Source organism: Apium graveolens, chromosome 7 (genome assembly GCF_009905375.1).
Source record: "Apium graveolens cultivar Ventura chromosome 7, ASM990537v1, whole genome shotgun sequence".
In the NCBI taxonomy this organism is placed as follows: Eukaryota; Viridiplantae; Streptophyta; class Magnoliopsida; order Apiales; family Apiaceae; genus Apium; species Apium graveolens.
Genome location: NC_133653.1, coordinates 123,291,859 through 123,363,947, shown reverse-complemented (window position 1 = coordinate 123,363,947; position 72,089 = coordinate 123,291,859). Strand labels below are relative to the sequence as shown.

At 36.5% G+C, this 72,089-nt stretch overlaps 1 protein-coding gene, 1 long non-coding RNA gene and 1 other non-coding gene across 3 annotated transcripts; 1 reads left to right on the top strand and 2 right to left on the bottom strand.

Moving 5' to 3' along the window:
- Positions 1-21,455: 21,455 nt before the first annotated feature.
- On the bottom strand, positions 21,456-21,562 carry LOC141675569 (small nucleolar RNA R71). Its single transcript, XR_012556216.1, has one exon. It is a non-coding gene; the product is annotated as a small nucleolar RNA R71 (small nucleolar RNA).
- Positions 21,563-34,756: 13,194 nt separating this feature from the next.
- LOC141671401 (pseudouridine kinase) lies at positions 34,757-37,884 on the bottom strand. The gene is made up of 7 exons (XM_074477638.1): positions 37,749-37,884; positions 37,521-37,671; positions 37,273-37,370; positions 37,074-37,188; positions 36,308-36,390; positions 35,475-36,042; positions 34,757-35,104 (listed from the first exon to the last, which is right to left on the bottom strand). The coding sequence occupies exons 1-7, from the start codon at positions 37,878-37,880 to the stop codon at positions 35,046-35,048; spliced, it is 1,206 nt and encodes a 401-aa protein (XP_074333739.1). The 5' UTR covers positions 37,881-37,884; the 3' UTR covers positions 34,757-35,045.
- Positions 37,885-37,896: 12 nt separating this feature from the next.
- On the top strand, positions 37,897-39,557 carry LOC141671403 (uncharacterized). The gene is made up of 2 exons (XR_012555130.1): positions 37,897-38,073; positions 39,335-39,557. It is a non-coding gene; the product is annotated as an uncharacterized LOC141671403 (long non-coding RNA).
- The last annotated feature ends 32,532 nt before the right edge of the window (positions 39,558-72,089 follow it).

Sequence of the window (72,089 nt, the reverse complement as noted above, 5' to 3'; positions counted from 1 at the left end):
GGAAACCTCGCTATCAACCGTATCCTTCTTAACTATAGAATACATAAAAAGATTTGCAAGAGTGAGCTAACTAGCTCAGCAAGTCACAATGACAATAACCGAGGTTAATCAATGATCAAATGAGATGATTCAGAGGAATCAAGTTTATTGCTAAACAATCATTAGAATTGGATATTCATTTTAAGTTTTTAAAAACCAAGGTTAGGCTGCTGATCAGTCACGCACTAACCCCGAGCAAGCACACAGCACTGCTCTAATTACTGGATCCAAGGCACACATTGGCCTAACTTGACCATTGGTATGGTCTAACCACGAATCCGGTCCACATATATAAAACTATCTAATCCTAAAGCAGTTCAATATGATAAACAATATAATTCGATAAAACAAGATCATAATCAATGATGGTTAAACACTTGAATAAAAACGTAAGGAAACTCATGGATATCTCAAGGGTATATCAGGGTATGTATAGGAAACGGTTTTCAGTTTATAAAATGATCAGGTTTTAGACGAATACTGATTTTTCAAGGTATAGTTCTTTGATGTTATAAAGAATGTTTGGAGTATAAAAGTTTTTGCGTTTTCAAACAATTTTATTCCAGCGTTTGGTGTTTGATAGTTATACATTTGGGGATTAGTGTTATACTTGTGTGATTTGGTATCTGAAAATCAACAAAGGATGGTTTACGAAAAATTTAAGGCTTATGGCTCAAAAATTAAGTGAGGTGATTCGGGTTCAAGGTTATATGATTCAAAGTACTTACAGTATAAAACATAGCTATTTTGAATACTTAACAACTCTGTCGCTCAGGCTTTAACGTCTAACCACTAGTTCACATTGGATTCGACTTCAATACTCAGGTTTTTTTGTTAAAACTCTACTGGGCTCGTCGACTAACTACTAGGTCATCTTTATTCCATCGTCCACTTTCGGTTTCCCGACTAGAACCTACAAGGTCGAAATACTCTATGTTAGATGTCTAGGTATGCTCGACATATCCTCGATACTAATTCTTACCCAACGATATTCAAACCCGACTCGTAATTATGAATATCATAATAACACACGCAACAAATAGGGTTCACAATCTTGAAGATCGGTTCAATGTTCGTTTTCGGAAAAATACATATACTTTTTATTTTACGGAATTAGGGTTATCGATTTGGCAAAATATTGCATCACATCGTACAACCAGGTTTCGTATAAAACATACACATATATATATAGTTTCTCGACGTCCCGATATTCATCGGATACGTTCCCGTATTTACATAATTCAGTTTCCCGGAAATCGGGCAGCGTCTCCTTTGTTTATCGGACTACCCGTCGAGACATCAGTCGACGTCAATTCAATAACAACAATCTAATCACAATTCGTCAACTAAATTACGTACTCGACTTTAATGTAAAATCAAATTCTTGTTTCAAATATAATTTCATGAATTAATTTATTTATTTTAAAATATTAGCACTCAGAATAATATCATCACCGTCCACCGTCAGCTCATCGAAATTCATCGGTGACGTTCGCCGGTTTCCGTTTATCGGACGTCCTACGCGAATTTTCCCGATTAATACAATTTATTCCCACACGAATTTATTTATATCACGAAACGATAATCAAATAAACCCTGCAGAAAATAAAACAAATCCATAAATAAAATCAGTCCAAAATAATCAAGTGAATAGTAGCACGTATACTCAGCCCAAATCAGGGCCCAATAGAGGAAAAACACAGTCCAGGAACACAGCCTACACTGCTGCATTATATACACACGAACCCGCAGAGACACACACACAACTGCATGCATCAACACAGATATATAAAAGGATATACAAATTCGTAACGGTCTAAGCACAGAGCTAGGGTAGCCAGACACCAGTCGGCCGGAACTCACCGAAGGAACGCGGCGGCGGCAGAACCTCGCCGGAAAAGAACAACGGCGACCGGAGATTTCTGAAACAAAGAAAAGAACAAGGAGGAAGGAAATAAAACAGAGAGGGAGAGATAAGAGAGGAGAGAGATGCGTGAGAGATTGAGAGAGATGAGAGAAGAGTAGAGAGATTGGACATTAATAATCAAACAACACATAGCAGTCAAAACCAATACACATATTTTATTCATTCAATAATTCCCATAATCACATTTTTAAATAATTCAAAAGTACACGAGTCGTTATACCTGCACCTATAAATACATACGCTTGCATACAACATCTCCACCAATTCACAAACTCTCAAACACAAATTCTCTCTAAACACTTAAGCTTTTATTCTCTCTCTTTCAATCCCGATGGCACCCAAGAGACAAAGAACATAAGTTGGTAGCAGCGCCACCGATTCTTAACTGCGAATGGTGTGAGGCCAAGGTTTTCTACTCCTGAGGCTGAGGAGGAGTACACGAGGCTTCTCTCGAAGCCCATTACTAAGGAGCGAGGTTTTCTGCCATCAGGGAATGATGGTAAGCTTTTGGAGATGATTCTTGAGATGGGCTGGGTTCCTTTTGTGAGGCTCCCGCTGCTGTTCCCATGAGTGTTGTACGGGAGTTCTATGCCAACGCTAAGGTGGAGAAGAATGGTTTCACGGTGGTGAGGGGGAGGACTGTTGAGTACAGTATTGAGGCTATCAGGATGGTGATTGAGCAGCTTGCGAGGATGGTGGGCCAGGACACTTAGAATGATAAGACTCTTGAGGACTTTGATTTGGATCTCATCGTTGCTACTCTCTATGTGCCTAAGACTCATTGGAAGTTCAAGAGGGGTACTAGTGATTACTCCACATTTCCTGCGTCGTGCATGAACAGGTATGCACGGGCTTGGAACTCGTTTATTTGTGCTAACATCATGCCATCTTCTCATGTACATAAGATTACTGTGGAGCGTGCTCGTCTGCTTTGGGGTATTCTGCAGGGGGATTACATTGATTTGAGGATGGTTATATACCAGGGGATTCTGAGGTTTTTGAGAGGAGGTACTACTAGGGCTATTCCGTATGCGTCCATTGTGACGAAGTTGTGTGTGGCAGTTGGTATTCATTGGCCCGCACATGAGCAGCTTCAGATTCCCAGTGCTCTTATTGACAGTTCTACACTGCACATCATGATTGAGTGGTATGGAGGGAAGCCCGGTCCTAAGAGGCTTGGTTACTCATATGCTCATTTGCCAGTAGGTGTGCCTATGGAAGCAGCTATGGCAGGAGGTTCTCAGCATGCCCGTAGAGCAGCTTGGAGAGCTCATTATGGAGAGGAGGCTGGTTCGTCGCAGCAGCAATGTGAGGAGGAAGTAGAAGCGAAGATGGGAGCTGGTTTGAGTTCGACGCAGTATAGGCGTCTTGCGAGGAGGATGGATGCGATGCACAACATCCATAGTCTTTTTGCACGCGATCTCACCCAGGCACTTGGGAATGCATTTAGAGCCACCGGAGTTGACATTCAGTGGCCAGTATTTGATGAGGACTCTATGTATCCGCCTCCTGACACGCCTGACACTCCACTCCTTGAGGGTGAGGATTCTGATTCACAGTAGCTATGCCTGATTCCTTACTATTACCTTCACTGAGGACAGTGAATAATTTAAGTTTGGGGATAGTAGTTGAAGGAATATATTTGTGTGAGTCTCATATAGTTGTATGTTCATGATAGTTTAGTTCATATAGTTGCATATTTTTCCATGTAGTTTTTTTTTGTTTTTTTATTTTGGTAGTTTTATGATATTTTGTTCATGTAGTTTCATGCATTTGCATTTTGATATGATCCCTTAGATAATTTTTCCGATTAATTGGTGATATTGATGCTAGTGTAGTGTCATATTGGATTGATTTTCATGCTAGAGACACTTGTATTTCACTAAGTCTTATAGGTTTCTAGAGTGTTAGATCATGATCATGGTTTGTTGATTTGTCGAGGTTTAATCGCTTGTTTATATTTAGAATTTAGGGTATTCTCTTAATAATAAAAGACATAGATATTTTAAAATTTGGGAAAATTAGATTTTATTGCTAGTTGTGTTGCTAGGTGTCAAATGGCTAGTAGCCGGCTCATATTTTTATGAGTAGTCTAGGATTGATTGAGATGGAGCGAAACGCACTTATTCAGAAATTATGAAAGAAAAAAAGAAAAAAAAAAGAATAAGTGTTATGTATAATTGATCACGAGTGGGCTCTTTAGTACTCGAGTTATTAAATTCTTAGAGGACTTTGTGCCTAGTGACGTAAGGGTTTGATAGTCTGGGATCCGCTAACCTAACGCTCGCTACATGGGTGCTATTGTATAAGTCTTTTGTGGACCTCACTCATTGCACGATCAAATAAGCAAACTTGTGTTGTTTTCTTGTAAATAAAAGCATGAATCCATAAAAAAAACTCTGATATAAAAATTGAAGTGTTATAAGTTATTTTGAGTATAACTTTTATTCTATTTATAAACTTGCGATTGTTTTGATAAGTAGTGAGTCATAATTGTCGATCCAGTTGCGATAGTACATCTGTAATCATTTGCACAAATGCACGTCTCTGGTGTGTAAGTTGGTTTGTGAGATTTGGTGGATCTTTATGTGAATAATTGTATTTGCTAAGGGGTTACTGGTTGATTGGTTTAGTTATTCTTTGGGGATCGATGCATTCATATTAGTTGCATTCATGCATTTTTGTTTCTTGTTCTTTGAGTCTGTTTATGCTTGAGGACAAGCATCGATTCAAGTTTGGGGGTACGTTGAGTGGCATTTATGACACTTATTTATGCTCTAATAAGCTTTAAATTGGTGTATTTGTACTCAAGTTATTTGTGTTTTAACGTGTTTTCAAGTGTTTTTGCATTTCAGGCATTAATTTGTGAATAAGGTGAATTAGCATTGTTTTGATGCTAATATGGTGTCTAGGTGGTGTTGGAATAAAACCTCGTTGAAGTCGGCTCGAAGGTGCAAGAATAAAGAGAAAGAAAAGAAGTTTTTTGGCAGCGCGCCCGGGCTGATGAAGCGCGCGGCCACGCCGGGGTACAGGAAGTCAGCGCACCCGCGCTACTGAAGCGCGCGGTCGCGCTGGGTCGGGATAAACAAAATCCTCATTCTATTACAATTCTATTTTCTGGACTCCTGAGATGATTGAACTGCTATATATTGATAACTTAAAGTTGATTTTTAACAAGGAGACTTACCAGAGCACAAGGAGAAGACGATAAGAGACCTAGAGCAAAGTTCAACAAAGGCGAAAACGATCTAGTTTTATTCTTGTGAATCTTTATTTTGAGTTGTAATCTTGGATGCTTGTTTCTTGTTTTGTTGAACCTATACTCTTGTTTGTACTTGGTTTTATTTATTCGTATAAAGACTGCGTTTGCTATATCATGTTTCCATCAGAACCCACGTTGATGACGAGTCTGATTATGGGCTAATCGTTATCGTGGGGTTCTAGCGGATTTATTTATGGATTTCTTTAGTTAAATTATTTGATGCCTTAGTATGTGGTGATTGTATGATATCCTAATATTGGTTGTGCGTATTCGTCTTATAAGCGTCGCGAACTTATAAGATAGTGTGTTAATTCTTAATGAAGTGAAAGTGAATTTAAGGATTTAGAACTTTCCATGCTAGCATAGGTTCATGTATTTGTTATGCATGATTCGTAGGTAATTTCAACCATCTTACTTTCCCTATGTAATCAAGATAGATAACTTGTGCTTAAACCGTTATGTTTTCAAATTCTATAGACATATAGGGTCTCAATATAATTGGTGCCTATTCACCTTCTATCTCTTTTGTGGATGTCTGGTAGAATGGTACTCGTGCAACGAAAGTTGGCGTTTATCAGTTTCGTGTTGTCTGATTAGTATCATCACCATTGCATGCTAAGGTTAAGAATAATAAGACTATTAAATGAAGTATTTAATGAAGTTAGAATCCCATGTTTGTCATACATATTAATTCGGTCAATCTTATTCTCGTAGTTATAATTGTTAGCATAATTCTTAGTTATAAACAATCTCACTTTGTTATTGTCTTAGTATTGGATAATAACCATACATTATTGTTTAGGTGCGTGAATTACTTAGTTAACCAATACAGTCTATGTGGGAACGAATCTAATTTATATCTTATACTACTTGCGAACGCGTATACTTGCGTGTATCATTAGCGTGTGTTTAGCGATCAACAAGCTGCCACCAAGCTTGTGTGGATATGAAACATCTCTACATTCATCTTTTTAACAGTTTCTTTATATTTACTTGTATTTAGATTAATGGTAGTTAAAGTTGGTACCTCTAATTTTAATGAGGATGATTCTCCTTGCTTAAGAGCCATTAATGCATAGTTTTTGAACTCTTTATTCTCATTTTCATCATCAGTTTCATCCCAACTTTTTCCTTCGGTAATGTAAGCTTTTCTAGACTGTTTCTTCAAGAGAGCTTCATACTTTGCCTCCAATTCCAAATATGCCTTGTCCTTCTTCACCTTCTTGGGCTTCCTGCACTCGGTAACAAAGTGACCCAACTCATCACAGTTGAAGCACCTTATCTTTGATCTGTCCAGAGATCTAGTTTTGTAGCCACCTTTGCTAGCTGAGTTATACTGATCTTTTGGTTTCCAATTGTTGTTGTTGGAAGACTGTCCCTTATTCTTGAAAAACCTTGGCTTATTGACTCTAATATTAGAAAATTTTCTAGCCAAGTAAGCCATGAATTGGTCCATTTCATCTAGCTCATCCAAGGTGTAGTATTAATCTTCTTCCAGTTTCAAAACAACTTGCTTCTGAGGTCCTTTGTTCTTTTATTCCACAGCTTAAATAACTGGAACTTGATCATCTTGCTCATCTTCACTTTCTTCACTGTCATGTACAACTAAGGCATTGGAACCATCAACCACATGTCCGTGGTTTTCCTTTAATGACTTTCTTTGCAGGACTCTATCATAATTAATTGCAGGCCACTATCTAAAGAGACTTTCTCCTTCTCAGATTCAATGTATTTTGAAGGGTCCTTAGGTGCAAAATGAGCTGGAATGACCATGTCACCATCTGTAGATTCATCTACGCTTTCCATGGGGGTGAAAGGGCCATTCTTGAGAATCTGGATATATAATGAATTGGTCATCCTTATGAACAACATCATTTTCTTTTTCCAAAGTGTATAGTTGATTCTGTCAAAGGCTGGTATCTTAATACTGCTTATCTTCTGTGCACTCATACTTCCAAGATCTTTATCTGTTTTCGTTCAGATTTTGCTCTGATACCACTTGTTAGATATTGAGTGCAACACAGGGGGGTGAATGTGTTTTCTTTATTTTTAGTCTTTTTAAAACTGAATTGGAAAGGTGGTGAATAACGCAGTTTGATTGTAGAGAAACTATGTTTAGCATAGTATAAAGAACATGCACAATAAACACAGTATTTCAAAACTCACTAATTTATATTAAAATTAAGCATGTCTTGCTATAATTCATGGGTTCTTAAGAATATAAGAACTCAGTTTCTTGTTTGAGAGAGTACAAGAAAATTTAGATTTGTTTGTTACATTTAAAAATAATGGACCAGTGTTTACTTTATAGATTAGTAAACACAAGTTTACACATCATGCAATAAGATGTACTAAACCCTAATTTAAGTTATCTCTAAAGCTTTCTATTTCTGTCTCAGTGAATCCTTGCAAATCTTGTAGGTCTGTGACCTTCCTTTGTCAGTTAATCTTGGCCCTTGATCTTGCACTCTTTAAGCTGCTTTTGTAGACTTTTCAATCTAATTGATTAGATCATTTGTTGATTAATAATCTTCAATATTTAACTTGTCTGCATTCTGTACTTGAGGTTCATATCGAGATCTCCAGTTTGTTCTATAGAGAACTGAAATCTCGATAAGTATTATGGCTTATCGAGATCTCTGAGTTCTCTATAAGTATCTTTGACTTGTCGAGGTCTCTGAGTTCTCTATAGGTGAACTTGGCTTGTCCAGGTCTCCAAATTTCTGCATGTAGAAATGACTTTTCGATATATCTGAGATCTCTATATGTATTTTGACTTGTCGATATCTCTGAGATCTCTAATGAGAAATTGACTTTTCGATATCTCCAATCTTCATATCTTCATTTTTACTTGTCGATATCTTTGAGATCTCCATATACATTTTGACTTGTAGATATCTCTGAGATCTCTAATGATAATTTGACATTTCGATATCTCCAATCTTCAATATTCATTTGACTTGTCGATATCTCTGAGACTTCTTTATAAGCCATTTTGGACTTCTCAATAAGTCATTCTGGAGTTCTTGAATGACTTCTCTATATGACTTGATCTGTGACTTGTAGATATCTTGAATTAGAACATTTTTCCTAAAATAGATTTATTCAACTCCAAATTTCTTCACCTTTTCTCTGAGACAAGATCTTATTGATCTTCTTCCGGAGTTTATTCTTAGGCTTGAGACTGTTCACAGAAAAATACTCTAGTATGATATTTAACATTTTTACAAACTCAAGTAATACAATACAAAATACAGATTTAGACTATCATAACACTAAATCTTAGGGCTGTCAATTTGACTTATTTTTGTTATAATATAGGCATGTCTTGCACAAAAAAGGAAATACTCAAAAAGTATCATGATAAAAATTAAATTGGCCAAAATGAAGGTGTAAATTATTGTCTAATTTAATAAATCTTTTAGCAATAATTCTTTTATTTTAGAAATATACTTAATAAAAAATAATGAAATGCATTACATTTAATACATGATTTATATTATATCAAATTGTAATATTTTATTTTTCCGTATCACTGCCCGACTAATCCAAATCATTATTTTAAAACTCGACAGTTTTAAGCAAGATATCGACCGATTACACATATTCAAACTTATTCACGAGCTGATTTTTAATTAGTTCGAATAAAACTCGCTTTTAAGTCTAACTCGGGTTAAACTCGGTCCTATTCAGATTAAACTTTAAAAAGTCTAAAAATGAACAAATAGTAAAAAATATTAAACCAATATAATTATTTAATTATTTAATAGTCTTACAGAATTTACTCACTCACGTGACTGTATAATCTATATGCCCGATTTCGTACAAAACTAATAATTTTCACCTCCTAGTGAATTATTATAAATATTCTTTCTGTTATCTAGGAGATGTATACAATAATTATAAGAATAAGAGTAATATATACTCCCTCTGTTTTTTAAAATATGACGTTTAACTTTTTAGCAGACATATTTAGGAGAGTTGACCACATGGCTATAATTATTATTTTCAAGAAATTCTTTTTTGAATAAAAATATGAGATCAAAACTTTTATTTACAAAAAGAACTTATCGAAAAAAATTATTTTAACTATATGTCTAATCTCCTAAACCTGTGTGTCAGAAAGTCAAACGTTATATATTAAAAAATAGAGGGAACATGAGTAAAAAATTTAAAATGAACTCAGAATGTTATGTAGCACATATGGTAGTGACATGAAATTAATAAGTAGGAGGTATGGGGCTCGTTTTCTAGTGCATATTAATTGTACTTTTTTTAACTAAAATTGTGCAAGGATGACATATTTATAAATTTTTAACATAAAAGGGCAAAATCGTAATTTCACAGTCATTAAAATGGCTTAATTTATGAATTCTAAAATTAACTCAAAATGTTATGTAGCACATATATGATAGTGACATAAAATTAATAAGTAGGAGGTATGAGATTCATTTCCTATTGGATATATTAATTGTTCTTATTTTTAACTAAAATTATGTAAGGATGACATTTTTATAAATTTTAACATAAAAGGGCAAAATCGTAATTTTATAGCCATTAACATGACTCAATTTACCCATAGTCCTCTTTTAATATATAGAACTATAATCAATAAATTAAAAAAATGGAATGACATCAATAAATAATATAAAGCAATGTTTTTTTACTCAAAAAATAAATTTATAAAAAGAGAATTTGATAAAAAAAGAGAATATGTCTTATCTAATAAGAATTTTAAAATAAACTAAAATTGTTATATAGCACATATGATAGTGACATAAAATTAATAAGTAGGAGGTATGGTAACTAAAATTTTGTAAGTATGGCATTTTTATAAAATTTTAATATAAAAAGGCAAATGTTAGATATATTTGATAATGTCATGGTTAATATAATTTATGTTTAGATTTCAGATCTTACTTAACAGGACAAATCAGTACTTAACTGTTGATCAGTACTTATACTGGAAGTCAGGACTTAAGGATATCAGTACTTATATTATCAGGAGATAATTATCAGAAGTTAGATATCAGAACTTAAGTGCTGAAGGATGATTAGAGAAGGACAGTAGCTGATTAAAGGAAAGAAGATCGAGATAAACATAAGAAGAGATATGCATGAAGAAGGAATTCCGTGAAGAATGGAATACTTGGAAGAAAAGATATCTGATTGATATATTTTAGGAAGCAGAATTATATTCCATATCAATTAGCGATTATCTTGTAACTGTGTAGTATATAAACATAGACATAGGGTTTACACTATAAGTGTTATCATATATTCGAGAAGTTTATTCATTGTAACCCTAGCAGCTCTCGTGATATTTGTTCATCATTGAGAGGTAACAGTTCCATACTGTAACAGAGTTTATTATTTCAATAAAGTTTGTTTTCTGTTACTTAATATATTAAAGTTCGATTTGATTGTATTATACACTGTATTCACCCCCTCTACAGTGTGTGTGACCTAACAAGTGGTATCAGAGCCAATCTGTTAACACACATACAGCTAAAGATCCAAACACAATCATGTCTGACACAAAAACTCCAACTAAGCCTACCAAAACTGAAGAACCTCCAAAGCCACAAATTCAAAGTCGGTATGAGACTATCAGGGTTCCCATACTGAGACCATCTGAATATCCCATATGGAAGGTAAGGATGACCATGTTCCTGGAAGCAACAGATCCAGAATACCTTGATAGAATCAAGGAAGGGCCTCACAAACCAACCAAGCTCGCTGTTGCAGTTGCAGGTGAAGCAGCAAAGACCGTACCAAAGGAGAAGAGTGATTATACTGTTGAAGATATAGCATCAATTGCTAAGGATGCCAAGGTACGACACTTACTGCATAGTGCCATTGACAATGTAATGTCAAACAGGGTAATCAACTGCAAGACTGCTAAGGAGATATGGGATGCTCTGGAAACAAGGTGTCAGGGAACTGACACAATTAAGAAGAACAGGAAGACAATACTCACTCAAGAGTATGAACACTTTGACTCAAAGACTAATGAGTCATTGAATGATTTATATGATAGATTTGTCAAACTTTTGAATGATTTGTCATTGGTTGATAAAGAGTATGATCTTGAAGATTCAAACCTTAAGTTCCTGTTAGCTCTTCCTGAATACTGGGATTTGAAGGCAACGACAATAAGAGACAACTACAATCTTGATGAAACAACTCTTGACGAAATCTATGGAATGCTCAAGACTCATGAGCTTGAGATGGAACAAAGAAGCAAGAGGAAAGGAGGAAAGTCAAGGACAGTTGCTCTTAAGGCTGAAGAAGAATTCCCCAAAGCAGCTTCCTCAAGGAAAGACAAGGGTAAAGCTCTTGTCATAAAGTCTGAAACTGAGTCATCAAGTTCTGAAAGTGATGATGACTCAGATTCTGAAAGCTTGCCTAAGACTGATACTGATGAGGAGATGATGAAGCTGTGTGCTCTTATGGTGAAAGGAATCACAAAGATTGCATACAGGAAGTTCAGGAAGGGAAAGAAGTTTTCCAGGAAAGGCATAAGTTCTGATAAGAAGAATTTCAGAAGATCTGAAGGCAGAGGAGGAAAGTCTGACAGAGGAGATTACACCAATGTTAAATGCTATAACTGTGGTGAGAAAGGCCACATATCTCCTGATTGCAAGAAGGTAAAGGGTGACAAAGGCAAGGCTCTTGTCACAAAGCAGAAAAGCTGGACAGACACCTCAGACTCTGAAAGTGAGGAAAATTATACACTGATGGCAAATGCTGATAAAGAAAGTGCTGAGAGCAGTTCTGAAGCTGCTGAAACAAAGGTACCTCAGACTACTTATGCTTTTCATACTGATGATATTAATGAGTTGAGAAGATATCTTAAAACCATGTTTGTTAGTTATAGAGATCAAACTTTAACATGTGAAAGATTAACTTCTGAAAATCTTGCATTTAAGAAAAGAAATGATTTCTTAGAAAAAGAGTTAGTCATGTTCCATCAAACTCAGAAGGATAGAGATGATGCTTTTAATGTTAGGGATGAAGTGCTAAAAATGAATGAATCTCTAAAAACTGAGTTAGAAAAGGAAAGAGAGATTATCAGGACTTGGACTAACTCTGGCAAAACAACTCAAAATTTGCTAAGTAGTGGAAACTGGAAAGAGGGCTTAGGTTATGGAAAAGATAAGAATGATAAAGGAACTGAAGAAATTAAGCCTGTTGATAAGCAAAAGCCAAAGTTAAAACCTGTTAAGTTTGTAACTGTAAAGTCTAAAAATGAGAAATCAGAAGTTACAAAGGAATTAACTTCTGACAAACTAAAATAGGAAAAGACGGCTGAAGTGAACATAGGCTTAATGACAAAGAAGCAGCTTAAGCATAAGCTGAAAGATGTTAAGAATGCAAACAAGGTAAAATCACCTAGGAAAAATAGGAATGGAAAGGAAGGTGTGAATAAAAGCAATAATTATAAACCTGTTCCTGATGCTCCTAGGAAAACATGTCATAACTGTGGAAGTTCTAACCATCTGGCTTCTTTTTGCAGGAAGAATAAGAATATTAACTCTTTACCTTCAAAATCAGGAGTTAAGAGTCAGTCTGTTAGATACAAACCACAAAATCCTTGTTTTCATTATGGTAGTTTATGGCATTCCATTTATACTTGTAAGGAATATCATAGTTTGTACTATGATTATTATCAAATAAAACCTTCTTTGAAGAAAGTTTCCATTGTTCCTTCTAGTGTAAATTCTGATTCAAAGTCTGATAGTGTAAGTTCTGATAAGAAAAATGTTAACATAAACTCTGATGCTAAATTCGCTGCAAATGTTAACAAACTTAATCAGGCCAAAGGATCCAAGCAAGTCTGGGTCCTTAAAACTAATAATTAGTGGTCTTTGTGATTGCAGGGCAACAGGAAAAATATTCTTGTTCTGGACAGTGGATGTTCAGGACATATGACTGGAAATAAGGCCCTGCTATCAGACTTTGTGGAGAAAGCTGGCCCAAGTGTTTCTTATGGAGATGGCAACATTGGAAAAACATTGGGATATGGCAATATCAATCTTGGAAATGTCATAATTAAAGAAGTAGCTCTGGTCTCAGGACTTAAACACAACCTACTGAGTATAAGTCAAATCTGTGACAGAGGTTATCATGTTGATTTCTTTGAAGAACACTGTGAAATTGTGAGTAAATCTAAAGGCAAAATTGTTCTGAAAGGATACAGGCGTGGTCACATTTATGAAGCTAAGCTTTCAACAAGTACTGATGGTTCTGTAATCTGTCTGATGAGTAGAGCATCAATTGAAGAAAGCTGGAATTGGCATAAGAAACTCTCTCATTTAAATTTCAACAATATAAATGAACTGGTCAAGAAAAATCTTGTGAGAGGACTGCCAAAGTCAGTATTTGCTCCTGATGGTCTTTGTGATTCCTGTCAGAAGGCCAAACAAAGAAAATCTTCATTCAAGAGCAAGACTGAATCATCAATTCTTGAGCCTTATCATCTACTACATGTTGATCTATTTGGTCCAGTAAATATCATGTCTATTGCAAAGAAGAAGTATGCGTTGGTCATAGTGGATGAGTTCACCAGATACACATGGGTGTATTTCTTGCACACAAAAAGTGAAACTGCATCTATCTTGATTAATCATGTCAAACATCTGGATAAAATGGTCAAAGATTTTGTGAAAATTTTAAGGAGTGATAATGGCACTGAGTTCAAGAATTTGATAATGGAAGAGTTATGCAAAAACCATGGAATAAAGCAGGAATTTTCTGCTCCTGGAACTCCACAGCAAAATGGAGTTGTTGAAAGGAAGAATAGAACTCTCATTGAAGCTGCACGTATAATGCTTGAAGAAGCAAAGCTTCCAACCTATTTCTGGGCTGAAGCTGTGTAGACTGCTTGTTTTACTCAAAATGCAACACTCATTAACAAGCATGGAAAAACACCATATGAGATGGTGAAGAAAAAGAAGCCAAATCTGAAATACTTTCATGTATTTGGATGCAAGTGTTTTGTTCTCAAGACTCATCCTGAACAGCTATCAAAGTTTGATCTAAAAGCTGATGAAGGAATCTTTGTTGGATATCCACTTTCCACAAAAACCTTCAGAGTCTATAATTTGAGGACAAAAGTGGTCATGGAATCTATCAATGTCTCTTTTGATGACAAGAAGATTACTGGTCTTGAAGATTTCATTGACCATGATCAGCTGAGATTTGAAAATGAAGACTCAAATTCTGATACTGAATATCCTGACAGTCTAAGTCCTGATACTGTGAACTCTGATGGAATAAACTCTGATGTTATTGAAACTGTGGTGGCTACGCCAAGGGAAGATGCACCTATGCAGGGGGAGCATACTCAAGATCCTACCACAGCTTAAGAAACATCAGAACATACATCTGGCTCTTCAAGTTCTGATTCGTCAAGTTCTGATAAGCCAAGTTCTGATAGTGCTGAAAATCTAAATACTGAAGACTCCAACTCAGAGAGCATAGTTTCAGGGGGAGCATCAGAAAATGAAAATGAAGATAGCATGGATCATGGGGGAGCATCCAGTTCTAGAAAAAACCTTCCATCTGCAAGGAAGTGGACAAAATCACATACACCTGATTTGATAATTGGAAATCCTGATGCAGGTGTCAGAACTAGAACAGGTACTTCAAATGAATGTCTCTACAATTCTTTTCTCTCTCAGACTGAGCCAAAGAAAGTTGAAGAAGCTCTTCAAGATGCTGATTGGGTGCAAGCAATGCAGGAAGAGTTAAATGAATTTGAAAGAAACAAAGTCTGGACCCTAGTGCCAAGACCAAAGAATAGATCTGTTGTTGGTACAAAGTGGGTATTCAGAAACAAAACTGACAGTGATGGCATAATTACAAGGAATAAGGCGAGGCTGGTTGCAAAAGGATATTCTCAACAGAAGGGAATTGATTATGATGAAACATTTGCACCAGTTGCTAGGTTAGAAGCCATAAGGATATTTTTGGCTTATGCTGCTCACAAAAAGTTTACGGTCTTTCAAATTGATGTGAAAAGTGCTTTTCTCAATGGAGAATTGGAGGAGGAGGTATATGTTGAACAACCTCCAGGCTTTGTAGATACCAAACATCCAGATTATGTCTACAGGCTTGATAAAGCACTTTATGGACTTAAGCAAGCTCCTAGAGCATGGTATGAGACTTTAGCTCAGTTTCTTCTGGAAAGTGGATTCAACAGAGGAACAATAGACAAAACACTGTTCTACCTCAACCATGGAAAGGACTTACTTCTGGTCCAGATTTATGTTGATGATATCATTTTTGGGTCTACAAATGACAAACTTTGCAAGAAGTTTGCCAAACTAATGCAGTCAAGATATCAGATGAGTATGATGGGGGAACTTAGCTATTTTCTGGGCCTTCAAGTCAAGCAAAATGAAGAAGGCACTTTTATTTGTCAAACCAAGTACACCAGAAACTTGCTGAAGAAATTTGGAATGCAAGATTGTTCAAGTGCATCCACTCTCATGGCCACTGCAACAAAACTGGATAAGGATACCGGTAAATCAGTAGATATTACTGACTACAGAGGTATGATTGGCTCTCTACTCTATCTAACTGCTAGTAGACCTGATATCATGTATGCTACCTGTCTTTGTGCAAGATTTCAAGCAGATCCAAGAGAACCTCACCTAACAGCTGTGAAAAGAATTTTCAAATATCTTAAGGGAACAGCTGGTCTAGGATTGTGGTATCCTAGAAAATCAGATTTTAAACGAATAGGTTACTCAGATGCAGATTTTGCAGGTTGCAAAGTTGACAGGAAAAGCACAAGTGGAAGCTGCCAATTTCTTGGAGGCAGATTGGTTTCTTGGTTCAGCAAGAAACAAAAGTCAATTTCCACATCAACTGCGGAAGCAGAGAATATTGCTGCAGGAAGCTGTTGTGCACAGATTCTTTGGATGAAGAATCAGTTACTGGATTATGGGTTAACATATTTCAAAATCCCTATTTACTGTGATAATCAAAGTGCTATTGCTATGACAGGTAATCCAGTTCAACACTTTATGACAAAGCACATCAGCATCAGGTACCACTTCATAAGGGAACATGTGGATGAAGGTACAGTGGAATTGCACTTTGTTCCAACAGATCAACAACTAGCAGATATCTTCACAAAACCACTATGTGAAGCCACTTTTACAAGATTGGTAAATGAACTTGGAATGGTTTCAGGTTCTTTTTCTAAATCTGTCTAGTTTTGTTCTGATGCATCAGACTTTATGATCAGTATTTACAGAATGTAATCTCTTTGTTTATTCTGTGATTAATTGAAATACGCGTTTAAGTACTGATTGTTGTCTGATATATGTTTCTAAACTCTGATAAGTGATATGTCTGTTCAAGTAACTATTCAATCCTATGAGGATAACTGTGCTAGATACTGACCTAGTAGTCTTCAATAAACAAATGATTCCATGTAAGAAGTAATTATTTCAGTGGAAATCTTATGACACTAGCAAATTCTGATAATTGAGCTTAGTTGAGTTTACTTTGTTTATCTTATTACTAAGTCACAAATTAGAATAATGCTACTCATCTGTTAAGTTCTGATACTAGTAAAACTGCTGAATGTACTAAGTGTTGATAAACCTCACTTATCAAAAGAAAAAGCAAAAAGATAAAAGAATAAAATCAGGTACTCCTTTGAGATCTAGAGTAAAAATGTGGAAGGGACGACCCAAGTGCATTGCTGGTATTAAGTAAATATGCATTAGAAAAGCAAAATATTTTCTTGGTGACTTTTCACACTCTATGATTACTGGAGAAATACTCTGATAATAGCATAAATTCTGATAAGCAGTCGTGACTCACTTACACTGAGAAGCCACTGTAAAATAGAATTTCAAAAGATGCATAAAATTAGCACAAAATAGTTGAGGTGGACTCAAGCATGAACTCATTCATCAGTAGGTTTCAGGACAATGACAGCTCTTTAGCAAAATTTTAGTTATGCCTTATTTCTAAGATGTACTGAAGTGAATCAGACTTTACTCTTTGTCTGTTATTTAGCTTAATGCACACACTAATCACTCCATCTGAATGATGAAAATTTCTGTGGAGGCCTATGTTATTTTAGATAAACAGTCATTGTGTCATTTTGCACAAACTCTGAGGACAAGCTCTGGTTGCATATTCTGATGATTAAGTTCTGAAGAGTATAACTCAGAACTTGTATGAGGACTTACTAAGATAGGCATTCCTTTTTCGAGTTAAGAAATTATGTACAGATGACTGTTAAGTTCTGATATAAGTCTAAAGTTCTGATATTACAGTCTAATGTTTTACTTGACTTATCTGTGAATAAAATTTGATAACAGTCTCAGTTAATACTTGAATATGTTGAAGTGGAAGATTAATAGTCACTATGATTAGGATTAATGGTATTCATACTTGAACAGTCCACTGTTACTTGTTTCTTATGCGCTTTACACCATGTTTCCTCTTTCCAATGAATGTTATTCTTTTTCAAAGTCTAGGGAGACGAGATAGAATTAATTCTACCTATCAGCATTAAATACTTTTACGTCTCCTGGCATTCTCTTGCCTATATAAGCAGCCACTTCACATCAGCCTTCCCATCAAATTCTTTCTCACACACTTACCTTCATACTTTTTCTTTCAAAAACACAATGGTCAGATTCAACATGTTTTTGAACTACCAAAACTTCAATATGGAGCTAAGCTGTGCCGATTGGCAGCAGGAATGGCATGTCACAGCCATTCCTGAGGAGATATGGGACTCTGTCCCACAGGAGGTACTGACCCACCTTCTGTTCTTCTATATGGATTACCATCGCCATCTGGAGCGATTGGAGGAGGAAAGACTGGCAGCTCTCCGCCAGCAAGAGCGAATCATCAGACTCGCCATTCTGTTTGTCGAGAGTAGGAAGAAGAAGAAATGATTTAATCTTGTCTTCTTCCTGTTTTTCTTCATCATCAGCTTTGTCAGGCTTCTTAGCTAGGACTAAAGCTGTTGATGTTAGGTTTAGTAGCTTAGGGAAATCTTGTATAAGTACTGATGTAATTTCCATTTCATAAATGTATTCTCTTGATATATTAATGAAATTTGTTTTTGCTTCAAGATTTTGTCTCTAAGATATTTGGTAATGCATTGATAAATCCTGATTGATATTCTGATGACCATATAAATTCTGTTTTAATTTAAGTTCTGATTTTTTTTATCAGCACTTACTTATTTAATTTATCTTGGTCATTTTTACGTGATTTACTTTCAGAATATTAATGATACAGTGAAAAATAATTAACTCAGTGGGAACGGTTTCAATTTTGAATTAAAACTGTTTCACCTTGATTATTGGAATATCTGGGTAAGTGGAACGGTTTTTTCTTGAAAACAGGCAACTGGGTAAGTAATGATTCCTGTTTTCTCGAGCCCAGTAACTATCCGTTATTACTGCATGTCTAACAGGTGTCCAACGGTAACATTTTTGTTGAGAGTATAAGTACAACAGAGAGAGGATTTCTTTAATCTTTTATTTTCTTCGTATTTTTTCTCTTTACTTACTTTTACTCTCTTTCTTCTCACGTTGGTTTTTCATACAGACATCTTATCGAACACCTAACAGGCACTTTTGAATCTCAATTTTTCACATGGCACCTAAGGATTTAATCATTGATGGAGCTAAGTTTGTTCCAAACAACTATGCTGCAATTCTTGATCATGCTGAAGCTCCATCTGAATTGCATTTTGTGCAAGATCTTCTTGCACACAGTGAGATTGGGTATGCATTAACTCAGCCTGAAGTCTTTTCGAGTCAACAAGTTCTGACGTTTTGGCGGACTGGGCACTTTGAGGATGGTGGTAAACATGGCACTCCCAGTATTGTTTTTGAAGTGGGTGATTCATCTTATGCAGTCACTCCTGGTACAATACGCAAAGCTCTACATCTCCCAGAAAATTATACTTTTTAACTCCAGAGGAATCAGCACTTCAGGAGTTAATGGCTGATTTGGGATATGAAAAGAGTTTGGCAAAGCTTGGGCAGTTAAAAAGGGCTAATATCAGAAGAGAATGGAGTTTCTTCTTTGACTGCATCACCAAAGCTTTTTGATAAGTGGCATTTTATACCACTTAGAACGTCTTAAAATGGCTTAAATTGGTGTCTTGAAATCAAGTATTTTGTGTATTTGATGCGTTTTTCTAGTGTTTATGCATTTCAGGGTATTAGTTGCATTTCGGAGGAGGAATCATCAAGAATAAGCCTTGGCATGTGTTCACCATTGCGAGAGGAAAAGAACGGGCAGATTACGGCGAAGAAACGGAGCAAACCTGGATTTTTTCCAGAAGGGTCCTGCGCGCCCGCGCAGCAATGCTGAGCGGCCGCGCAGCAGCCTTGCGCGCCCGCGCAGAAATGCTGAGCGGCCGCGCAGGGTCGGGGAAAACCTGAATTATTTTAGACTTCTACTTCTGTTTGGCTTCCAACTTCTATGTAATCTGAGTTTTATGGGACTATTATATAAGTAGATTTGAGACGTTTTCATAGAGAATATGAAGGAGATTATGTTTTAGATTGTGTTTTGCGCAAGAAGCGAAGAAGATAAAGAAGAAGACCGATTTAGCACACTGCAGCGAAGAGGAAGCATATTTTCTTGTGATTCTTGTTTCGTTGTAACGTTGGATGCTAGTTTTCTTGCTTTGACTTATTTACTCTTGTGACGTACTCTGTTTTAATATAATTAGTTTAGTTATTATTTTCTTGTGTTGTTTATCATGATTTCATATGAACCCATGATGGCGATAAGTTTTATTATGGGCTAATCGTGATCATGGGGTTGCAACGGATTTATTATGGAATTCTTTAGTTAATTGTTTAATACTTTAGTGCGTGATGATTGCATGATATCTAGTATTGGTTGTGCGTATTTGTCTTATGTGTGTCGCGAACATATAAGATGGGGTGTTAATCTCTTGTGAAGCGACGGTGGATCTTGAGATTTAGAACTTGCCATGCTAGCATAGGTTCATGTACGTTGTGCATGATTAGTGGGTAACTCTAACAGTTTTATTTGTCCTATGTAATCAAAAGGAATAACTTGTGCTTAAATCGTTGTGTTGTCAATTTCTGTAGACATATAGGAACTCAACATAATTGATGACTATTCAACTTCTATCTTAATTGTGGATGCTTGGTAGAATGGTATTAGTACAATGAAAGTTGGCTTTTATCAGTTTCGTGTTATTCGATTAATATCATCACTGTCACATGCTAAAGGTAACAACAATGGCTATAGAAGGAAGTAATAATGAAGTTGTGATCTCATGAGTGTTTTATTATTGATAATTTGAAGTGTTAGTTAAGTGGTTAATTAAGTAGTTAATTATAGTTAATATTTAATCAACAATTTTAAGTGTTATCTTAACATTGAGAAGTAATCATACATTGGTGAGTGAGTTTAATTAGACAATAACTTAGTCTGAGTCTCTGAGGGAACGAACTAGAAAGTATTCTATATTACTTGCGAACGCGTATACTTGCGTGAATATTAGTACGTGATTTCGCCCTAACAAGTTTTTGGCGCCGCTGCCGGGGACTCGGCGTATTTGTTTAGTTTATGTACTTACCATCATTGGTCATTAGGACTCAGTGATTAGGACGTAGTAGTTACTTACTCTCTTCGGTTGTGTTTCAGGTACTTTAGCAAGCGTTTATGCAAACTCGTTCTCGTGCTCGCAAGAGGACCTTAGATATAGCTGAGGAGAAAGACGAAGTTCTTGATACTCCGGAGAAGTTAGATTTTGAGGATTCGGATTCAGGAACTGAGCAGAAAGAACCAGTAAACATGGGAGATCGTATTGTTCAAGCTGATCCAGCTCTTATGGATTTTTCTCGGCCTAAAATTGATGACATTCAGTCAAGCATCCTTCATCCGGCTATTCAAGCTAACACCTTTGAAATCAAGCCGGGCACTATTCAGATGGTGCAGAATTCTGTTTCTTTTGGAGGAGCGGCAACTGAAGACCCCAACATGCACATAAGGAATTTTGTCGAGATCTGCAGCACTTTTAAGTATAATGGCGTGACTGATGAGGCTATCAAGTTGAGGCTTTTCCCATTCTCACTGAGGGATAAGGCTAAAGACTGGTTACATTCTGAACCAGCTGGATCCATCACTACGTGGCAAGATCTTGCGTAAAAGTTTCTGGTGAAGTTTTATCCAATGGCAAAGACTGCTGCTATGAGGAGTGCTCTTACTCAGTTTGCGCAGCAACCTACAGAATCTATGTGCGAGGCTTGGGAACGCTACAAGGAAATGTTGAGAAAATGTCCACATCATGGAATGCCGGATTGGATGGTAATCACTGGTTTTTATAATGGTTTGGGGGCCCAATCTCGGCCCATGCTTGATGCAGCAGCGGGAGGAGCCTTATGGGCTAAAAGCTATACTGAGGCGTATAATCTTATAGAGACAATGGCTGCAAACGAGCATCAAAACCCAACTCAGAGGATGACGTCAGGTAAGGTAGCAGGTATTCTGGAAGTTGATGCAGCCACCGCTATTGCAGCCCAGCTCCAAGCGCTATCAATGAAGGTTGATTCTTTGGCTACGTATGGAGTTAATCAAATAGCTATGGTTTGTGAGCTTTGTGCAGGTTCTCATGCTACGGATCAGTGTTCTCTTGTCAACGAATCTGTTCAGTATGTGAATAATTATCAGCGACAACAGCAGCCTGTGCCAGCGACCTATCATCCTAACAACAGAAATCATCCAAATTTCAGCTGGGGAAATAATCAGAATGCTATTCCGCCACCATATCAGCAAGGAGTGAGTAAACAGTTTAACCCACCTGGATTCCAGCAACCACAGCAGTATGCTACAAGGCAATCATATCCTCAACAGGGAAGTGCAGCTGCACCTACTAGTGCTGATTTTGAGGAACTTAAGCTGTTGTGCAAGAGTCAGGCGGTTTCTATCAAGACCTTGGAAAATCAAATCGGTCAATTAGCCAATGCAGTGCTCAATCGTCAACCTGGCACTCTTCCCAGTGACACGGAAGTACCAGGCAGGAAGGAAGCTAAAGAGCAAGTCAAGGCTATCACCTTAAGGTCTGGAAAAGTAGCTGATGCTGAAAAGGCAAAAGAAGTCGAAGCTGAAGTTAGAGATGAAGAATCTAAGCAAAAGGAGAAAATGGCGGAACCAAGGAAGACTACTGTTGAACACACTCTGCCTGAGGCTAATACAGGGGAGAAACAGCTCTATCCTCCACCACCTTTTCCTAAGAGATTGCAGCAACAAAAGCTGGATAGACAGTTCGGGAAGTTTCTGGAGGTGTTCAAGAAACTTCACATCAATATACCTTTCGCTGAGGCTCTGGAACAAATGCCTAGTTATGCGAAGTTTATGAAGACTATTCTTTCAAGGAAGGTGAAACTGGATGACCTTGAAACCGTTGCTCTCACGGAAGAATGCAACGCTGTTCTGCAGCAAAAGTTACCACCAAAACTGAAAGATCCAGGAAGCTTCACCATTCCTTGCACCATTGGCAATCTAACTTTTGACAAGTGCCTTTGTGATTTGGGAGCAAGCATTAATCTGATGCCGTTGTCGATCTTTAAAAAGCTGGATCTGCCTGATCCAAAACCCACATACATGTCGCTACAATTGGCTGACCGTTCCATTACTTACCCAAGGGGCATAGTTGAGGATGTGCTCGTCAAGGTGGATAAGCTCTTCTTTCCTGCAGATTTTTGTTATTCTGGATTTTGAGGAAGATAAGAAGATTCCCATAATCTTGGGGAGGCCTTTCTTGGCTACTGGCCGTACTTTGATAGATGTGCAAAAAGGGGAACTTATTATGCGGGTCCAAGATCAGGATGTGACCTTCAACGTATTCAAGGCAATGAAATTCCCTACAGAAGATGAGGAGTGCTTAAAAGTGGATGTGATTGATTCCGCAGTTACTTCGGAACTCGAGCACATGCTAATGTCTGATGCATTGGAAAAGGCCTTAGTGGGGGATTTTGACAGCGATGATGAAGATAGCAACGAGCAATTACAATATCTGAACGCTTCTCCATGGAAGCGAAAGCTCGACATACCATTTGAATCTCTTGGTACTTCTGACCTTAAGAATGCTGAAGGGAAGCTCAAACCATCAATAGAGGAAGCACCTACCTTGGAGCTCAAACCATTACCTGAACACTTGAGGTATGCTTTTTTAGGTGATTCATCTACGTTACCTGTTATTATTTCAGCTAACCTTTCAGGTAGTGAGGAAGACAAGCTCTTAAGGATTTTGAGAGAATTCAAATCGGCTATAGGATGGACCATAGTAGACATCAAGGGGATAAGTCCTTCATATTGTATGCATAAAATTATGTTAGAGGAAGGTAGTAAGCCAACTGTGGAACAGCAGCGAAGACTGAACCCGATCATGAAGGAGGTGGTGAAGAAAGAAATTCTGAAATGGCTAGATGCAGGCATCATTTATCCTATTTCTGACAGCTCGTGGGTGAGCCCCGTGCAATATGTACCTAAGAAAGGAGGTATCACTGTGGTCGCAAATGAAAAGAATGAGCTCATCCCTACTCGAACAGTTACAGGATGGAGAGTATGCATGGATTATAGAAAATTGAACAAAGCCACAAGGAAGAATCACTTCCCTCTCCCATTCATTGATCAAATGCTTGACAGATTTTTCTCGGTCATGCGGGTTTTTATCGGCGATTCATCAAGGACTTTTCAAAGATATCTAAGCCATTGTGCAATTTGCTTGAGAAAGAGGTGCCTTTCAAATTTGATGATGAATGTTTGGCAGCATTCGAGACTCTCAAGGAGAGTTTGATCACGGCACCAGTTATTACAGCACCAGATTGGACAGAACCGTTTGAGATGATGTGTGATGCGAGTGATTATGCGGTAGGTGCAGTTCTGGGACAGCGCAAGAAAAATCTCTTCCATGTGGTCTACTATGCGAGTAAGACTTTAAATGGGGCCCAATTAAACTACACCACTACTGAGAAGGAGCTTTTGGCTATAGTCTTTGGCTTTGAGAAATTTTGATCTTATCTGCTTGGTACGAAAGTGACAGTATTCACTGATCATGCAGCTATTCGCTATCTGGTTTCTAAGAAGGATTCGAAGCCGAAACTCATTCGTTGGGTGCTTTTACTTCAAGAATTTGAGTTAGAGATCAAAGATAGAAAAGGTACTGAGAATCAAGTAGCTGGCCATCTCTCTAGGTTGGAGAATCCCGATTCTACTTCACAAGATAGGACGTTAATCAATGAATCTTTTCCGGATGAGCAGTTGTTTGCAATTCAGGAGGAAGAACCATGGTTTGCAGATATTGTAAACTATCTTGTCAGCAATATAATGCCGCTTAATTTGACATCCGCTCAAAAGAAGAAGTTTCTGCATGAGGTGAAGTGGTATATGTGGGATGAACCATATTTGTTTAGACAGGGAGCTGACCAGATCATCAGGAGATGTATCCCGTTCTGTGAGACGGAGGGGATATTACGAGACTGCCATTCCACGGTTTATGGTGGACACTATGGAGGTGAGAAGACGGCAGCTCGTATTCTGCAAGCAGGTTTTTTCTGGCCTACTTTGTTCAAGGATGCTCATCAGTTTGTTTTAAGGTGTGATCGTTGCCAAAGAGTGGGAAATTTGTCAAGGAAGGATGAGATGCCATTAAATGTGATGCTTGAAGTCGAGGTCTTTGATGTGTGGGGAATCGATTTCATGGGGCCTTTTATCTCGTCTTGTAATAATCAGTACATCTTGTTGGCAGTCGATTATGTCTCAAAATGGGTCGAAGTTAAAGCTTTACCGATAAATGATGCAAAGACAGTGCTAAATTTTCTTCATAAGCAAATTTTCACAAGGTTTGGAACACCTCGGGTAATCATAAGTGATGAAGGATCGCATTTTTGCAACCGTAAGTTCACTTCTATGATGCAGCATTATAATGTGAATCATAGAGTAGCTACTACCTATCATCCGCAAATAAATGGTCAAGCGGAAGTGTCTAACAGAGAGATAAAGCGCATTCTAGAGAAGGTTGTTTGTCCGTCAAGGAAGGATTGGTCTTTAAAGCTCGATGAAGCTGTTTGGGCTTACTGAACAGCATACAAAACTCCACTTGGGATGTCACCGTTTCAGTTGGTGTACGGTAAGGGATGTCATCTACCGGCGGAGCTTGAGCATAAGGCCTACTGGGCATTGAAGAAATTGAACCTGGATTTAGATGCAGCTGGTAAGAAAAGAATGCTTCTGCTTAATGAACTTGATGAATTTCGACTTCAAGCGTACGAGAATAACAAAATGTATAAGGAAAAGGTGAAGAGGTGGCACGATAGGAAGCTACATCCTAAGTTATTTGTGCCAGGGCAACAGGTTCTGTTATTCAACTCTCGGCTCCGACTTTTTCCTGGGAAGTTGAAATCAAGGTGGTCTGGACCTTTTATTGTCAAAACTGTGTTTCCACATGGAGCGGTGGAAATTTTTGAGAATGATTCGGACCAAGCATTCAAGGTTAACGGTCAGCGGTTGAAGCACTACTATGGGGACATGGCAAATCGAGAGGTGGTTAGTGCCATTTTGTTGACTACTTGAGAAAGGTACGGAACGTCAAGCTAATGACGAAAAAGAAGCGCTGCGTGGGAGGCAACCCATGAATTGTTGTTACAGGAACCCTTAGAAGTTAATAACCTATCCAAAAACACAAAAAAATCAGAAAAAAGGGGCTGAAATTTTTTTTTTCCAGAGACCCTCTGCGCGCCCGCGCAGCTATGCTGAGCGGCCGCGCAGCTTGCTGCGCGCCCGCGCAGAAATGCTGAGCGGCCGCGCAGGGGTCGAGTTCCAGAAAATTTTTTACAGTTCAGAAAAAAAAAACACAAAAAAAACATCACAGCCTATAAATCCACGAATTCTTTTCCCATTACCCCATGATTTTATCCCTCAACCCCACTCCTAATCTAATTTAACCTACTCCACACCCTATATATACATACACCTATCCTACATATCTCCCACAAACTTCCTACACTTAAACCCTCTCATAAACATCAAAAATCAGTTCTTACACACTTTTATTCACAAATCAATGGCACCCAAGAGAGCACGCACTATTGACAGCAGCAGCACAGTTCCTACTGCTGATTCATCAAGGGGTACTGCTGCAAGGCCTCGGTTAACTGACAGAGCTGCGGAGGAGGAGTACACTAGGCTGTTGGGGAAGCCGATTCTGAAGGAGAGGGGGTTTTTACCATCAGGGAGGGATGGTGAGTTGTTGCCCATGATTGCAGAGAAGGGGTGGATAGCTTTTTATGAGTCACCCGAAGCAGTACCGATGAGCGTTGTTCGCGAGTTCTACGCGAACGCGAAGGCTGAAAAGAATGGGTTTTCTGTAGTCCGTGGGCTGACGGTTGATTATCATCCTGTGGCGATTCGCCGTGTGATTGGACAGCGAGAGAGGAAGCCCGAGGAGGAGAACTGGAATGAAAAGACTGCTGAGGATTTTGACTTGGAATTGATTTGTGCGACTCTCTGTCGACCGGGCACAGTTTGGAACCGCAGTCCAGCCAATAATGAGTATCGTCACTTTCTGGCGATCGCCATGAACAGGTATGCCCGTGCATGGAATGCATTTATATGTGCTAATATTTTGCCTTCTTCACATGCACACGAGGTCACAGTTGAGAGAGCACAGCTGTTGTGGGGAATTCTGAATGAGGAATACTATGTGGACCTTGGTGAGTTTATCTACCAAGGAATTCTGAAGTTTTTGAGGGGAGCAAAGCATATGAACATCCCTTATGCATCCACGGTTACGAAGCTATGCCGAGCAGTAGGAGTGAACTGGCCTGCTCATGAGCAGTTGCAGTTGCCAGCAGCTCCGATAGATTCTGGCACTCTGAATGGGATGCAGGAGTGGACCGGTGGTGAGCCTGAGTAGCATGGGCTGGGTTATCGTCTTCCAGGAGGACGTCCAGCACGAGGTGCTACTATGGCTAAGCCAGGGCGTGGTGAGGCTGGTTCTTCGAGAGCTCAGGAGGGTGCTGGGATGGGTGATGCCCAGTATAGGAGGCTTTCACGGCGGATGGATGCCATGTATGAGACGCAGAGCAGGTTTGCTCAGGAGCTCACCCTTGCGTTAGGGACTGCTTTTCGAGGCCTTGGAGCTGATATCCAGTGGCCAGTTTTTGGTGAGGACTCTGCATACCCGCCGCCTGATACTCCACCCACTGAGGGTGATGATGATGATGACTCCGAGTAGGTATACCCTGTGTTCCTTTCTACTACCTTCACTAGGGACAGTGAAGATTTTAAGTTTGGGGGTGGTAGTTAAGGAATATTTTGTGTGTGTCATATAGCTGCATATTCATGATAGTTAGTTCATATAGTTGCATAATTTTTTCCAAATAGTTTTTTTTATATAGATTTATTTGTTTGTCATATCATATAGCTCATGCATATACCATGATCCCTTTTGCAATGATTTATCGACTGAATTGTGATATTGATGCGAGTGTAGTGATAGCATTAAAGTGATATTAAGTTGTGTAGGTTGATATGCATGCTAGAAGCACTTGTATTTTCACTAAGTCTTAGAGAATGCTTAAGGGCTAGATTGTTGTTATGATCTGATTATTTTCGAGGATAATCTATTTATTATGCTTAGAATTTGATAATAGGTTCTTAGTGGTAAAGGCATGAAAAAGAAAAAAAAATGGAGTAAAAATGGAATTTGTTGCTAGTTGTGGCTAGGCGTCAAATGGCTAGTAGTCGGCTCGCATGTTATGCGAGTAGTCTAGGGTTGAGCAAGATGGAGCGAAACGCACTTGCTCAGAAAAGAAAAAAAAATATTTTTTGCATAATTGATCAAGGGTGGGCTCTTTGGTATTCGAGTTATTAAGTTCTTAGGGGACTTTGTGCCTAGTGACCTAAGGCTTTTAGAGTCTGGGATCCGCTAACCTAACGCTCGTTACATGGATACCATTGTATAAGTCTTTTGTGGACCTCACTCATTGCACGGTCAAATAAGCATTTGAGTTGTAAATAAAAAGCACGATTCCGTAGTAAGCTCCAGAGTTCTTGTAGTGTTGTATATCACTTTGTGCCTAGAATTTTTATTCTTTGTATAATCGTAGGATTGCCTTGAGGATAGTCTAGTCATAGTAATTGGTCTAGTTCCGAAGCATATCTGTTAAGCATTTGCACACACCACGTTTCTGGCTGTATGTCCGTTTGCATGAGTTTATTGATCTTTAGTGTCTAACTGCATTCGTTGAGACGTGACAATTTGGTTGGTTAATTGTAGTAAGGGGGATCGTTGCATTTTCATATAGATTGCATTCATGCATATTTTTATTTATTTTTGAGTCTGTGATGCTTGAGGACAAGCATCGATTTAAGTTTGGGGGTGTGATAAGTGGCATTTTATACCACTTAGAACGTCTTAAAATGGCTTAAATTGGTGTCTTGAAATCAAGTATTTTGTGTATTTGATGCGTTTTTCTAGTGTTTATGCATTTCAGGGTATTAGTTGCATTTCGGAGGAGGAATCATCAAGAATAAGCCTTGGCATGTGTTCACCATTGCGAGAGGAAAAGAACGGGCAGATTACGGCGAAGAAACGGAGCAAACCTGGAATTTTTCCAGAAGGGTCCTGCGCGCCCGCGCAGCAATGCTGAGCGGCCGCGCAGCAGCCTTGCGCGCCCGCGCAGAAATGCTGAGCGGCCGCGCAGGGTCGGGGAAAACCTGAATTATTTTAGACTTCTACTTCTGTTTGGCTTCCAACTTCTATGTAATCTGAGTTTTATGGGACTATTATATAAGTAGATTTGAGACGTTTTCATAGAGAATATGAAGGAGATTATGTTTTAGATTGTGTTTTGCGCAAGAAGCGAAGGAGATAAAGAAGAAGACCGATTTAGCACACTGCAGCGAAGAGGAAGCATATTTTCTTGTGATTCTTGTTTCGTTGTAACGTTGGATGCTAGTTTTCTTGCTTTGACTTATTTACTCTTGTGACGTACTCTGTTTTAATATAATTAGTTTAGTTATTATTTTCTTGTGTTGTTTATCATGATTTCATATGAACCCATGATGGCGATAAGTTCTATTATGGACTAATCGTGATCATGGGGTTGCAACGGATTTATTATGGAATTCTTTAGTTAATTGTTTAATACTTTAGTGTGTGATGATTGCATGATATCTAGTATTGGTTGTGCGTATTCGTCTTATGTGCGTCGCGAACATATAAGATAGGGTGTTAATCTCTTGTGAAGCGACGGTGGATCTTGAGATTTAGAACTTGCCATGCTAGCATAGGTTCATGTACGTTGTGCATGATTAGTGGATAACTCTAACAGTTTTATTTGCCCTATGTAATCAAAAGGAATAACTTGTGCTTAAATCGTTGTGTTGTCAATTTCTGTAGACATATAGGAACTCAACATAATTGATGACTATTCAACTTCTATCTTAATTGTGGATGCTTGGTAGAATGGTATTAGTACAATGAAAGTTGGCTTTTATCAGTTTCGTGTTATTCGATTAATATCATCACTGTCACATGCTAAAGGTAATAACAATGGCTATAGAAGGAAGTAATAATGAAGTTGTGATCTCATGAGTGTTTTATTATTGATAATTTGAAGTGTTAGTTAAGTGGTTAATTAAGTAGTTAATTATAGTTAATATTTAATCAACAATTTTAAGTGTTATCTTAACATTGAGAAGTAATCATACATTGGTAAGTGAGTTTAATTAGACAATAACTTAGTCTGAGTCTCTGAGGGAATGAACTAGAAAGTATTCTATATTACTTGCGAACGCGTATACTTGCGTGAATATTAGTGCGTGATTTCGCCCTAACACTTTTGGGAACAAATGTTCGAATTTTGATGTGATCCCAATTCTGAGTCAGCACATAGGGTATGCTATTATCCATCAAACTCATTTTGATTTTGCAACTGGAATAATTGGTTTTATTGGGGATAGGATGACAGAGGATATAAATGTTGTCTATTTTGCTAGATTCTGTCAACTTATATATACTTTTTGTACTGATGAACCTCAATTAGTCAGTTCCTCAACCCCACCTTTTAGAGTTGCAAAACGATACTTTAATGATCTGGTAAATGCTGATACTAAGAAAATAGTGGTTAGACCATTACAGATTCCTCAGTCTATAAAACATATCCTAGTAAATGCTGATCCTGATACTTATAGATCTGTTTACTCTGATGTCCAACCAACCACAAACACCCAAAAACCATCATCCTCAGCACCTACCACTCATACTACTCAACCTACCCTCAGGACTTATCTCAAATCCTATCTCTCTACTTCACAGACTGTTCAACCCTCATCCTCCAAGCCAAAGAGGACAAAAACTATTCCTCAAACACCTCAAAAGAGGAGGAGGACTGTACTGAGAGATTAATCTGATACTAAGGAACAGGTTCCTTCTTCAGAACCTGTTGTAGGTGAAGCTGAGAAAGTGACTTCTCAGAAGGATTCTGGAATTGGGGGATCTAGGCTTCTCAAACGGCTTAGAAGAATGACAGTTCCTGAAACTCCCAAGGAATCCAAATCAACAAAGAGATACAAGAAACAGAGGGCAAAAAGGCCAGTTTCAGATGATGAAGAGGAAGCATCTAAGGAAGGGGATCAGGAATCTCTGATCTCACAAGACAAGGAATTTGCTCCAGTCACTTCTTCTCCATCAACTCCATCTCAGGAAGCTGTTTCTGAAAAGGCTAACACACCTTCTGTGTCTTCTGTTGATCCAGGCACAAGTGCTGATATTGATGTTCAAAACTTGGTTGTGCCTGCAGTACTTCTCTTAGAAGCTCCAACAACAAATAATCCTTCCACAACACCTGTTACTGATGCTGTTCAAACTCCAGAGTTATCAACAACACCTTCTCTGCATCAAGATGCTGATGATCAGAATTTAGGTGAGCATCAGGATATGGCTGTTGATCAGAACTTAGAACAAGATCAGCAATTAGAGGATGCTGAAGCCTCCATTGCTACTCACACTGTTGTCTTATCAGAAGATAATGATTCTTTAAGTTCTGATGCTGCAAATGCTGGAGATACTGGTGATGCTGCTCCAACTGTAGATGCTGATGAAGCAGGTCCTTCAGGACATACTCCTCAACAGACTCTTCCTAAGTCTGAACTGGTTAATAAGTTTGTTACCGGGGAAGCACCAGTACCTTGGAGTGAAACTCCTGCAGGTCAGGAGTGGACTAAGGAATGGAACTCAGTTTCATGTGTTCCAACTGAAAAGCATCTTGCTGAGCACTTGACTAAAGCTGATGAAATGTTAAATTCTGATGATTTTAAAACCCAGCTTAGAGTCACTGCATTGAGTACTAAACATCTACAAGGTCTTCATTCAACTACTCATGCAGAGTTACATAAGATTCATGAGAACTTTATCAAACAGGAACAAGTTTGGAAAATTGATAAGAAAAAGTTCTTCCAACCTACCATTGACAGGATTGCTTATATTGAGAATACTCAAGATCATCAACAAGCTCAGATTGATGAAATTATGAAAAATCAAGCTTCTCAGCAATCACAACTAACTGAAATCCAATCCTCAGTGGAATTGCTTATCTCTCTTCTATTACCTGCTGATGCCAAAAAGGGGGAGAAAGTGATTAAGTCCAAATGCAAGACTGACAAGACACTGACAGGAAAGGATAATGAAAAAGATGATCAAGGAAGCTCTGGAATGGGTAGAGGTCATAGTCAAGGTAGAGGATTCACATCAAGACAAGCTAGTCACAGGACAAGTTCTGATACTGGGAAGAGAATAAGTTCTGCTACTGGTAAAAGGCTAAGTTCTGATGAACTTTTAGATCTTGATGAGGAAATGTCAAGACAGTTATTTCTTCAGGAAAATCCAGGATTGGACTTGGAAAGTTTAAAGGAAGAAGAAGCCAGACTTAAATCAGAGAAAGTCACATCTAAATCTGAAGCTTCTGGTAAAAAGTCACTTCCAAAACTCAAAGGCATTGTGATCAAAGAAAGGACACATACTGAAGCAACATTGGCTAGATCACAACCACAGATAGATCCAAGATCCAAGGGTAAAGAAAAGGTTGGTGAACCTATCAAGGTTTATGTACCTCCTGAGGATGAAGAAATTACTGATGAAAAGGATGATCTTGCTCTGACTTCAAGAAAAGTTCTTAAAACAACCTCTGACATGGCTCAAGTTGTTCAGAGTCAAGAAATTGTAAGTTCTGATATTCAGAAGAAGCAAGTAACCTCTGACATAGCTCAAGTTAAGTTGATATCAGAAGATAGATCAAAGACACTCCTACCAGGATTCACTAAAGCAAAACAGACTCAACCTTTGAAGACTACTGCAAGTGGTTTTGAAGCAAGATTAGTTACTGGAAAGGAAGCAAGAGATAAAACTGGATTGGGAAGTGCTGATGAAAGAAGAGTACACAACACTACCAATGATCCAACTTCCTTGAGTGAACCAGGTATTGGAGCAACTCCTGAGAGATTGAATCAACTGGAATCTGTACAGATGGTTTACCATACCTACTTGAAAGAATACATCATGTTGTATTTCATGACAGATGGTGGGGTTTATCATATAAGACAAAATGCCATTCCATTGAAGTATTTTGAAGAATTGAAGTATGTACTTTTCTTACTTCAAGTGAATGACAGAATAACAGAAACTGCTGCAAACTACTTAAAAGAACAGATTCAGAGACAGAAAAGGCTTTATTCTGTTAAGTCTGACAGCACATATGTTCCAAAGTACAGAGATCACAATGGTGATATTGTTGATATGAAGCCTAATACTGCACAGATCAGAACATATCTTGGTATTAAGGGACTTGAATTCAATCTGGAGTCTGACAAAGCCTATGTCATAAGACTAGATCAGGAGTTGAGAAAAGCAAAGATCAATGATCTCAGAGCTGCAATCTTTCAAACTGGTGAAGATACTGCAGAGCTTAAAGATGCCAAAAGGAGAATGATTGATGAACTCAGATATGCTGAGAAATGTTTGTTGAAGAACTATCTCAGAACAACTCCTGACATCAGAGAGATCAGATGATGAAGCCAAGTCGAAGATCTACAACTGCTTAAATTTTGATATTTGTACAGACTGAAGTTGTTATCAGAAGTTGAATATTGGTAAAGCTTTAAGGACTGTAAGTTGTAGTTATCTAGTCTAATTCTCATGCATTTGTACTTAATATTTTTGACATCATCAAATATCTGTTAAACTTGTATATTATGCTAATTTACAAGTTGGGGGAGATTGTTAGATATATTTGATAATGTCATAGTTAATATAATTTATGTTTAGATTTCAGATCTTACTTAACAGGACAAATCAGTACTTAACTGTTGATCAGTACTTATACGGGAAGTCAGGACTTAAGGATATCAATACTTATATTATCAGGAGATAATTATCAGAAGTTAGATATCAGAACTTAAGTGCTGAAGGATGATTAGAGAAGGACAGTAGTTGATTAAAGGAAAGAAGATCGAGATAAACATAAGAAGAGATATGCATGAAGAAGGAATTCCGTGAAGAATGGAATACTTGGAAGAAAAGATATCTGATTGATATATTTTAGGAAGCAGAATTATATTCCATATCAATTAGCGATTATCTTGTAACTGTGTAGTATATAAACACAGACATAGGGTTTACACTATAAGTGTTATCATATATTCGAGAAGTTTATTCATTGTAACCCTAGCAGCTCTCGTGATATTTGTTCATCACTGAGAGGTAACAGTTTCATACTGTAACAGAGTTTATTGTTTCAATAAAGTTTATTTTCTGTTACTTAATATATTAAAGTTCGATTTGATTGTATTATACACTGTATTCACCCCCTCTACAGTGTGTGTGTGACCTAACAGCAAAATCGTAATTTCACGGATATTAAAATGGCTCAGTTTAATAATTTTAAAATTAACTCAAAATATTATGTAGCGCATATGTTAGTGACATAAAATTAATAAGTAGGAGGTATGAAGTTCGTTTCCTAGTGGATATATTAATTGTTCTTATTTTTAACTAAAATTGTGTAAGGATGACATTTTTTAAAATTTTAACATAAAAGAGTAAAATCGTAATTTCATAATTATTAAAATGACTTAATTTGCCCATAATTCTCTTTTAATATATAGAACTATAATAACTAAATTACAAAAATAGAGTAACATTAATAAATAATATAAATCAGTATTTTATTTATTCAAAAATTAAATTTATAAAAAGAAAATTTTATAAATAGAGAGAATATGGGTTATCTAATAAGAATTTTAAAATGAACTCAAAATGTTACGTAGTACATATGGTAGCTACATAAAATTAATAAGGAGAAGGTAAGGGGTTCGGTTACTAGTGGATATACTAATTTTGCTTATTTTTAACTAAAATTGTATAAGGATGACATTTTTCTATTTTTTTTATATAAATGAGCAAAATCATAATTTCACAGGCATTAAAATGACTTAATTTGCCCCTAATCCTTTTTTAATCTATAGAAGAGATTTCTTGTTGAATGTAATATATTGGGAAAACTAGCTCAACATCCTCTATGGGTCCGGGTAACTACTACACAAGCTAAGTTCGTATGAAACAATATTCATACAACTCAACTGATTACTCGTTGGAAATTGCTAAGCAAGCCACAACAAAGGAAACAGGGGGAAGTGAAGCAGAAAGGAAAACCGCCAAACTACCGCTAACTGATAACTTCATAATAAGTAATCATTTGGAATAGTTCTTGACATGGTTCACAACATTGATTTGCAGAATACAGCTTTGGCACCAAAGTAGACAGACCTAGCATCACCTGAAAAAATGAAGCAATCACATTATACGCAACTTCCAGAATTATTTAGAAAACATAACATCTGTTTTGTTTGCAAGAACAATAATCTGGGAACTATTTACTATATGCGCTCACTTCAGTTTACTACTTGAAATTCAAATGAACCCATCTACCTTTTTTCAACACTTTCAGTTCATTTCATGGGGATTTATAATACTATTAACTGCATAGGTAAGTTGAAAATTAAAGCATACAAAACGTATCCTAAGAGAATAGTTAAGCCTATGCCACCAGTATCGAAAAACCAGTAGTATTGGTAAGAGTGTACGAATTCCACAGGTATACATGGATCAAATTATCGATTAGATTGAATATGAGAGAAGTCAAGTACCTGCAATGCTAGCCAAGTTAAACTTCACAGGCACATTGGATTCTGCTTCAACTGCGGCTTTTGCCGCTGCAATACCGACTGCTACGCTTTGCATGACGTCTAAACCTGCACAAATAGAAGCTAAAGTCCCACCAACTAAGCAATCCCCAGCCCCTGTAAGCCTCACAACAATTGCAGAGATTGCAGGATAGTGCACCGCAAAGAGAGTATTGCTTTTATCATCTATGGAAGTATTGAATAATCTATCTGGAGTACAAAGGGAATTTACAATTTCGTATAACTGTTTGCTGAAGTCACTAGATTTGTTTCTTCTGAATCTGCCAACTTTCTTAAATCCAGATAGGCCTCGTGAACATAATAGTACCCCACAAGATCCAAGAGTCACAACAAGTACTCTGATACCGCTGTCTAGCACAACTGAGATTGCTGGTTTAAGCATTCGAAACAGTGATTCTGGTGAATATTTAATTCTATTATTATCTATTTTGACTGGATGAAAAACACTACCCCCGCAGACAGCATTTGCCATGGCAACAAGTTCATCTTCATTAGGCGAAGCAAAACTTATCTGTGTGAGAAAAATGTTCAATAAGAAGCTCTATGCAAAAAAAAATTAAGCTAAAAAGTAGTGATTGTGCACATATGATTGACATCACATTTGCTAATAGTATGCTCTTAAAGAAATTGACCTTCCATTTCATTGTATACAAAATTAGATTCTTCGAGTATTTTACAGAAAAACATGATCCATAATCAACAGAAAATCTTATGATTTTGTATGTAATCAAGACTCAGAATCAGATTGCATCTAATAAAGGAAGTAAAGCACTCACATTCTTGGCAACTGAAGCCACCCTTTTGGATTTTGTTACTGATACAGGTTCAAACCACACAGGAATTCTGTATTGTGCTGCCACTGATAGTAATAATGTTTTCAAGAATGAGATTACACATTAGTCAAAAAAATAATAAATAAAAATAATAAACAGAAAAACGAACTAGGTAAGAAGAAACAAGTAGAGATAAATCTTAGATTAGGCAAAAAAATATATTTGAAAAAATTGGGTTAACAATTATATATATATATATATATATCAATTCAAGTAGTGAGAATTCTCCCAAACGGCTCAGTACAATAATTCTCTGATAAGAAACCCTGTTCCCCAGTGTAGTCCTTATATCCCCCACCGGATCCTTAATCTACATAAAATTCTCTTTCAACCCCTGCTCATACATAAGTTTTCCTGTTATGCCTCTGGTAGGTTTTCCTCCTTTTATAAGTCAATAACCCAGGTCTGGACTCGTCTGTAGCAGATAAGCATCATGAGCATGCATTTTAAAGTCTCACCATAAAAGAAATATGTTATAGCAGTTATGCAAATAAATTAAAAATATACCATCCACTCATATAAACACTTGCAAATAACAAGAGCTTCGACAATCTATGCACATAAAAAAATATCTTAAATGTTGGGTTTAAAGGCTTTGGTATTATCACATTCTATCTCTAACCACCCATCTGCATAAATGAAAGAGAATGTAAAATATAGCAAGCATGCACATTGAAAGCGAGTGAATGTGTGAAAATTGCAGACTGACCTTGGCATGTTGCTTCTAGAGCAATAGGGCTTAAATTTGCATCAAACATCAATACTGGAGCAGAACGAATCTTACTTTTGAATTGTTGGATCCATTCAGGTGTGAGATATTTCTCCTGTTTACAATAATTACCAAACACTCGTAAGGCTAGAATGTGGGCATTGCTATTAGAGCTGAAGCATTTTATAGAAGAACTTACTATTGCTTCCACACTAGCAACTGCGGCTGCCAACTCCCCTTGAGAATCAAACATGTTGCATACAACAGCAGTCTGAATATCGTCTCCTCTACGGATGCCTGATTTTAAGATAAAAATGCGGGCTACACATTAAAGCATTTATAAAAAAAAAAAAAAATCCCTGTATAAGGATGAAATAGCATAAGTTAAGGCATACGACTTGGGTAATATACGAAATGATAAATGAAAGGGTAAATGAAAAGGTGTACCTTGTAGTGGTAGACCATTAGATTTGCAATGCTCCAACAGCAGAGATCCTGGCATATCGTGTCCCAAAGCAGTGATGATGAAAGGCATGGTACCAAGCTTAGAAACGCAGTCGGCGACATTTCTGGCAACACCGCCAAGTGTATAGAGCACCTGTAAAAGGGGGGGGGGGGAATTAAGGAATGAAGGGGTTATAAGTATAAAAAAATAAATAAATAAATAATGGGTACCTTGCCAGGAGTGGTGGTTCTGGGAAGAGCAGGAATGGAAGGAGTGGAGTGAATATCCAAAACCATCCCCCCAATTATGACGGGAACACCCTCCTCCTCCTCCTCCTCCTCATTTACACTTGCTCTGCTCATTCTCTCTCCCCCTCCCTTCTCCTATTATCAATTTACAATTTACAACTGTACAAGTACAAGTACAATACATCCCCCCCAACCCCTATCAATAAAAAAAGAAAGGGTTTGAAGCTCATACCTTGTCTGGTTTCAGATTAAATATGTGCCTCCCCCTCAAACCAATCGTCTTCCCCTGTCTTCGTGTGTATTACAGGTTCCCTCTTTTAACCTTTGTTATATTCTTGTTTCTCTCTCTTCTAACTTTATATTTAAATTTAAATACCTTACTAATGGGAAAAATTTCATACCATTGTCTCCTATTTGTTTCATTTATATTTTTTATCATACACATATTAACATATATAATTTTGATTTATTTATAATTAAAAATTATAATTTCACCCATTTTTCAAGAAATATTTGAAATTTGGCCTACCCGAAAATACATCTTTAGGTTTATAAAATTTAAATTACGAGTTCCACAAATAACAAGGCGAAATTGTGTAATATCTTTTATTAATAAAAATTAATATATTACAGGTGTTTATATATATATAATTAATTGACTACCGTAGCATTTGATTTAATCCATTTTATGCTATTTAAAGTAAAATATTATATTTTTTTGAGAAAAAGTAAAATATTATATTAGTTGATAATTTGAAAGAATTTATAAAATTTTATCGAATTGAAAAATATTTAATTTTAGGAAAGTAATATATAATGTTATCAAACTATTATTAGACGAAAAATTACAATCATAAACGAAGAAACTTGAAAACGATTTAGTAGAAATTTTCTTTAATTTTTTGAGGAAAAACACGTGAATATCAAACATTATTATTTACGATATATAAATTATTTTTATTGGGGCAATAAATGATTCATGCTTTGTTCGTACTACTACAACTCCAATATATAAAAATTTGCAATTTATTCATTAAATAATTACAACTTTTGATAATTATAAATGGATGTTATTTGAGAAATCAAATTAACTAATTAGATGTAATAATAATTATACCCCATAAATAAGATAATTAACTTATGAATAAACGAGACCAACATAATTTACTCGAAAATATAACAAATAATAATTTACATACATACACGTGCATATCTTACTTTATCTTTACTAACTGTAAAAGCGTCGATAATAACTTTGTATTTAGATTCATTGATACACTATAAAAGAACAAAAAAAGTCTTTTATTCTGTGAAATTTGGAATGATCATTTTAATCTGAGATTTTTTTCAATTTGTTAAAAACTATACAAATATGCCAATTTTAATTTACAAATTATGATATTAACAATAAAATTAGGAATATGTTAAGCAGATTAAAAACTAAGGATGTTAGATATAATTGATGATATTAGGACAGAAACTATCAGGAGTTCTTATCAGGACTTAATATCAGTATTTACTGAAGAGTGACGTCATCGTTACTTATATCAGTACTTGATGATAAGCAGTTGATTTCATCGGGATTTGATCACTTCAGTAGATATTCGAGGAGGAAAAGAAAAGCAGAAATTCAAGGTGGTGAAGGATTTTATCTCAGAAGCAATCATACATGGATATGCAATAGGTTTTCTTATTGTAATAGAATAGGATTCCTTATTGATTGTGTAACTGTGCTCTGTATAAAGCACTGATTAGGTTTACTCTATATGAAACGCGAAACAGATTGATATATCTCTCGTGTAACCTAGAAGCTCTCAAGCATAATTGTTCATGTTAGGAAATGAATAACACACAGAGGGGGGGGGTGAATGTGTTTTTCTATTTTATGCTTTTCTTGAAATTTTTATGGTTGAACAAAGTAAATTAAATCTTGTAGTGAAATGTGTTACTGCAGAAATTAAACATGCAATAATAAAGAACACATATCTTTTCAAAACTCACTTAATTTTATATTAAAATTAAGAATATTTTGCTACAAAATTTCTAGGCTCTTTGTTGATAAAGAGTTTAACTTCTTCTTGAGAGTGTTACAAGATTTTCAATCTAAATTGTTACAACTGACTAAAAGACCAGTGTTAACTTTATAATTTAGTTAACTGCTGGTTTACACAATGTACAATAAGACATGCTATTAACTTTAGTAAATTGTCACTTGTCATTTCCATTTTAGGAAAAGTGTATCTTCTATTTCTGGCTTAGCATATCTTAGCATCCTGTATTTACTTTGATCTTCCTTTGTCAGTTAATCTTCACCATTGATCTTGCACATCCTTCAAGCTGCTTTTTGTAGACTTGTCAATCCAGCTGTTTGGATTGTTTGTTGATTGTAAATCTTGGATATTGAACTGGTCTGTAACTTTGTACTTTGAGATTTTACCTCGAGATCTTCATTTGGTCTATAGAGAACTTGACATCTCGATATGTATATTGACTTATCGAGATCTCTAATACTCCATAGTTAATTTGACTTGTAGAGGTCTCTGAGTTCTCTATAAGAGAATTTGGCTTGTCGAGATCTCTAATCTTCATATCTTCACTTTGACTTATCGATATCTCTGAGTTCTCTAGTGGTTTATTAAATTATCGATAACTCAGAGTTCTCTAGTCAAATCTGACTTGTCGATAACTCAGAGTTCTCTAGTGGAATTTGACTTATCGATAACTCAGAGTTCTCTAATGAATGTTGACTTGTCGATAACTCTGAGTTCTCTAGTGAAGAAATGATTTGTCGATATCTCCAATCCTCATGTCTTCAATTTGGCTTGTAGATATCTCTCTGTGAGTTCTCTATAAGCTTTTATGACTTCTCGATAAGTCATTTTGAGTTCTCGAGTGACTTCTCTATAACACTGAATCTGTGACTCTTAGAGATCTAGACTTAGAATAATTTTATCTAAACAGATTTATTCAACTCCAAGCTTTTTCAAAATTCTTCTGAGGCATGACCTTCTTGAACTTCTTCCAGATAGAATCCTTAGGTTTGATACTGTTTAAACAAAAAGACTCCAGTCCGCTCTTTTACATTTTTACAGACTTTAAATGTTACAAGTACAAATGTAAACTAAGATTACTATACAACTTACTTAGGATTGTCAATTTGACATAGTCTTGTTAAAGTACAGGCATGTCTTGCACAACAATCTCCCCCAATTTGTGAGAAGATTGCTTAACATAAATTCATGCCTGTTAACAAGACTAACCCCTGAAGGGTTTTTAGCACATAAACGCAGCGAAAACGTAAACTTAAATCTTAAAAAAAAACGAAATCCTCCGCAGGATCCATGCGAAAAATAATATTTAATTCGTAGTTCAGTATGTTTACCTTAAGAAGCTTTAAATTAATGAAAAGATGGAGGTCTTTAATAGCGATCCAAGAACCACGAGCGGAGATCCTTAGCAGCTGCTCCTCAAGTGTGAAGCACTCCACCGGTATCCACCAAGAAAACGATGTAATGGAGAAGGAGGAGGTGGAGAGAATTAGGGTTTTGTTAAATTTTTAGGTTTTTGGCAAAAATAGGGTTTATAATAGTATATTTATAGGCAAAATTTTCAGCTGAAAATTTTCCCATAAAATATTATTATTATTAACCCTTTATTATTCTCATTAATAATTAAAACCTCTTTTAATTATTAATCCTTTTTCTAAACACTTTAGAAATAATTCTCTCTCTTGATTTAATTTCCAAAAATTAAATTCTTAATTAATAATATTAAGAACCTTTTCTTAATTAATTTATAATCAATTAAATCTCATTTAATCAATTATTAAATTTACCAATTAATTATATATTTCATAAATAAATAATTATCAGCCATTATTAATTAATTCCTCCACCATTAAATCATTCTCTTTTATGGTGTGACCCTGTAGGTTCAATATTAAGCCGGTAGTAGAAATAAATAATAATAAAACTATTTTATCATTATTTATATAAATTCTCTAATTCATTAAATATGATTAATTAATTAATCATATTTATTCTACATCGTGAGGGATACTTCTCAGCATATCGCGACTATCCTGATAATACGAATTCACTGCTTAGAATACCAAGAACCTATTCAGTGAGTAGTTACCGTACAATTAATTCCTTCTACCCTGCAATGTCACGATTAAATACAAGGCATGGAACTTATGTCAAGCCTATCTTATTTAATCACTTGCTTTCCCATTCAATATGCTTAGTTCTATTTAATGTAAATTAGAAACTCCTTTCTAATTTCATTCACTCTGGCCAGAGATTCCTGAACTAATATAAGTGGATCATCATTGAACATTCTCTTCCTACACTGGAAGGGGTAGATCCTTTATTGATCATACACTATCTTCGTGTACAAATTCCTATACCCAGTAGAGCCCTTATAATTGTCCCTTGAGACTAAGAACTAAACCAAAGCATAGTTCAGTGTACACAAGATGACTATGATGACCTCAAGTCTAAGGATACTTGTACAACTATCACTATGTGAACACCTACTGACACGTGAGTGAACTCCATCAGTTGTTCAGCTGTGTGAGTCATGTTCAGTGAACTTATTCTATAATAAGCACCTACATACTAGCTATAGTGTCACCACACAAATGTCTATGAGAACATACATCATTCATAATGAAGCAAGCATAGTATGTACCGATCTTTGCGGATTATTAATTACCAGTTAGTAATCCTACGACCAGAAACTATTTAAGTTTAAAGTTATCATCTTTTAGGTCTCATTATTATGATCTCATCACAATCCATAAAAAGCTTTACTCTAAACTGTAGTATATCTTATTTAAACATTTAAATAGATAGAGCCCGCAATAAAAAACAAAACAAGTCTTTTATTAATATCAATGAAATCAAAACAGATTACATAAAAGTTATTCCTAAATCCTCATACATGATTGGACTTAGGACATATCTCTTTCAATCTCCCACTTGTACTAAAGCCAATCACTCTGGTATCTAATACCCACCTTGTCTTTATGACGATCAAAGTGACTTTGAGAAAATGGTTTTGTGAGTGGGTCTGCTACGTTGTTATGTGTGTCAACTCTCTCGACGTTGACATCTCTTCTTTCAACAATCTCCCTAATCAGATGAAAGTGCCGCAGGACATGTTTGGAATTTTTATGAGACCTAGGTTCCCTGGCTTGTGCTATTGCTGCATTGTTATCACAATACAACACAATAGGCTCTTCAACGCTAGGAACAACTCCCAACTCAGAAACAAATTTCCTCATCCAAACGGCTTCTTTTGCAGCCTCACTTGCAGCTATATATTCTGCTTCCGCTGTGGAGTCAGCCGTTGTAGACTGTTTGGAACTCTTCCAACTAATCGCACCACCATTCAGAGTAAACACGTACCTTGACATGGATTTGCTATCACTTTCTGATTGAAAACTATAGTCAATATAACCCTCTATTTTCAACTCAGATTCACCACCAAAAACAAGAAAAATGTCATGAGTCCTTCGCAAGTACTTAAGGATGTTTTTCACTGCTTTCCAGTGGTCTTCACCTGGATTGGACTGATATATGCTCGTCACACTAATGGAATAAGCAACATCAGGCCTTGTACACAACATCGCGTACATGATAGATCCTACTGCTGAAGCATAATGAATCTTACTCATACGCTCTCTTTCCTCAGGTGTCTTAAGAGACATTTTTTCGGAAAAGGACACTCCATGGCTCATCGGTATGAGACATATTTTGGAGTTTTCCATGCTAAACCTTTTAAGCACTTTCTGGATGTATGTACCCTGGGTAAGACCTATCATTCTTCTAGATCTATCTCTATAGATCTTCATACCGAGAATGTAGGATGCTTCTCCCAGGTCCTTCATGGTGAAGTTCTTTGATAGCCATACTTTGATTGATTGTAGCATCGATATATCATTTCCTATAAAAAGTATGTCATCCACATACAATACAAGAAATGTTACCGCACTCCCACTAACCTTCTTGTAGACATATGGTTCATCTATGTTTTTGATAAAACCAAACTCTTTGATTGTCTCATCAAAACGGATGTTCCATCTACGAGAAGCTTGCCTTAAACCATATATGGTTCGCAGCAGCTTACATACTAGGTGTTCATTTCCCTTGGAAAGAAAACCCTCTGGTTGTATCATATACACTTCCTCCTCAAGTTCCCCATTGAGGAAGGCCGTTTTCACGTCTATTTGCCAGATCTCATAGTCGTAGTAAACATCAATCGCAAGCAAAATCCGAATTGATTTTAACAGGGCTACAGGCGAAAAAGTTTCATCAAAGTCAATCCCTTGCCTTTGTTTGAATCCTTTTGCCATGAGCCTAGCCTTATAGGTCTCCACCTGGCCATCTGCTCCAATCTTTCTCTTGTATACCCACTTGCACCCAATAGGCTTAACACCTTCAGGCGCCTCAACCAGAGTCCATACTTGGTTAGTATACATAGATTCCATTTCGGATTTCATGGCACTATGCCATTTCTCTGAGTCAACACTACTCATAGCCTCATTATAGGTCACAGGGTCGTCATCATCAATGATTGACAACTCATTGCCATTCTCAATGACAAGGCCATAATACCTCTCAGGTTGGCGAGACACTCTCCCTGTCCTACGAATGGGCTGTTCCACAGAAGGTTGTTTAGTCTGAACAGGTGTTTCCACTTGATCTGTAGTAGTTTGTGCTTTTTGAACTTCATCAAGTTCAATTTTGCTCCCACTGTTTCCTTCAAGGATAAACTCCTTTTCCAAGAAGGTAGCATGTCTGGAGACAAACACCCGATGATCAGTGTAAAAGTAATACCCCAAAGTCTCTTTAGGATATCCCATAAAATTACATTTTACGGATCGAGATTCCAGCTTATCTGGGTCAACTTTCTTGACATAAGCTGGACATCCCCAAATCTTAACGTGTTTAAGACTCGGTTTCCTTTCTTTCCATATCTCATATGGTTGAGGAACAGATTTGGAAGGCACCTTATTCAGTAAATATGCTAAGGTTTCCAATGCATAACCTCATAGGAATACTGGAAGATTCGCATAGCTCATCATGGACCGAACCATGTCTAACAAAGTTCGATTTCTCCTTTCAGATACCCCATTCAACTGTGGAGTATATGGAGGAGCCACTGGGATACTATACCATTTTCTTTGAGATAATCTAGAAACTCTCCATTCAAGTATTCACCACCTCGATCTGATCGAAGAGTTATAATACTATGTTTGGTTTGTTTCTCCACTTCATGTTTATATTCTTTGAACTTTTCAAAGGCTTCAGACTTGTGTTTCATCAAATACACATATCCGAATCTAGATATATCATCTATGAAAGTAATGAAGTACGAAAATCCACCCATGGCTTGCATAGACATTGGTCCACATACATCTGTGTGTACCAATCCTAACAAATCTGCAGCCCTCTCTCCATGTCCACTAAATGGAGATTTGGTCATTTTACCCAATAGACAAGACTCGCATGTAGGATATGATTCAAAATCAAAGGGGTCAAGTACCCTTCCTTATGCAATGTTCGCAGTCTATTTTCATTAATATGACCTAGCCTACAGTGCCATAAATAGGTCAGATTTTTATCATCTCATTTTCTTTTATTAGTTTGTTCAATCTGAAGTAAATCATGCTCTACGTCACATACATACAGACCATTATTTATAATACCACGTCCATAAAGAACATCATCTCTAAGGATAGAACATTCATTATTCTTAATAATAAATGAAAAACCATCCAAATCCAACACAGGGATAGAAAAAATATTCCTCACAATAGAGGGAACGTAATAACAATTATTCAGAAAAATAGTCTTGCCCGTAGGCATATGTAAACTAAATGATCCTACAGATATGGTCGCAACCCTTGCTCCATTGCCCATACGTAGAATCACCTCATCTTTTTCAAGAGTCCTACTTCCCTTTAGTCCTTGCAATGAATTGCAAATATGAGAACCACAGGCGATATCTAATACCCAAGTAGAAATTTGACCTAGTGACATATTAACTTCGATCATGAACATGCCTGAATCAGAAGCGGTAGTCTTACTACCCTTCTTCTTCTTCAATTCTTCAAGGTAAACCTTGCAGTTCCTCTTCCAGTGCCCCAACTTGTTACAGTGAAAACAAACAGCTAAATTAGGACCAGTCAACTTGTGAGCATCTAGTATGCTTCAGAGTGATAGTGCAAAAGACATGACGAATATATAAAATCTGTAAATGATAAATACATAACAACACTTAGCAAATATTCAATTTCATTTCAAAACACTATATGAATCGGGTCTTTATTCATAAGTGACTCCCACTAGTTTATCTAATTTATTCAACCCCCTAAGTGAAAATTAAGCATTCATAATGCTAGTGGGAATAGGGATCCTACATTCCATCACACAACCTCGGCTGTGGCACAAAACTTCATGTGATGTTCAATAGGCAGACAACTCTTATCAATTACATCTTATGTTATTCCCTAATATAACTTTAGCCTCTTGAATAATTGAGTCACGGCTGTGGCACGACAAACTCAATATTCTAAGTCAAGTCTAACCCAACATTTCGTACAATTGAATCAGTCTCCAACGGCCCACGGCTGTGGCACGTACCGACCTTTAGATTCTAATTCAATGTACACATCTCTATGTAATAGACAAGTATTTCTTATTTCGAAATCAAAGCCCTCGGCTGTAGCACGAAACGATAATGATTCAAAAATAAGAACTACTTTCTACCATGTTGGAAGGCTTTGACCGACATAAGCCCGTTGTGTCATTGGCCAATTACTACTTGATATTATTTAATTTTAGAGGGATTATATTATGTTACAATCATAATCATATTATAAAGAGATTCTTCCTTTTAAATTAAATATTTCAAATCAATAATCGATAATCAGATGATTCCCAGATCGGGTGGAGCATTGTCAAGATGCGTCACTTAATAACCCTTTCTTACAGATAGAAATCTGTTGTTGACAGAATCATCCTTTTCTCTCAATATTGAAAATTCATATTCAATTACGTGTTTCATAAACACAAAAATCTCATGATCGTATTCATAATATTTATATTAAGGTCATGAAACAATTTCACTATACTAGATTGTCTAACAAACGCCTTATGTTAATTAAGTTCACCTAAATCTATCATCGCATGGTAAACATAGGCATATATCTCATATATAAAATTAAATAAACAAGTAAATGTAAAATGCAATAAAGTAAATGTGTTTGGTTATGGCCCCATCCTATGTGATCTTTATCAAGCTCATGATAAAGATCAAGGTCAATCTAATATGGTGATGGAAATAAATACAACTACTTATTACATAAGTCTTCTTCTTTGTATCACCTCCATTGGATAGCCTTCTTGAGTCTTCAATTACATTACATGATTGAAAGTAAAACTAATCTAATGAACTTACAAGAATAACTCGAGTTACATTCGAGATTTATGATTACAAAGATTGACGACATGCAAGTCGTGTTTAAAACCTAAACCAAAACCATTACACTAAGGTCGAAAGGCCATAACCATCCACCATGCTCATACAACACATAAAAGCATGTTAAAACACATAATCTGATCTTAACATATCATATTATCCATGATCTAATCATAAAAGAAAAATATGACAAAAATCAGAATCAAATCAGAAAAACAAGAATCACTGTTTACGGGCAGTAAACGACGTCAAACGCCTTACAGACGAGTCATTGATAGCTATAACTATCAATTTTGTTCAGACGCTCGTTTACCTATGGAATAGGGTATTCGTTTGCGTAAATCGGACACAGACCCAGATTTCAGCAAATCTGCAGCAGCCAATTCAGAATCCGTATCTAATATGATTCTCATAATTAGAACAAACATAAATCATATATATATCAGTATATATACAGATTACATAATCATCTTATGATTATACAACTCACATGAATATCATATATTCAAAACCATACATATATAAGCATATTATATCAACATCAAATCATGGCGAATCACGTACGTGCTCATATATCGAAAACAGTTAAACACATAAACGAATTAAAAACTTTTCGCAAGTAGCTCTGATGCCATTGAAGGGTTTTTAGCACATAAACGCAGTGAAAATGTAAACTTAAATCTTAAAAAAAACCGAAACCCTCCGCAGGATCCATGCGAAAAATAATATTTAATTCGTAGTTCAGTATGTTTACCTTAAGAAGCTTTACATTAATAGAAAGATGGAGATCTTTAATAGCGATCCAAGAACCACGAGCGGAGATCCTTAGCAGCTGCTCCTCAAGTGTGAAGCACTCCACCGGTATACACCAAGAAAACGATGTAATGGAGAATGAGGAGGTGGAGAGAATTAGGGTTTTATAAAAGTTTTAGGTTTTTGGCAAAAATAGGGTTTATAATAGTATATTTATAGGCAAAATTTCAGCTGAAAATTTTCTCATAAAATATTATTATTATTAACCCTTTATTATTCTCATTAATAATTAAAACACCTTTTAATTATTAATCCTTTTTCTAAACACTTTAGAAATAATTCTCTCTCTTGATTTAATTTCCAAAAATTAAATTCTTAATTAATAATATTAAGAACCTTTTCTTAATTAATTTATAATCAATTAAATCTCATTTAATCAATTACTAAATTTGCCAATTAATTATTTATTTCATAAATAAATAATTATCAGCCATTATTAATTAATTCATCCACCATTAAATCATTCTCTTTTATGGTGTGCCCTGTAGGTTCAATATTAAGCCGGTAGTAGAAATACATAATAATAAAACTATTTTATCATTATTTATATAAATTCTCTAATTCAATAAATATGATTAATTAATTAATCATATTTATTCTACATCGTGAGGGATACTTCTCAGCATATCGCGACTATCCGGATAATACAAATTCACTGCTTAGAATACCAAGAACCTATTCAGTGAGTAGTTACCGTACAATTAATTCCTTCTACCCTGCAATGTCACGATTAAATACAAGGCATGGAACTTGTGTCAAGCCTATCTTATTTAATCACTTGCTTTCTCATTCACTATGCTTAGTTCTATTTAATATAAATTAGAAACTCCTTTCTAATTTCATTCACTCTGGCCAGAGATTCCTGAACTAACATAAGTGGATCAGCATTGAACATTCTCTTCCTACACTGGAAGGGGTAGATCCTTTATTGATCATAAACTATCTTCGTGTACAAATTCCTATACCCAGTAGAGCCCTTATAATTGTCCCTTGAGACTAAGAACTAAACCAAAGAATAGTTCAGTGTACACAAGATGACTATGATGACCTCAAGTCTATGGATACTTGTACAACTATCACTATGTGAACAACTGCTGACACGTGAGTGAACTCCATCAGTTGTTCAGCTGTGTGAGTCATGTTCAGTGAACTTATTCTATAATAAGCACCTATATACTAGCTATAGTGTCACCACACAAATGTCTATGAGAACAGACATCCTTCATAATGAAGCAAGCATAGTATGTACCGATCTTTGCGGATTATTAATTACCAGTTAGTAATCCTACGACCAGGAACTATTTAAGTTTAGAGTTATCATCTTTTAGGTCTCATTATTATGATCTCATCACAATCCATAAAAAGCTTTACTCTAAACTGTGGTATATCTTATTTAAACATTTAAATAGATAGAGCCCGCAATAAAAAACAAAACAAGTCTTTTATTAATATCAGTGAAATCAAAACAGATTACATAAAGTTATTCCTAAATCCTCATACATGATTGGACTTAGGACATATCTCTTTCAACCCCAAGTTAAAAAAATGAAAAATGAAACTAATACATAAAACTTGATAGAATTTTTTATACATTAGGAGATATACAAAGTTTAATGGTTCAAGTATCAGGTAAAGACAGTTTTTGTATCTACTTCTTCCCTAAGAACATCCTTCAAGTGATCAAGAATTTCCAGTTCGTCTATAATAGGTGTTCCACTTAGAGCTTCTACAAGTTTTTGTCTTGCATCCTTTGGATAACCACTGTCTAGTAAATCAATCCTAATCTTGAGAATCCACCAGATTTGATGTTTAGAAATTTCCCATCCTTAGAGATTCTACTCATTCCTTTGGCCTTGAGCTCTTCTGATTTTTTTATGAACATCGAAATTTCCTCATTATACTTCCTCACTCTTTCTTTAGATTTAGTCTTATTTTTTTTTCTTGTTTCATCCCTTTTAATCAACCATTCTGCTATAACTAATCTCTATGCCCTTGTGGTAGTATCCTTGTCCTTTAGTAAACTTATTATTCTCCTAATTTTTGTGGGAGAAAGAGAATCCATTAAATCACTGCCAAGAAAGGTGAATGACCCATCTTCATAGAAAATTCTAACTTCCCTAAGAGATATAACCCAAACTCTGACTATTTCCTCAGCAAATTGTTGAAAATGATCTTCATCTGAGATGCACCAATTTAAAGGTAGAAATTCAGATTGCTTGAAACAGTTCTAGATGGCCCTTTCAGCAACTTCTCCTTTCTTTGTAAGCTTGGTTTTCTTAGGCTTTCTCCCAACAGATTTGAGATTGACTTTTAGTAAAGGCTTGGCTAAAGGTAAGGTTGTGATTTTCTTGAGACTTGTTTGGCTTATGGTTATTGGAATTTTTAGGAAAGAGTTGGTTGTTTGTTTGTACAGATATTTTGGCTTAGAGGTTGAGTGTGGTTTGTTGATTGAGGTTATTGATACAGAAGTTTTGGCTAGAGGTTGAGCTAGAGCTGTTTGGATTTTTAGGGTTTGTTGTGGTTCTGAACCATCATGATTCTTTTTACTTCTCCTCTCACTTCTTCTCTTCTTCTCCTCATCTTTCTTATCATCCTCCTTCTTCTTCTCTCCACCCTTGCTGCCAGATGGCTTAATGAATTGACTTAGATTTGAGCCAGAAGGATTTTGATCATCTTTCTTCTGCTCATCATCATCCTTGTCTTTTCTTAGATTATACTATGTATTTGGCAGCATGGTGTCAGGGTTCACAACATATCTCTCCAAAATGTTTATCATCTCCACATCTTTATGCTTCTTGTTCTTTTTGTGCTTTAAGTCAGACTACAATGTCATGATCAGTCTCATGTTTGATCTGACACAGTGTTTGGGAACAAGAAGATGTCTGGCTTGTTTAGTCATTGGGCAGATGTAAACTACTCCTTGGTTTGGATATAGATAGGTATTTGGAAAAGCTTCTATCTGTGTCTTTTTAAGCTCTTGGAGATGTTGAGTATCTTTTTGAATGACTGGATTTACTTTAACAATCATCACATCAAGTTCAGATGCTCTTAGAGTTTGGAGATTTGTGAGAATCACCCGGATGCACCTGTCTGCACCATCATCATTGATGTTCATGACAATCCTTTTCTCCAAAAAGTTATCAATCTTCACTACCACTACCCTTAAGAAGTTGATGTTCTTGGCCAGAACTTTCTTGCAAGTCACATAGTTATTTTTAAGGGACACTCTTAGTGCTGCAAGAAGGTCATTGAATTCCTGATCTTGATTTGGTCCTTATGCAGCCCTTTGAAGTCTTTCCTTTCCAACATCAATTTGAGCACTTGAGCTTTGACCAATTAGAACAATCTCTTTAGCCTTAGATTTAAATTTCTAAATCTAGCCTCAATCTCCCCCTTAGTCTTGGTGACAGGCATGAGGAGGGGAGTTGGAATTTCTGGCCTTACTTGTTTAGGTAGAGAAGGTAGTGGTATGTTGAGTTTTCCCATGATGGCCCCTAAAGCAACAGAGTTCTGCATTTGAAGGTACTTATGAGAGTCCACCAGAGTCTGGATGTCAGTTTGTTGACTCTTGACAAGAGAAGTCAAGGCTTGAACTTGTGCAGTGAGAGAAGCATTTGAGTCTTGCAGTGCTGAGACTTGGCTTTGTAGAGATTGAATTTACAGATTTGTGGAAGTTGAGCCAGGCTGATAAGAGCTAGTAGATGTGCCACAGGTTTCTTCTATCGCCTGTTTGATGCCTTCCATAAGCAAGGCTGAAGGCTCATATCTGCTCTGATGAAGTTGTTCCAGCTTGACCTTAGTGTCATTTGAATGAGTGATTTGTGGCTGGACAATTGTATGGAGAGAGACAAAGGATTGTTTAAGATTTTCGACTTCCTTCTCAATTATAATAAGATCCATCCTTGACATTTGCTCAGCAAAGTGCTTGAATTTAGAAGTGATCTTTACTTGAGATGGTACAATCTCATCCATTTAATCCTTCACCAGCTTCCTGATTTTATCCTCATGACCAGTCATCTTGACTTCAAGAGCTTTACTAAAAAGATGAAAAGCCTTGAGCTGAGCTTTATCCTCTCTGGATCTGGCCAAGACTTGATCCATTTTCAACACAAAATCCTGAGAGAGCCATACATCCACATTACCATCCTGTTCTTCATCATTCACAATCTTCTCCTTCTACTTTTCAACATCTTCATTGTATGTGAGCATGATGGCCTGATAGTCTCGATTGCTCATATCAGAAGTGAGTAGATGTTGAGAGATGTTTTTCAGTCCAGAAATTTGTTCAACTAGAAGATCATCAATGGATGTAGCTTGAGAACTAGATTCTTGCATCCATTGTGATAGAATGTGTGGTTGTGAAGTTGAGGGTTCAGAAACACCTGTGGCTGAAGTCACAGTTTTACTCACAGATTGTTATGTGGTTATGGCTAGTTGTTGTTCCACAGTAGTTGTAGGTACCTCCAATTGAATTGGAGGAGATTCAACTGGGATACTGCCATGTGCACCAGTCTCAAACCCTTGTGTGTCTTGCACCACACTGTCACCTGAATGTGCTATACTTGCCTCCCTATGACAGGATCATTGGCAATTGTACTCCTAGCATCAACTGCCAAAGTAATTTCTGCTAGGGTTTTGAGGGGAGTTGTTCCTACATGAGGAACCTCCAATTGAATTGGAGAGGATTTAGATATCTCCCCCTCAGGAGTACTACCCTCAAACCTTACAGTCTGTGAATAATGATTTGCACATGAAGGTGCATTTAGTATCTCCATGGGGTCTTCAGTAAAAACTGATGAACCCCCCATGGTTTTGACGGTGTCATCAAGGTCTACCCCAACTAGTAGCCTCTTATCATCTAAATGAAGTGTTTGGGTGGTGAGCATGGTTTCTTGAACCAAGTCACTTGAGAGCTTGCACTTGAGAATTAAATTTAAGTGCTGTTGGTAGAGAAGAAATTTGAGATATGAGAGATTGTTGTTCAGCTGTGAGTGTTGGCAGCTCCCCCTGAATGAATGAGGGAGCTTCAAAAGATGTGATCTCATTGTGTATGCCATCCTTATTTATCCTACCATACACTTGAATTGCTTCAGGTGCAGGTTGTGTAGACTCTTTACATGGTGCATTGGGGTGAATGCTCTTTTCAATAGACACACCCTGTTGAGAGGATGTATCTAGAGTCTGTTTAGTCCCTATTTTTACAACTACATCCTATTGGGAGGAAACAGAGGTGGCTTGAGTGGTTAGCTCAGTTTGCTTACTCTTCTTTGATCTCTTGACCAAGGGTGACTCAGTTTCATGTTGATCCTCACCACTCTCAGTTATAACAGTTAAAGTGACCCCCTTTCTCTTCTTTTTACTCACCTCATCCTTTTGAGAAGATGAGGTGGTTGGTTTCCTAGCTTCTATAGGTTTTGAAGGAACAGGCTCAACATGGGTAGGTTCCTGTGGGTGTGCCTGTGTTTGTACTTCCACAGGCTCAGGAACCATTATTGTACTGGGTTGACTTGCACTTGTTCTCATGTCTGGCATAAAATAAGGATAGGTCTTAAATCTTTCAATCATGAAAGGTGTTAATTTAAGACCCACCTGTACCTTATTTTTAGTAATAAGTGATCCAAATAGAATTTTGGACACTTGTTTACAATTGCCAATTAGTGACCTATCTACTCCTTCAAGCCTATGTATGTCATTAACTTTATGGTTTAAAGCAGACATGATAAATCTAGGAAGGAAGATTTCTTTAGCACTTGACTCCAATGGCTTTGTCAACCTGGTGCTCAGCTCCTCCAATATGTAATGTCGTACATTGATTTGTTTCTTGTGAGCCATGGAGTAGACCAGCTTCTGAACAACACTGGATATGTTGTCAAATCCTGAATTCCTTGTCAGTTGGAATGTTCAAGGCCAAGTTCATGTCAGCTTCAGTTATTTCCACCTGTTGTCCTTTAATTTGACAGTTGACAACCAAGCTTGAAGATTGATCTTCATGAATAACTGTCCTAGCCACAACTGAGTTCCAAGTTACCCAATACATCCAGATAAAGAACTGGGTTAGCTGTAAGAGCTCCAACAAAATAGGTTTCAGATAAGAACTTGACAAAGCTTTTGAAAGCTTCAGGAGCTTGATTGGCATCTAGAAAAGCAAGAAAATTGGTCTCCTTTGTGATGAAGGGTGCAATAGTGTTTGCTGCCATTGATATAAGTATGAAGTTTAGTGGGTAAAAGAAATTTGTGAGAAAGGAGGAAAAACGAGAGAGAAATCGGTTTTGGATTGAAATCTAGGTCACTTGAGATCTCGAAAGTTGTAAGTTTGTATATGTATCGAGAAGTCTGGGTATTTATAGTAAAAGCAAATGACTTGTCGAGAACTCATAAATAGACGTTTGGTATTTGTCTATCGAGAAGTCATTTTAAGAAATGAAAAACATATCGAGAAGTCATTTTAAAGTACTCTTATAGAGAACTAAAAATTGACATATCGAGATGTCAAATAAATACCCAGTTTGTCCAAAAATGGACTGAATTAATTCTAATTTTTATTTGAATAAATTCAAAATAAAATTAAATAAATTTGCCAAAAGTATTTTACCAAAATAATTTATTAAGTTACATTATTTCAGTTCTGAGTTATTGAGAAGTCTAAAAATTATACTTGTAGAGAACTCTGTGAATTAACACTTCAAGAGAACTCTACAAGGACTTATCGATAAGTCATATTTATGCCTATCGAGAAGTCATTCGAGAAGTCAGTAAATGGACTTATCGAGAACTCACTCGAGAAGTCTTAAAATGACTTGTCGAGAAGTCAATTAGACTTATCGAGAACTCAGTTCTCTATATACCTTTGGATTACTGAAATTCTGCCTTGTGTTATTTTTATATATTAAAGGTGTAAATTAACAACTAAGCAGTTTACTTAGAATATGAAAAATTCCAAGTTAAATTTTGGATTTTGAAAAATAAATATGCAGATATTTATGAAATGTTTATAATTTATATTTCAGTTAATTTCCAATTAAATCAAATAAAGGTTAATTTATTAGAAATTAATCTGCTGCAAAACATTAGCTGAGTTCTTAACTTATGATGAAGAATTAAGCATTCCAATTTCACTTATAAGTCTAGTGAAAGTTGCTTCATCCAAAGGTTTAGTAAAAATGTCAGCCAATTATTTTTCTGTTGGAACAAAAATGAGCTTAATGGTACCATTTGTAGTATGTTCTCTAATAAAATGGCACCTTACATCAATGTGCTTTATTCTAGAATGATTAAGTGGATTAGCTACTATAGATATAGCATTAGTATTGTCACACATGATAGGAATTTTGTGTAACACTAGGCCATAATTCATTAGCTGATTTCTAATCCAAAGCACTTGAGCACAACAACTTCCTGCAGCTATGTATTCAGCCTCTGCTATAGAAGTTGATACAAATTGTTGTTTCTTGCTATACCAGTGTAACACCCCCAAATCCGGGGTCGAGGATCCGGGTTGTCACGAGTTCCATTTCCCTTAATAACCCCCAATCTTAATAAACAATCAACTACTCTGTACTGTGACCCCACAATAAACACACACACCATAATTTATAGTCTCAGAGATGAATATCCAAAAATAACACGAGTCATTTTATTCCACAATTATATGCCATTACACCTTAAAAGGGTTTCTGAATAAATTTACATTTCTTTGCCATTATTACAATTCATAAAGATATATAAGTCTGGTACATCAAAAGTTGAAAGCCTAGCCTATTGGTAGTTCCTACCTCAGCTATAGCGACATCAATGCCTATAGGAAACTGCGGAACGTTTCCTATCCGCTCGCGAATTGGAAGTTTGGTCCTGTTCATCTTGTCTATCTGATGTTGTGTGATGAAAGAAGAAAGCAAGGGTGAGCAACAAGCTCACCGAAATAATATGTATAATGATTAACAATATATGAGCATTCTCATAGTACTCATAAAAGTCTTGGTCAAGTAAAAAAAATGAACCAAGTTTGATATCTTATCGCGACCAAGTCGCAAAATATTCAGTATATATGTATATATACTTTTCAAAATCTTGGAAGTCCTCTTCCATGCATAATATACACAGAGTTCCAGTTGATAACTGTATAAAAATATCGTTGCAAGGTGATCTCATATATCTAACCTTGTCTCAACATTTTTGTGAAAATCTTTGTCATGCATAAGATAATCATTAACCAGATATAAGTTGAAAAGATGAAGTTACAAGATACTCTAATATACTTATATCTTTTCCGGATACTACTTGAACTACCACCGTTCAAGGTATCATCAGTTCCAAAAGTTCATCACATAGATGAGACTACAAGAAAAGACTTGAATAGATTCAATCCTTGAAATATCCTCAAAATGAAATGAAGTTACGAGATACTTCATTTGATGAAAACATCATTTTGAAAACTCGACCCTGCCAACAATCAACAATCACCCAACCGTAGCCTTTCTATCGAAGTGCTCTGGGTAGTGTTGCAGAAATATCCAATTGGATGATGAACTCATTACGGGAGTTTACCGTGCCAGGAAGACCACTTACGATGATCAATCGTAGTAGTGCAACCCCACCATTTTCTATATGTAGAGGAGAACCTGTCGGATTTACTTGTCAACCGAACACTGGACTCCTAAGGAATGGACCGTCTTAGCGGAACTTCCGGGCCATTTGGGCCAATATAATAAGGCTGGGCCGGCGCTACTCGACCACTTACGCCACTCCTAGTTCAGATGAAATCCATGACCCTGAAACGTAAAGCTCGTTCTCCCTTTCCCCAAGTAGAAACTTGTTGATACGGCTCCACTAAGAAGTCGTATCTAGATGGAAAGGAAAACTCACCGATATTTCCCAGGCGATGCCTGTTAATGGATTAACTTGTTCCAAGAATTTTACTTCCCGAGTGTTGGGTAAGTAATCAAAAACCCTTTTATCAAAATAGCAACCTCGTTGCGAATATAAAACACACCACAGAGCCGGATCCCTCAGGTTTTGAGCGAATATTTAAATCCACTTTAAAAGGAAGATCTTAAATATAAAATGAGTTTTGGGATCCGCTCTAACTTTTAAAATCATTTTGAAGACTCGCAAAACATTTTTAGGAATGTTTGGAGTGATGCTGATTTACTAAAATAAATCAGTCCTGATATATTAGGAAATATCTGAATATTATTATTTAAATAATATCCTCATAAAGAATAATCTTTATAAAAATAATTGAAGTAGAAGTTTTAAAACTTATACTTGCAATGAATATTAAATAACCAAAGATATACTTATACGAAAGTACGATCTTTATTTGAATAATCGAAAATAAGTTTGATTATCGAAACATTATTCTATAATAAAATAAAGAATATTATTTAAAAAAATAAGCGTAGTCATAAGTCCTCGAATGAATATTCAAAACAATATTCATTAAATAAAATAAGCGGAGTCATAAGTCCTCGAATGAATATTCAAAATAATATTCATTAAGTGAAATAAAGTTATCGAATAAACCTTATTCGAATAATAGTTTTGAAAACTATTTATATATATATAAATATATATATAATATACTCGGGAACATCGTCTCCCGGTTTAAAAAATATGTTCACCTTTGGGTCCCCTATACTAAGGGTATACGCAACTACTGCTTATCTCTAGCATAGGTATTATGCAACTTATAAGCAATTGAATCAACAATTAGATATCAAGATTACGAAATAGACATGCATATATACCATATCAGCATGCTCCAATATATCGCAAGGTTTGCTAATAACAATCATGCATTTATCACAAGATAATGCATATACATATATACATCACAACAACAGTATAACGGGTAGAAAACTTGCCTGAGTGCTCCGGGGTAGACTTAAGCTTAGAGTGGATCCGGTAACCTATGAACAACAACATAAGCCAGAATTAAACCATGGTCGCTTAAGAAACTAGACTTTAACCAATTGAACCCTAACGTTTGCTTATGGTCATTTCTACGCTTAACAAATCACATAAGTCGTTCGAGTACCCTCGGCTCCACCATTTTTATTAAATTAACCGTTATGAATTTTAAGGCGACGCTTTCGCGAATACCCTACCAACTGCCTAGTCCACTTTACATAATTGTTTCATACTCCAATTAGTCATTTAAGGGCCTTAACCAAGGTTTCAAAGTAAGGTGAGGGGTAATGGTTCGTTCGCGAATCGCCGTTACTTAAAACGGTCGTTTCTCCTAAACCGTACATCGGATTCAAGCAAACCACATATCAAAACGAAGCTCGTAACATGAACTATCTAAAAATGGGAAAGGTTAGAATCTTTCAGTGAGTTCACGGGTCCTAAAGTTAAGACCAGAACAGTTAAGGAAAATTGGGCATTATGACGACTATGTTTACGCGATTACCAAGTTTTAAACCACTCCAAACAACCACCATTCAACTCACAACCAACAATACAACCAACCCTCATCCAAACCTTACTACATCAGTCCCAAAACCTCAAGATTTTCCAATTTATACAACCCCACACATGAAGTACTAACTATACTTAAGTTTCATCAACTATAAACAAGATTTTAACATCCAAATCACTACAAATCCAATCCAAACTCTAAACACACAAGCATCATGCTTCTCATTTACTATAACCATCAAAACCATTGTAATAATCAAAGTAAAGTTAGGGTTTGGAGGTGTTATACCTTCCTTGGAGTGATTAGAGTAGCTAGGAAGTCTTAGGGAGCCTCCTACAAGCTTGATCTTTCCAAAGAAATCAAGAACACAAAGTTAGGTTTTGAAGTTTCTAAAAGTCAGATTGAAAGAACTGTCAAAACGAGGGTCTTACCATGTTTGGACAAGACTTGTGAACAAGAGTTGTAGGCCATCTCAATACCTTTCCAAAGAGTTATAGAACATACTATTTGAGTGAGTATTGAAGGAGATATGGTAGTTTGAAGTTGCTGCTCTGGTTTTGGCCGAGAGCTTTTGTTCTTGGAAAGCAAAAGTCAACTTCTAATTTGTGTTTTGTGATTTGTTTTGCCTTGGATTGGTTGCTACCTTTTGTTTGTTAATTAAATTGTTACCATGGTAAAAATTGTGTGGCTCACAATCAACCAACCAATCCTTCCCACTTTGTCATGCTCATGTCATATGCTTATGTCATCTTGTTACACTTGTCTTCCTCTTGTTGGTGTGATGACATCATCGTCCATTAACCTCTTTGATTAACCCCTAATTACTTGGCTAATGACCGCTAATCTGTTATACGGTTCGCTTAACTTTCGTTCTCGTTTATCGTTTGAGGGATCATACCCGGGATCTTATTACTTGGGTTCCCCTAGACTTTTCTCAATATTTTATATTCCTTTTATGATCCTCTCTTATAATCCTTGAATTAAATCCTTTTAATTATGTTACCTTATACTCAATTCTTTCGGTATCTGGTGGATTTTCGGGAAAAATCAAAGTGTTTGAATTTGGATTCTGACGATCTTTACATACACTTATTTACTTTATGGAATATTAATACGATCTTAGAATTTCCATAACAGTACTCCTATATAGCGTGGTCTGATAATTTTCCTTAATCAACATCATCAGCAAAAGTTACTATTCATCCGTGTTTCAAAAATTCCAAAAATTGGGGTTATTACAGTCTCCCCTCCTTAAAAGGATTCCGTCCCGGAATCAGATAGAAAATGAGTAGGGATACTTTCTTAGCATTGCACTTTCTAACTCTTACGTAATTTTTCCACATTATGGTTCTACCATCAAACTGACTAGTTTGATAACCCTTCTCCTAACCACTTTTTCCTTTTCAATCTATAACCCTTCCTGGTTGCTCCATATAGGTTACGTCTGGTTGCATGTCTATGAGCTCATATGCCCCTATTTGTCTGGCATCCGAATTACACTTCCTTAACATTGATACGTGGAACACGTTATGAACTTGCTACAGGTTCGGGGGTAGGGCTAGCTCATATGCTAACTTCTTAATACGTCTTAATATCTCCAAGGGTCCAACATTTCGTGTCCATCTTTTCCAAGGGAATACCTATAATAGCACTAGGTCCCCTACTTCCTATTCCTTGTCCTTTCGTGTCAATTCAACATACTTCTCATGTCCATCTTGGGCTACTACCAGCCGTCTTTTGATTAGATCTATTATATCCCTGGTCCTTTGGACCACTGCTGGTCCGAGCATCTTGCGCTCTGCAACTTCATCCTAACATAAGGGAGATCGACCTTGTCTTCCCTCAAGGATCTCATAAGACGACATCTCGATAATGACATATGATCTATTGTCGTAAGAAAACTCAATCCGCGTTAAGTGATCATTCCAAATTCTTTCAAGTCCATTGCACAGACTCTCATCATAGCTTCTAGCATTATAGCTTTTGCTTCTCAATACTCCTTCTTTTCTGGTTCGTAAGCATTACTATCTTCCGTACATAATATTATTTTAGATATACCTTTACTCGCTAGAGTTTTAAAACCTTTTAATAAATGCGTCAACCTTAGTATCACGAATACGTTTCCATTCCGAATACCACCATACTTGGTACCACTTCATCTCTAGCTGCCTCCATCTTCGAAAACTTGATCCATCATATAGAAGTAAAGGAATTTATTGAGAGATCACTATGATCATGAACACTTGTTCCATTGCATAGTTAGTACAGAAGGTGGCCAGCCTTTAGTACTTGACAAGCAATTAAACAACATGTGGTATCCTACTAGGCTTCTATCACACAGATAGATAGTCATTCGGCAATACCTCCCCTTCTGGAAGGGTTGTTCTTCTCAGCTTATATGAAATAAAAAGAAGAGAAAAGAACGAATTGAAGAGAATTGTATATATGAAAAAAAATATACTGCCACAAAATATCTGGCTTGGAACCTACCTCTGAACTATAGAGGTTTGTCATAGGAGAACAAAACATATATGTATTTATATCAACATCAAGTATTATAGCATCATATTTCACATGCCTAAATATTTTCGCTATTCCGTCCATCATTCTATGGACCCATGCTCTTCCTCGAGCTTATACACGATCACCTTTGAAACTCCCTCGATATCGAAAATCGAATCTGGGATCTCATTCTAGACATCATCGTTACTAGAATTCTATGCTTGCATCGCAACCTTCCTCGTATAGTAATACGACTCTCTATTGATAAGAAGGAATAAATATTCAATAGGTAAATAATCGACCTAGTTTTTCTATCAAAGATAACTTATACGTCAACACGGCCCGATTAGTGGTACTCAATCTCAACATCCATTCCAATACAACTCTCACGGTTGTAATCAGCTCATTACTCGCAGAATCATTGCTACATTACTATGGTCTACCACTAACCTACTATCCTCATTCACTTTCCATGAAATCTTAATATCTAACCATACAGAGTCCATACATGTAGTATAGAATTCTTCTAAGGAGTTAACATAATCACCATTCATAATTCATGAAGAACACTCTTGATCCTGACATACATACATGACATAAAGCATATAAAATTGCAGAAGAGTTTCAATCAAAGCACTGATAGCAGGTTAATACCATTCTTAATCACATGCCTTCAATAGAAGACTTAACTCAAAGGTTTGTTTAGTCCTTTTTGAAATATGGTCCTGGCTTATTCTCAAGATAGTACCTTCTGAGATAGATAGCCCGCTCATGGCGATTACACGAATTAAACCTTTACGAACTACTATTACGGTTGGGTATTGCACAGTCATCAGAAGGAATGTCAATCTTCCAAACCATAATACAACCATCACAGCTTTAACCATCATCACTATATTCCTTTGGCACAAGAGCCAATAATTATCCTCTTACATTTAAAGTGTCGGCCACCTCTTTAGCCTTTCCTGATAGTAAAATTTCCTTACAATCAATGTCATTTTAACCACATCCAACTAAATTTTCTACCTCATTTCAATCACTGCTTATGTGAAAATGCTTCTCTTAAGTCCCGGTGAGAAAAAAAATTCACCATTTTTCCATAAGTCATTGCCTTAGTCTTTAGATGTGAACATTGCCATGACTGACTCTCGATCATACTTAGGACGTCTCTTATCTTGGGTCATTCTTGTTTTCACCAATCTCGACCCTCATTGGATCGATCTATACTTTCTTATGGTTCAACACGTGCCCCACCTGGCATTATTATAATTACGTCATATTTCCTTCATCAAAATTTCTATTCTTGAGAAATTTGAATATTACCTTTCTCCTTGTAAAACCTCTAAGGTTATCCTTAAATCCTTCATTAGGTACACCCTAGGCACAGGGCATATCAAGATACCATTTACTAATACCAGAATCATTGTCTATATACTTTTGAAAAATTTCTCCACTGATCCTTAAAGGTTCTTGTTATCTTAATCCTTTCCAATTCATATTGTCAAAACTCATACTGTCCCTAGTAAGGGTGAAATGCCAACCTTTATGCATTCCCCTAGGATTCATTTCAAGTTATCGGGGTTTTATCCTTAATTCCACCTTTAAAAGATACTTACACTCTTACATGGATAAATCAAGTAATATATACTTGATAGATTACCTTATTCAATCATTCTCGCTTCGATAGTCTATACTTAATTTCACAATAGCATCCTTATTCAAACTGAGGTCAATCTATATGGCCTTCAAAAGATAATAATGGTTTTTTTTCCGCTTTGCTTGCCTAATTTGGTAATGACAACAGGGATGTTCTGGGAGATATTGGTCGTGTTCAACGTGAACTTCTTCTTAATAATTCCTTATTTACTTTTGTTGTTTATCTCAACAGTCATCTCAATGTTGGGATATCTTTCATACCTGGCGTCTCCCTTTCTGGGTATCAAGCCACCGGTCTTACACTTCACATTCTTGAAGGTCACTTCCTTCATCCAATTTTCCTAATTTCTTACTTCCTTGTCTCCTCAGTCTATCCGCGTCTCATTATTTATCCTTCGAACTATCTCAAGGTTTCCTCGAATCCTCCCAACTTACAGGGGATAAAATATATGTATCTCTTATGCCTTCAACCATCAATTTTAACTCATGGTGAATCACCCTCATCCTGACGATTGCATACTTTTCTATTTCTATTGCTACGAGTCTTTAGGGTTTCTTCATACCCAACTCCCTTATCATTCCTCAAACTCTATTGCCTATATATATCTTTCCACTTCAGTTTCTTTTTATTTTTCTTTCTCTTATCATTATTTCATAAACCAACACAACATAAGCATTGATTTCAAACATCCCGTCATTCTGGATTCGTGTCCTCAGAATGAATCTTGACAACTTTTACAACTTAGATTCATAATTCATCATACTCGTCTGCCTTTGTTCTGGCTCTAAAGCTTTTACACTATCTCCATAACTTTGGGAAGTACTTTCCTGAAAACAATTGACTGAACTTAAATCAGTTTATTATAATCTCTTGCTCCGTGCCTTCCTTGGCCTTTCACCAGCGGGTGGCTTCTCTCTTAGGAGGGTAAGTGACAAAAATAGTCTTTTGTGATTCGTCAATCATTTAGAATCTCAAATGATTCCTATATTTCCTTTAGCCAGGCTCTTGCCTCGACTGGGTCAGCTTGTTCCTTGGAACTCTGAGAGCTTAGCGACTTAAAGAACCTGAAAGAATTTCTCACCGCATTATTTCCTCAGGTTGGTGGTTGGGGATAATAGTCTAAGTTCTGTCTACAAAGGTCCATAATTTGTCGTATAGGAGTACCGTCTCGGGTCCCCTTTCCTTAGTCGACTTCTATTTCCTTAGTCTGAATGTTCCCTCCTCCTCCCCATAATCGGGGTCATCCTACATGTTTTAAATCCTCATTTTCCACTTCATTATGTTATGGGTTCCTTCTATCTTGATGGCGACCTCCCTGACTATCACGTTCAGGGTTTGCTCTAAATCTTATTCTTCAAACTAGCTTTTATCTAAGATCTCATCTTTAAGTTCTTGAACATTTGGAACCCAAATTCTGTAGGAATACCTCATTATTCCCTTATCATCTTTCTCGGTATTAATCTCTTATCTATTTGTTGGCTCTCTGCCTTCATTCATCACTTTTTATGGCACAATATGTTCTTTTCCAATAATTCGGGCTATATTGTAATCTCAAACAGCTTTTCGGTACCGGCTCCGGTTACCTTCACTTTTATTTCCATTTTCTCAAAATCTCTTATCAACTCTCCCAAAGACATTTTCATCTTGAGTCTCTCCTTTATACTAAGGGCATTAGCCACCATTTTGGCTTTCCCTGGATGATAAAGAATCTCATAATCGTAATCCTTGATTAGCTCTAACCACCTCCTATGGCGCATGTTGAGCTCTTTCTGCGTGAAAATGCACTAGAGCACTTATGGCTTGTGTAAATCTCGCACTTCTCTCCATACAAGTAGTACTTCCAATCTATAGGGCAAAACTATTGCCACGAGCCCAAGCTCATGGGCGGGGATATCGAATTTTATATTCCCTTAATTGCCTTGACGCGTACGCGATTACCTTGTCGTGCTGTATAAGAAGCACCCTAATTCCTTATGCGAAGCGTCACTACACATCACAAAATCTCCTTTTCCATCCAGTAACGCCATCATAGAGGCCGTCACCAATCTTTGCTTCAGTTCTTGAAAGTTGTTCTCGTATTTCTCTGTCCATTCGAACTTCTCAGTCTTACGAGTAAGCGCGTTAAAGGGGCTACTATCTTTACGAACTTGAACAAACCTCCGGTAGTAACCGGCCAATCCTACCTCTGGTAGTCGCCCTAACCATAGTCATCAATTCCTCAGTGGTCCTTTATTCATTCTTGTTAGGATCCTCCATGGGATTCTTCTCAGCAACAATTCCTTCTAGGGCAACATCCTCAACCGCTACATCCTCAATATGAACATCATCCGGTCCCGCGTTAGGACGCTCTATCGGATCCATAATATGATCTCCAATAAGTAATAAAACATCATCGTGTTGTTGTTCCTCAACCTCAGGGTTCAGAGTCCCGCTACCATATACGATAACGAACTGTGCTTCTATCACGATATTTATAAGGGTTCCATAAGGGTTTTAACTGTCAGTACTATGTTAGGTAGTCCGACTATGAACTTGGAAAAAGTTCTTATTATCTTAGTGAACTTATTATTTTAACGTCACATCATCTCTGAGGTTTATAACGCTTAGCTCTGATACCATTTCTGTAACACCCCCAAATCCGGGGTCGGGGATCCGGGTTGTCACGAGTTCCATTTCCCTTAATAACACCCAATCTTAATAAACAATCAACTACTCTGTACTGTGACCTCACAATAAACACACACACCACAAGTTATAGTCTCAGATATGAATATCCAAAAATAACACGAGTCATTTTATTCCACAATTATATGTCATTACACCTTAAAAGGGTTTCTGAATAAATTTACATTTCTTTGCCATTATTACAATTCATAAAGATACATAAGTTTGGTACATCAAAACTTGAAAGCCTAGCCTATTGGTAGTTCCTACCTCAGCTACAGCGACATCAACGCCTATAGGAAACTGCGGAACGTTTCCTATCCGCTCGCGAATTGGGAGTTTGGTCCTGTTCATCTTGTCTATCTGATGTTGTGTGATGAAAGAAGAAAGCAAGGGTGAGCAACAAGCTCACCGAAATAATATGTATAATGATTAACAATATATGAGCATTCTCATAGTACTCATGAAAGTCTTGGTCAAGTAAAAAAAATGAACCAAGTTTGATATCTTATCACGACCAAGTCGCAAAATATTCAGTATATAAGTATATATACTTTTCAAAATCTTGGAAGTCCTTTTCCATGCATAATATACACAGAGTTCCAGTTGATAACTGTATAAAAATATCGTTGCAAGGTGATCTCATATATCTAACCTTGTCTCAACGTTTTTGTGAAAATCTTTGTCATGCATAAGATAATCATTAACCAGATATAAGTTGAAAAGATGAAGTTACAAGATACTCCAATATACTTATATCTTTTCCGGATACTACTTGAACTACCACCGTTCAAGGTATCACCAGTTTCAAAATTTGATCACATAGATGAGACTACAAGAAAAGACTTGAATAAATTCAATCTTTGAAATATCCTCAAAATGAAATGAAGTTACGAGATACTTCATTTGATGAAAACATCATTTTACAAACTCGACCCTGCCAACACTCAACAATCACCCAACCGTAGCCTTTCTATCGAAGTGCTCTGGGTAGTGTTGCAGAAATATCCAATTGGATGATGAACTCATTACGGGAGTTTACCGCGCCAGGAAGACCACTTACGATGATCAGTCGTAGTAGTGCAACCCCACCATTTTCTACATGTAGAGGAGAACCTGTCGGATTTACTTGTCAACCGAACACCGGACTCCTAAGGAATGAACCGTCTTAGCGGAACTTCCGGGCCATTTGGGCCAATATAATAAGGCTGGGCCGGCGCTACTCGACCACTTACGCCACTCCTAGTTCAGATGAAATCCATGACCTTGAAACGTAAAGCTCGTTCTCCCTTTCCCCAAGTAGAAACTTGCTGATACGGCTCCACTAAGAAGTCGTATCTAGATGGAAAGGAAAACTCACCGATATTTCCCAGGCGATGCCTATTAATGGATTAATTTGTTCCAAGAATTTTACTTCCCGAGTGTTGGGTAAGTAATCAAAAACTCTTTTATCAAAATAGCAACCTCGTTGCGAATATAAAACACACCACAGAGCCGGATCCCTCAGGTTTTGAGTGAATATTTAAATCCCCTTTGAAAGGAAGATCTTAAATATAAAATGAGTTTTGGGATCCGCTCTAACTTTTTAAATCATTTTGAAGACTCGCAAAACATTTTTAGGAATGTTTGGAGTGATGCTGATTTACTAAAATAAATCAGTCCCGATATATTAGGAAATATCTGAATATTATTATTTAAATAATATCCTCATAAAGAATAATCTTATAAAAATAATTGAAGTAGAAGTTTTAAAACTTATACTTGCAATGAATATTAAATAACCAAAGATATACTTATACGAAAGTACGATCTTTATTTGAATAATCGAAAATAAGTTTGATTATCAAAATATTATTCTTTAATAAAATAAAGAATATTATTTAAAAAAATAAGCGGAGTCATAAGTCCTTGAATGAATATTCAAAACAATATTCATTAAATAAAATAAGCGGAGTCATAAGTCTTCGAATGAATATTCAAAATAATATTCATTAAGTGAAATAAAGTTATCGAATAAACCTTATTCGAATAATAGTTTTGAAAACTATTTATATATATATATAAATATATATATATATAATATACTCGTGAACATCGTCTCCCGGTTTAGAAAATATGTTCACCTTTGGGTCCCCTATACTAAGGGTATACGCAACTACTGCTTATCTCTAGCATAGGTATTATGCAACTTATAAGCAATTGAATCAACAATTAGATATCAAAATTACGAAACAGACATGCATATATACCATATCAGCATGGTCCAATATATCGCAAGATTTGCTAATAACAATCATGCACTTATCACAAGATAATGCATATACATATATACATCACAACAACAGTATAACGGGTAGAAAACTTGCCTGAGTGCTCCGGGGTAGACTTAAGCTTAGAGTGGATCTGGTAACCTATGAACAACAACATAAGCCGGAATTAAACCATGGTCGCTTAAGAAACTAGACTTTAACCAATTGAACCCTAACGTTTCTTTATGGTCATTTCTACGCTTAACAAATCACATAAGTCGTTCGAGTACCCTCGGCTCCACCATTTTTAATAAATTAACTGTTATGAATTTTAAGGCGACGCTTTCACGAATACCCTACCAATTGCCTAGTCCACTTTACATAATTGTTTCATACTCCAATTAGTCATTTAAGGGCCTTAACCAAGGTTTCAAAGTAAGGCGAGGGGTAATGGTTCGTTCGCGAAACGCCGTTACTTAAAATGGTCGTTTCTCCTAAACCGTACATCGGATTCAAGCAAACCACATATCAAAACGAAGCTCGTAACATGAACTATATAAACATGGGAAAGGTTAGAATCTTTCAGTGAGTTCATGGGTCCTAAAGTTAAGACCAGAACAGTTAAGGAAAATCGGGCATTATGACGACTATGTTTACGCGATTACCAAGTTTTAAACCACTCCAAACAACCACCATTCAACTCACAACCAACAATACAACCAACCCTCATCCAAACCTTACTACATCAGTCCCCAAACCTCAGGAGTTTCCAATTTATACAACCCCACACATGAACTACTAGCTATACTTAAGTTTCATTAACTATAAACAAGATTTCAACATCCAAATCACTACAAATCCAATCCAAACTCTAAACACACAAGCATCATGCTTCTCATTTACTATAACCATCAAAACCATTGTAATAATCAAAGTAAAGTTAGGGTTTGGAGGTGTTATACCTTCCTTGGAGTGATTAGAGTAGCTAGGAAGTATTAGGGAGCCTCCTACAAGCTTGATCTTTCCAAAGAAATCAAGAACACAAAGTTAGGTTTTGAAGTTTCTAAAAGTCAGATTGAAAGAACTGTCTAAACGAGGGTCTTACCATGCTTATTTGGACAAGACTTGTGAACAAGAGTTGTAGGCCATCTCAATACCTTTCCAAAGAGCTATAGAACATAATATTTGAGGGAGTATTGAAGGAGATATGGTAGTTTGAAGTTGCTGCTCTAGTTTTGGCCGAGAGCTTTTGTTCTTGGAAAGCAAAAGTCAACTTCTAATTTATGTTTTGTGATTTGTTTTGCCTTGGCTTGGTTGCGACCTTTTGTTTGTTAATTAAATTGTTACCATGGTAAAAATTGTGTGGCTCACAATCAACCAACCAATCCTTCCCACTTTGTCATGCTCATGTCATATGCTTATGTCATCTTGTTACACTTGTCTTTCTCTTGTTGGTGTGATGACATCATCGTCCATTAACCTCTTTGATTAACCCCTAATTACTTGGCTAATGACCGCTGATCTGTTATACGGTTCGCTTAACTTTCATTCTCGTTTATCGTTTGAGGGATCATACCCGGGATCTTAATACTTGGGTTCCCCTAAACCTTTCTCAATATTTTATATTCCTTTTATGATCCTCTCTTATAATCCTTGAATTAAATCCTTTTAATTATGTTACCTTATACTCAATTCTTTCGGTATCTGGTGGATTTTCGGGAAAAATCAAAGTGTTTGAATTTGGATTCTGACGATCTTTACATACACTTATTTACTTTAGGGAATATTAATACGATCTTAGAATTTCCATAACAGTACTCCTATATAGCGTGGTCTGATAATTTTCCTTAATCAGCATCATCAGCAAAAGTTACTATTCATTCGTGTTTCAAAAATTCCAAAAATTGGGGTTATTACAACCAGGATACAAGTCTTTGTCCAAGAAATTGACAGTTTCCACTAGTACTCTTTCTGTCAACCCTGCATCCAGCAAAATCTGCATCTGTGTAACCAACAGCTTAAAAACCAGTTCCCGTAAGATACCATAATCCCGAGTTTGGAGTCCCCTTCAAATATCTAAAAATCCTCTTCACCGCCATCAAATGTGATTATTTTGGATTGGCTTGAAATCTTGCACATAGACATGTTGCAAATATGATGTCTGGTCTACTTGCAGTTAAGTAAAGCAATGATCTAATCATTTCTCTATAGCTTGAAATATCTACTCTCTTACATTTTCTATCTTCATCCAACTTTGTTGCTGTAGACATATGTGTAGAAGTAGGTGAACAATCAGCCATACCAAAAAATTTCAATAGGTCCTTGACATACTTAGTTTGGCTGATGAAGATCCCATCACTTCTTGGACTGACTTGTAGTCCAAGAAAGTAACTTAGTTCCCCCATCATACTCATTTCATATTCACTCTGCATAAGTTTAGAAAATCTTTGGCAAAGCTTTTCATTTGTAGAACCAAAGATGATATCATCCACATATATCTGAACTAGGATCATATCTTCCCCATATTTCTTGTAGAAGAGAGTTTTATCTATAGTACCTCTATTAAAACCATATTTCAGTAGGAATTCTAACAATGTATCATACCAAGCTCTAGTTGCTTGCTTTAGTCCATATAGAGCCTTGAGTAACTTGTACACAAAATTTGGAGATTCTGGATCTTCAAAGCCAGGTGGTTGTTGCACATAAACTTCTTCTTTTAGCTCACCATTCAGGAAGGCACTCTTGACATCCATTTGATATATTTTAAATTTGAGTGTGCAGCAAATGCTAGGAAAATCCTTCTTGCTTCAAGTCTTGCAACTAGAGCAAAAGTTTCATCATAATTAATTCCTTCTTCTTGTGAGTAGCCTTTTACAACCAATCTTGCTTTGTTTCTGGTAACTATACCATTTTCATCCATCTTGTTCCTGAACACCCACTTTGTTCCAATAATGCTTCTATTCTTTGATGCTGGAACTAACTCCCAAACTTTGTTCCTTTCAAACTGATTAAGCTCCTCTTGCATAGCAGATATCCAATCAGGATCCATTAGAGCTTCTTCAGTTTTCTTGGGTTATATCTGAGATAAAAAACATGCATGTAGGAACTCATTAGCAGTTGCACTTCTAGTCCTCACACCAGTAGCAGGATCACCAATAATTGCTTCTCTAGTGTGACTTCTATCCCACTTCCTTGCATGAGTTTGTTGACTTGTGCCTTCATCATTTTCTTCATTATTGGTATGACTGCTAGATCCTTCTTCTCTTTCTCCCCCTGAGTTTGTGCTATCAAATTCAGGTGTTTGAGATAAGCTTCCATTCCCATGATTTTCCTGTGCAGTAATCTCTTCATTCAATATATGTTGAGCATTGACTTCACCTTCACCATCAGAATCACTATCAAAGTTGAGGTTTTCAAATGCAAGGGCTTCAGCTTGATTTTCATCAAGGCATTCCAAGCCTGGACACTTGTCATCATCAAAAGTCACATTTGTGCTCTCCATAATCTTCTTTTGATCTATCACGTAGACCTTGTAGGCAGTTCTCTCCAATGAATATCACCCAAAAAAATTGTTTCAAAAACTTTTGAGTCAAATTTTCCCACATATTCAGAGTTGTCTTCCAAAATGTAACACTTTCTTCCAAACACATGAAGATGCTTCACAATAGGTTTTCTCTTAGACATGATTGAGTAAGGTGATTTGCCATGAGCCTTGTTAATGAGATATCTGTTTTGAGTATAGCATGCAGTTTAACAGCTTCTTCCCAAAAACTTGTTGGGAGCTTGGCATCTTGCAGCATGGTTCTAGCAGCTTCAACTAATGTTCTGTTCTTTCTTTCAACTACTCCATTTTGTTGAGGTATTCTAGCAGCTGAGAATTCTTGAACAATGCCTTTGCTTTTGCAGAATTCACTCAATGTTGCATTTCTGAATTCTGTTCTATTATCACTTCTCAATTTTTTACACAATTGTGATCTTCAGCCTGTTTTTTTTATCTTCTTGATGTGCTCAATTATGATGTGTGGAGTTTCATCTTTAGAGTGCATGAACTCTACCCAAGTGTATCTTGAGAAATCATCCATCATCACAAGTGCTTATTTGTTCCTTGAAATAGATAAGACATTTACTGGCCCAAATAAATCCATGTGAATGATCTGCAATGGTGCACTTATAGAATTCACAGTTTTGACTTGTGACTAGATCTTTTCATTTTTCCTTTCTGACAAGCTTCGCAAACTTCAACTTGAGCAAACTCTAGCTTAGGCATGTCTCTTACAAATTCCTTTTTGACCAAGGTATTGATTGCCTTGAAATTCAGGTGGGACAACTTTTTATGCCAAAGCTTGCTTTGTTCTTCTGATGCCTTGGTGTAGAAATAACAAATTCCATCCTTATTTGTTGAGTCCAAGTCTGCAAAAAACAAGCTTCTTTTTCTTGCTCCTTTCAGAGCAACTTCACCAGTTTTCTTGCTGATAAAAGTGCATTCTTCTTTGTTGAATAAAACTTTAAAACCTTTGTATGCAAATTGA

Bases quoted from the DNA above. Each gene is read 5' to 3' on its own strand.
- LOC141671401 (XM_074477638.1), bottom strand. From the start codon at position 37,880: ATGAGCAGAGCAAGTGTAAATGAGGAGGAGGAGGAGGAGGAGGGTGTT. The intron at 37,371-37,520 runs GTACACCTTTTC...TCTTAAAATCAG, and splicing joins TAATGGTCTACCACTACAAG to GCATCCGTAGAGGAGACGAT. The intron at 36,043-36,307 runs GTGAGTGCTTTA...TTTCTCACACAG, and splicing joins TGGCTTCAGTTGCCAAGAAT to ATAAGTTTTGCTTCGCCTAA.